The sequence below is a fragment of the Poecile atricapillus genome, chromosome Z (genome assembly GCF_030490865.1).
Source record: "Poecile atricapillus isolate bPoeAtr1 chromosome Z, bPoeAtr1.hap1, whole genome shotgun sequence".
Lineage (NCBI taxonomy): Eukaryota > Metazoa > Chordata > Aves > Passeriformes > Paridae > Poecile > Poecile atricapillus.
This window is the reverse complement of record NC_081289.1, coordinates 108,455,999-108,516,946: the sequence shown is the minus strand read 5'-3', so window position 1 is coordinate 108,516,946 and position 60,948 is coordinate 108,455,999. Positions and strand designations below refer to the sequence as shown.

The following is a 60,948-nucleotide window of genomic DNA, read 5'->3' as shown; positions in this document are numbered from 1 at the left end:
GGAGATTTCAAACTTCTTTTCAATTGTAGCATTCGTCTCTTGAGGTTATATCATTACAATAAATTCCACAGCATAAAGATTTACATTCCCTCCAGAAATCCTGTCAATTGCCACTTTGTCCTTGACTAGAGTTTTAATCCAGAGGGATAGGCAGTACTCTCTGCCGAGAGTAGTGGGCATACTTCAGGATACTTTAGCATCCATTATTAATGGTGGATGAGAGGTACAAAACTGTCACATGAACCTCTCAACCTGGGGAATGTTTCTCATTCAATCCTGCATGCCCTATGCCATCATTGCTGGTTGGTTGCTGTTCTCTACAATTATTTTCTTTCCTGACATATGTTTGTGGAAGAATCATAGGATTCCAATGCTCTGAAGAAACCTTAAAGCCATTTTTAAGTAAAAAAATGCTGATGAGTAAGGTACATTTGAAAAAAACCTTAGCTGATGGAAGAAACCACCACAGCTCACAAGCCTAAACTCTATGAAAAGTCCTCTTCTGACAAGCTTACCCAGGGAACACCATTGGTACACAGTCAGTTTGGAAAGGGTGCAAATTCCATTTCAGCACCAGACATACAAGATTCTGGATTCTAACCTCTCTGTACATTCTGGCCATGTATGCCAGGATGCAAAGTGCTTGATGATGAACATGTAAAAGTTGCCTGTAAGTGAGACATGCTTGAAAAGCTGTCCCCAAACCCAGTTCTTCTAACATGTTCACAGCAGCAAGGCAGCTCTGAACTTGGTCACTTCTATCACTGCATCCAGACTTCTTGAGTGGAAGCATAGGGCAGGCCTGGTGCCAGCATGAATGAAATGCCTAAGCAGGAGTATTGGAGTAGGTGATCTTCAGAGATCCCTTCCAATCCTAACAATTCCGTGGTTCTGTGAGCTCTGCAGAAATGCATACAGGAATAGAAACAATGCCTGCCTCTGAAGATGTCCTTTTCCTTCTTTAGATGTTACCAGGCAGGTTTTAGCTATTCAAGAACAGATTGCAACTCACATAGCTGAAATGAAAAAAATTTAACACTACCCTTAAAGACTCTTAGAGTGTATGAGAAAAAATAGCATGGATTATCACACTAACTAGAAGGGTCAAACTGGTTCATGTAGCCCTTTTTTTTGTTAAATAATATTGCTAAAATGGCTTTTTCTGTGTTTCTAATGAGACACAGGGCTAAGTATAATGTGTAATATATTAATTAGTATTGTTTATAACTCTTTATAACTCTTTATTAATAGAGAGCCCTTGGAATTTGTTTACTGTTTTCTTTTTCATGTCCAGTCTGCTGGCGCATTCAGACCAGTTTCACAGCCTGAATATTTTCCAAAGCTGCACATAGACTGTGGAGGTATTTTCATGCACAAAATATGTGGACTTCAGTGGTGGGTCCATTTTGGAGCTTGCTGTGTCTGACATGGGGACAGCCCTTGTCTCTTCTCACAGAGGTCAAACATGCAGCTCCCCACTACCAAAACCTTGCCACATAATGAACAATATACCACTTTCTGTGTGCTTGTGTGCTGAAGCAGGAGCAGTTCCATAACTTCTGACATTGATTTCAGAGGAGCTCTAATGGCAGCACCTGTATTGGTTTACAGTGGAGATCTAGCACAGAGCCTTCTACACCACATCGGCCAGTCCTAGACCCAATGTAGTGCAGAGCTGAATAAGATAGTGCAAAATCAATATATTCTCTCACTTTTGGTCATTACCAAGCTGGCTAGTTATAAACTCATCAAACAAAACCTCCAAATGAAGTTGCCTCCCATCCTCTCCCTTTACAAACACTTATGAAAAGTTTGTCAGTCAAACTTTGTTGACAGTTTTTTGGCCTCACAGGTGCTTCCAGCAGTGCCAGGAGATGTTCAGTCCTGGGCTATGTAGACTTGTGGTGAAGAGACAAGGGCTAAGACTGGTTAAAACAGAATACTTGCCCTGAATAATCTCACTGACTCTACAGCAATATATGAGTCTCTTCAGAAGACATGTATGTACAAAACTCTGGTATCCACCCAACAAGCAGTGTTTTTCTGTGGTGCAAACAAAGCTCCACGGGCCCATCTCTGATGATAAAAGAGACCTTCGTTATGCATTGCAGCAATGGAACTGGCTGATACAGACCTAGCAGTAGGCCACTAAATGTTGTCAAAAGCAGGAAATTATCTGATTGCGGCATATCTGCATAGTTTTACCAGGAGTTGAGGACTACACTGCACAAATAATATACAAGTGTAACACATCCATACTCTGGCTTAGGAAAAGAGGCCTGGTCATATTTGTATTGTGCACTATATTGTATCATTAGTGGCTGCTTAATTTATACTGCCTTTATGGTAGCCCTACTATGATTACCATTGCATGCACCACTGTCTGTTGCCTTGATCTCTAAACAAGTTCTTCTGTTTGCTCCATAAAAATTGGATCAAAAGCCCTCTGTAGTTTGGTTTATTTGTTTCCATAATGTACACTAAAAGGAGGTTAGTGCCTGTTCATGGGCCCTGATGAAGTAGTATACTCAGAATTACATGGGAGTCAGCTTGACTAAAACACAGAATTTGCCCTGGATAAGCCAAGCCTCAGTTTTAAGGTCTGGGAAACATTTGTTTAACTCAGGAGGAGCCTGAGTTCTCCTCCCAAGAGCTTTTGAGGTTGCTATGTTAAGTGGTCCAAGTTCTGTTTCCCTATTGGTTAGTTGTTTTCCTTATATGGTTTTGTTTCCAGAATGTTCCTCCCCGAAGGTTATATATTGTTGTACCCTCCTTTGTTCTTGTCTTTGGTTGGTTGTCCCCCACAGAGTTCCCTGGGTTACTGTGATTGGCTTTTGGGTATTGTCCCTATTTTCTTTGTTCCTTAATAAAGTGTTATTTTCCTGGCACCAACCATCATTCCCACTCCTAATTATTTTCTCGCCACCCTCTGCCGTGAAGTCAGGGGGCCTAAAGGTTTGTTGCAGCCACCCTCACAGCGACAGAATTACACCTATTGTGTTATAGAATATGTTTTGCCAGAAACAGTGCCATCAGACAGAGCAGGTACCACCAACATAATCCTATTTAGTCACAACCAGTAAAAAGACATCAAGCAACAGGTGTTTTGGCGTTTTGATTCTTTTTTCCTTTTTTTTTTCTATGGCATTGTTATAGTTTCAGCCCAGATGGAAATAAAGTGCCACAGAGCCACTTCTTTGCTCAACGCTTAATCTGTCCTGCTGCTGTCCTGGTGGAATGGGGAGGATAATTAAACCTGCAACTGTAGATTAAGATAAGAACACATCATAATGATAAATAATAATCATAATAAAAAAGAGGAACAACAAGTGATGCACAATACAAGCTTTCACCACCCATTCATGTGTTCCCACACCCAGATCAGCTGCCCTTCCAGGTAACTCCCCCCAGTTTATACACTCGGCATGATATTCTATGGTGTGGAATATCCCTTTGGTGACTTCAGGCCATTTGTCCCAGCTGTTCTACCTCCCAATTTCTTCTATGTATGTCCCAGCTGGCAGAGCATAAGACAAGAAAAAAAAGTCCTTGACTCAGGATAAGCATGACTTAGCAGAAACCCAAAACACCAGTGTGTTATCTACACCATTCTCATTCTGAATCCAAAATACTGCATTGTAACAGCTGCTGAGAAGAAATTAACTCTACCCTAGCTGAAACCATGTTAGGCATGTAAGCATAAGAGAGTCTGCCAAGAATCCTAAATGAAATCGCTTTTACAAAGACAACAGTAAGGGCTCCCAATGTCACCATAATAATTCCTCAGTCATTTGTATCAGCAGCACCCTAGGATTCAACCTTCTGTCTTTGAAATGTCTGTATTTGCAAAGATAATCCGCAAGTGGAAGACTTCTTGTATTTTAAAAACTGGTTTCTTCCATCTCCCCTACCAAAATAAACCAGGAGGAGAATTACTATTCTCCTCCACTTTGGACAGCATTATCAAATTTGGTTCAATGGAAGTTTTCTGTGGTAGATTCATAATTGTCAGATTATGTGTTTGTTGGTTTTTATTTTCTTGACTACTAGTGCAGCTAAGTCAAATTGTTGTCAGGTATTAGGCTAGCTCTCTCTTTGATGGCAAATGAGTAAACTACCTGACTGGATTTGTGTAGAACTATTACAAGCATATCTAGGAAAGCATAAAGCAGGAAAAGAATGCAGTTCAGTAACTGTAGCCACCTCATGCAGTTTTCGTTGGGAGTCAAAGACACTGAAATATACTTTTTTTTGCCTAAGCACATGCATGTGAGCCTAGTGTAGAAGCCATTTTTGTTGATGTCTGTGTTGTAGGGTTTTGGGAGATGTTTGAACAGACCAAAGACATTGTCTCAAAGAAGAAATAAATCTAGATGCAGCTGAAAGCAACTATTGCTATTTTAGGGATTATTTAAAGACTGAGGAGGGGGTGAAGGTAACTTCTAATGCAGAAACAAATTTGGTACATTTTTAACATCTTATTGAATCCTTAAAGATCTACAAAGGAAATGGTCTTTGTAGATCAGAATAGCAATGGTTAGATAAAAAATTCTATTTTTATAGTTATTGCAATATACTCAGATATAGAAAAGAAAGTTCTTCTCTTTGGCATTAATATTTTGAAGGAACTTCAGAAAGCAAACTTTATGGAAAGTAAAGCTACTTCCATTTAATTTCTAGTGTTTCTCTGTTACAAAAAAGTAGAGAAAATACTGTGGTGGATAAGACCAATATTTTAGTTTTTTCCTTTTGACAATTACTTGGCAAAGACTTCTTTTGAACAGTTAGGTTAAGGTCTCCAGGACAGAAATACACTTTTTGAAACTAGCTGGTATTTTCTGTAGAGAATATGCTCTCTTTCATGTCCAAGTGAAAATGCTTTCATGAATAATTTTCCAGAAGAGGTAGCTTTTTCAAAGCTGAGTATTGCTAGTAAGAGCAAACCAACCACCCATCCTGTACTGCTCCCAAGGGCTTCAGTTCATTCTGTTGGCTAACATAAACACTAGGCTTTATAGAATGACATAAGGAAATATGAAGAAAAGCTAGTGCAAGAAAGCCAAATCTGTCTAAGCTCTTAACAGAACATTGTTGTTGAAGGACTTTGAGCCCTTCAAGTTTTCTGAGAGTGTTCTGTGGATGGTTCCTGAAGGATAGGTGCTCATATCTTGTGTAAGCTTTTCCTGAAATTCCCATTAACACAGTCATAGATCTGATAGATGAAGAACAGCCCAAAGTCAGTAGCTGATGTCTCACTTTGTTAGATGAAATGTTTCACAATTGGAGTGAAAGTAATGGTAAGACCTTCTTGTTTGGGTATTGAGACTACTATACCCATCCAATTTCTTTCAAGGAGCCTTTTAAATTCTGTTGAAGCTCTTGCAACTCACTGTGAACAGATTATTACTCTGCAAAGTGGATTACTTTGCTGTATTTAGAACTAAGCATTTAAGCTCTTGAACAGTGGCTCTAGCACCTCTAGAAGGCAAGGAAGGCTCATTGTTCTTCCCTCTTCCTTGTAAATCAGAGTTTGCCAGACACTGCGGCAATCAATATTCCAGAAGCAAACCATTTACTTGAGTAAATGAGTACATATCATAAGGATATCCTGTCATTGTTTTCTCCACAATGAGTTTCTCTCTCCTTTCCGAGGATACTGTTTTCTAGGACTTCTACTCAAGGTTATGTCATTATTAGTATGTTTGTCTTAACCCTCTGTCCAACAGTGAGATGATTCCCCCTTCTGCCCCTTACCTCTATAAGGCAACTAAGGAAGACTATATAGTTGCCTGGAATAAAACACGTATCTTTCCCAAACAGCATTAAAATGATAATATATAAGCAAATCCTTAACTGAAAGGCTTTCAAGGTGCACAATATGGTGATATGCACACATTATAGAGTGTTTCTGCAATTTTTATAAGGTTAATTGATTAGTATACATATCAAGTATTGTTCAGTTGGTTAGGTAATTCCCCACTGTGTTCTGCCCCACTGGAGTTATTCCAGAGGCTTTCTTGTTATGTCTTTTAAGTCCTAGTGGAAAAAAGTGTCCTTGCTAGCCTAAAAAGCAATACTTAGTAGAATTCCAAGAAGCTATCTTAATATCTAGGAATGTGTAGGCACTATGCTTAAGTGACAAAGAGTTAGAAACTATATAGCTATATATTAAAACATATAAAACTAGAGATATACACAAAACACAAAAATCTTTAGGCATCAATATCAGCTTGTAAAAAGCCTTATTGTGTCCAGCAATCCTGAAGGCAAAGGACAAGCTGAGAGCTGGACCGGTGGTGGGGGTTACAATAGAATAGACTTTGGTATTATTGTTGCTGTTGCTATTCTAGGCCATGCATAATTTTTAAAAACCTTTAGCCCCATGTTACCTGCAGGTAAATAGAATGAAAATTTTGTAGCAGGATACACAAATACCCTCTTCACACCTTCATCTATTCCAAGTTTTTTCAGCATCTAAATTTTCTGTAATCCAAATTCATTATACTATTTCCTCTAAGGTTACTACAGACAGGCACTAATAGTCTTCACCACAATCTACAATGGGGACAAGAAATGTAGGGGAACCAGCAGACATCACTTTAGGAAAAGACGATCTTCAGGAATGTCTATATGGCACTCTGGAATGTGGAGCTGTAAAGTGCCCCGAGTGGCCCCTTAAAGGCAAACCACCCTAGCCAAAGCAGATCACAATTTTTATATGAAAAGAAATCCCTGAAAGTAGGGTAAAAAAAGTATTTAACACGAAATTTTTATCAGGGAAAACCCCGAGTGGACCACATAATAAGTAAAGGCTAGATACTTGTATCCCTACCTATTTTCTGGGAAGAGCTTTTACTGAGTCTCTTGTGCCATCTAGTGACTCAACAAAGGAAAAATTTCAGCACCCCGTGACAGTGTGTAAAATCAAAACAAAGTTGATCAAAATTAGCAGGTACAAAAAGCAATATGAGAAGAATGCTTCTGCAAAGTCATGGAGTGATCAGAGGAAAAAAGGATGAAGAGAGGGAAGCAAGATGCTTGGGAATTCAACAGTTACCTGGGAAATGAAGCCTGACCTGCTTCTTGGCTCTGCTATGGTTTTATTATGGCAGTTAAGTAGCATAAAGGGCAAAGTGATAGTTATGGGCAGATCTTTTATTTTTCCTACATCTGGTTTCAGGTGAAGCCAGGTCTCATAATCACTTATGAATGGAAAATACATTAGTACAGAGGTTACCTTAGCTGACTTCAGCTGAGCTGTCTGCAAGAATAGCACATAGTTGCAAGGTTCAGTTCCTTTTTTGAAACTCCTGGGCCTGATTATTCAAAAAAACTGTGGAGGATGGATGTCTTCTATGTGGTGTTCCTGAACTGAAAATAGAGAAAGACATTTTTTTAGTGGCTCCTTGGGGAAGTACCTGTAACAAAAAAAGTATTCCAAATAAAGAGACAAAATGCTTCAGAGACTTTCCCTATTATGTAATATGGCCACATAGCCAGCTAGAGTCAAATGAGTTTTGTAAGACAATTTCAGTCAGGAGTTAATGAAACTTGGATTATTTAGAGCTCTAAATAACTGTGTAAGATAGGTGGGATTGTGTGATGTAGCAGTAGTTTGGCATGGACATTAAACTTGTGTCCCTGCTGTTGCTTGAGCTAAGATGTTTCAGCAGTGTGAGAGTTTTTCTTCAGAGAGAGGAAATAACACTTGTACAAACCTGTTTTGCTTCTGAACCAGAAACCAGAGCTGTTAGGCAAAGTACCATGCTGGTGAAGTTGTATCTGTTTCAACCCATGTATAAGAGAGAGAAACTAGGCATGTAATGTAGTTTCTCCTTGCTTTACAGCACAGTCAGACAGATGGATTTCCTCGGTGTATAATCCCACACCTGCATAAGTCCTGCTCTCTCATTTCTGCTAACAACTTTTGCTGTAACTCAGCTTCCAACAAAACACCCAGGTTACTGCTTCATTTTACAGATCAGGAACAGAGATGAGAAACTTTCCCAAGTTTCCAAAACACAACTGGATACAAATCCATGTTTATTATACTAGGTATGGGGTTAGTCTCTCTAACATGGAGACTCCAAACGTTGTAATGCAATTGAAGCTGAGGTAGGAATGCTTCCCTAGCAGGTTGAAAACAAGACAACCCAAACTTGAAATTTCTTACCTATGTTTAATTCTAGTAACAAGCAAGATTTTGCATGCAAAAATTCAAAATTTTTTCATTTCATCTATACAAATATGGTCCTTAGCTGCCATCAATATTTACCATCAGGAAACAAGAAGAATGTCATGTAGTGTACTCCAATGTCCCTCATATTTCTAGCCACCTGACATCAAAGGCATCAATCAATATAGCACAAAGTAAAATATTCACTGTGACAACCATGGCAACATATGCATTCTGATCAATGCTTTATGATGCAATGCACTGGTTGCTATAGTGAACCTCTATGCTGCAGAATGCCATAGCAACAAGAAAATTATTTGATTTTCCCCACTCTATAAAGCCATCAAGAGCTAAATAGTGAATTGGTTTTCACCAGTCAGTCTTCTGTTTTGTATCCTCGTGTTTCATAGCTTCACAAAGCAAAACAGAGGCATGTGTACAGTTGTACACATACAAACACAATATTTTATTAAATTAAGTACTTGGTTTCTGTGCACTGATAGACAAGTCAAAATGAAATATGAGAAAACAACTCCTTTCTGATTTACATTGTTATAAGTGTATGATAATTCCAGCTTCAGTGAAGATCCATCAAGTTTAGACTGATGCAAATGAAAAGAGAATTTGATTCAGCTTCTCAAATATGAAAGTTTTGTGACCTGAGTTTGTTTTTATGTTGATACCAGAAAACAGCATAGGATTATAACAGACCTATTTATTTTGTGGGTCTGCTCTCAGACTTGAGATGGTCCCACATGGAGGAACTCTGGCCACAATTGTCAAACTTAGGGCTTCATCCAGGGCAAATCCAGCTATTCTGGTGACTGCCAAGCAGGGCTGTGCTCCCCATGCCATGGTACCTCACAAGGACAGAGAGCTTCCCTTGTTGAAGCACCAATGCCTTCGACTCACATTTGTCGTCTACAACAAATGACAGGGCTGAAGTTCAGAGACACCTTCCCAGCTGTATGGCACTGCTAAGCATTTAATGCAAGCTGTTTCTAGTTGAAATTTGAAAGTCTGTCAGTGATCTACAGACTTACAACTTTTGGGAACAATGAATTTATGGCACTGCATAGTAAGAAGTACACTGACCACTGCATAACAAAAACAGTTTCATTCTAAAGAATTTGGATTAATATACTGTAGCCTTGGCATCTTGCCTCTCCTATTCATGCCTTTTGTAAGAAAAGTTCTCCTGGTTTGGAGAACGCTGATTTGACTCTGTAACTTGCTGTGTAGAACATGCCTCTGACTCTTAGTTTGGCTGGGATAGGATTGTTTCTCTTCCTAGTAGGTGGTTAAGTGCTGTGGATTTAGGATGAAAATTATGTTGATAGCACTAATTAGTGTAGTGCTTATCCTAAGTTAAGGACTTAAGCTTCTCATACCACCTCAACAGTGAATAGGCTGGGGCAGAGCACAAGAAAATGGTCCTGGTTCCAGAGAGGACAGGGTTCATTTTTGCTGTACCCAGGACAGGGTGTGGTCAGGACCTGGCAGTTACTCTATACCAATTTATTATTCTATACCACCTCACATCACTGCTTAGGGAGAGAGGAAGGGAGTCTCTGCTGAGGTGAAGGAGTTCCTTTGGGTTGAATAAGCGTGGGAGTGAGGAGCAGTAGGCTAATGCTGATTTCCACAGAGGGAAACGTTGGGTGATTCTAGTTGACACTGACAGAGCAGTTGGTGGTATGGCTGCAGTCAGGCTGAGCTCTATGGTGACAGCATTTTTGCACATGAATCACTCTCCTTCTCTTTTGTACATTTTTGCTCTTCGTATTGCTGCTGTTAATGTTTGTTTTCTTATCTCATTGGTGTTTCCAGTAAGTTGTTCTTGTCTCAGCCCATGATCTTCACCTTTTGTGCCTCTTCTCTAGCCACTCACAGTGGGAAGGGGGAGCAAGAGGGGAAGCGAGCGATTTGTGGTGTGGTTTTGGAGGGTCTCAGTGAGAGCACTGCACTGGGGAGTACCATTCCTAAACCACGACACACACAGAGCACAGCAGACTCAAACTGTTTGAAAGGATATTCCATGCTATATGGTGTCATGCTCAGTCTATAAACTGGGAGGGAAGGCTGGCTGGGGGCTGCAGCCTAGGGACTGAGCGGTCAGTAGTCAGTGGATAGAAAAAAATTGCCTTATGTATCACTTCTGTATTTTGTTGTTATTATTATTACTGTTATTGCCTCAAACTGTCTTTACCTCAACCCATGAATTTTACTTTTGTTTTGCTTTGAATTCTCTTCCCAGTCCCAGGGAAGCACTCCAGCAGGGAGTGATCAAGTGACTGGGTCGTGTTTAGCTGCCTGCCAGTTTAATCACAACATAGAGTCAACTATTCATTTGTTCACAAAGGTATATAGGTTTCAATGGCTGCTGTGATATGTAGAATTGGAAAAAGCCTGTTTCTAAAATGTCCTTGTTTTTTCCATCTGCCTCTCATCTCAGACAATTAAAATAGAAATATTCCTGTTACCTGCCAGACATCCCTAATTTACATATTTCAGCACTTCTCTAAATTGGTTGAGAAAAAACTTTGTCTTACTTTTAGGGCAATTTCCATTGATTGTACGTGTTCTGAGCATGATAAGGGCTATACAGTAGATTTCCTGGAACTCTTGCACACAAAACTGCGTAAAAGTTTTCCTGGAATTATTAGCAGTGACTTTTAGTGACTAACACCCTGCGAAAGCTACAGCACAAAGCTATTAGATATGTACTGACATCCAGTGGGTAGCTTGAGGGTGAGAAATTGAGTCATGCCACTAATGCTTCATTCACTTGTCACCTTCATTAGTTCTAACCTATTGTGCACTGCCGTTCTGATAACTTGAAAGAAAGTTAAACTCTCTTTTTTGCAAGACCTTTGAAGCAGAGTTACCTACACATGGACTTCATCTATTATTTATGGGTTGAAAACATGTCCATTTACATCTTTGAGTCTATAGGTGTAGAGTGTGTACCAGGTTTATGTGACCATGTTTTGGTAGTGGAGGGAAGGAGGGGAGTGTGCTACAGGGTACCTTCTTTGTGAAGTTACTGGAAGCTTCCTCAATGTCCAATGGAGCCAATGCCAGCTGGCTTAAAGATGGACTTGCCACTGGCCAAACTGAGCCCACCAATGACAGTGGTAGTGCCCTGTGTGTTTAAGAATGGGGAAAAAACCTGCCGCAGAAGCAGGCAAAAGATAACAATGAGAAAATGTGAGAGAAAGTCTCCCAGGTCAGTGGAGAAGGGGCAGGAGCTGGTCCAGGTAGAGCTGAGATTTGCCTGCAGTTCAGCCCATGGTGAGACAGCTCTGCCCCTGCAGCTCATGGAGGTCCATGGGAATGCAGAGATCAACTTGCAGCATGCAGAAAAGACCCACCAAAGACCAGGTGGATTCTCAAAGGAAGCTGTGACCCTGTGGGAAACCCACATTGGAACAGGCTTCTGGTAATACCCATAGCCCCATGGAAAGAGGAGTTGGTTCTAGAGCAGGGTCCTGATAGCCTGTGGAGAGAAGTCCACACTGGAGCAGGTTTGCTGGCAGGACTTGTGACCCTGTTGGGGTCTAACACTGAAACAGTGTGCTCCTGAAGGACTACACCCCATGGAAGGGACACATGCTGGACCAGTTCATGAAAAATTGCAGCTGATGGAAGGACTCGAAGGACTCACTCTGGAGAAGTTTGTGGAGGACTGTCTGCTACAGTAGGGAACTGGACAGGTAAAATACTCACTGGTACATATATGGTACCTTGTAGAAATCCCCTCCTGCTTTCACTGCTCTTTTTTTACACTTAAGATGTAACATCCCACATATTTTGTCTGTTGATCAAACCATCATCAGACTAGGTGGGCAACCTCCTTGAGCAGATGTAGAGAAATACCATATATACTCTGCAAATATTGCTTCCTATCTAATTCGACTATAGAGGAGTCTTGAAAAGAAACACACCACATCTCTTCTACAGGAGGAAGGCTGCAACATTCAGCTATATGAAAGGCTTTTTTAGCAGTTTATACATGATTGTATTTACTAGCCCAATTAGCCCTTTTACCCAGCATGCAATTGTGAAATGTAAAGAGCAGCCATTTCAAATGACTGATATTAAATAGAGTATGGTAGGGAGTAGCAAAGAGAGAGTGTGTCAGTGATGATTTGTAAACAGAGCACGTGGGGAGTGCTCTTCAAGACAATGAGAGATAATGCTTCTGATTAATTTTCCTTGAAATAATATATTTATTTCAGGCTCTAAACTTACTTGAAATCTAAACCCTGCTATAACCAGCATGCTGGATCAAATCCATGCATTTTCTTTAGGATGGGTTCACATTAAATATATGATCATATATTTTCCTAATCAGAATTATCAACATCCTTTAAAACCACTGAAAACGGAAGATGATATGCAGTCTCCTAAACCTAGGTGGATGAGACCAAAGAAAAACACCTAGCAATATAAAAGCAGAGGTAAAACTCTACAAGTACTAGCAATACTGACATTTATAACTTTTCTGGAGATTAAGTTAATAAACTGAGCTTTACAGGAGGCTAGCACTTTCACAGTAAGTTCAAATAAATAACCGCTGAAAATAGCTGTACTGACGGCTGTCTAAGTTAATGAACTTGGATTTCCTGGAAAAGATTCTGCAGCAATTATTGAAAGATTGAAAAGTTAGTAATTGCTTTACCTGAATAGGCCATCTGCACAATTTTTATTTGCAGAACATGTCAGAATTTTCTGATGTTCCTGTACTTTCGTTCTGACCTTTTTTCCCAAGTCTTTATCATTAATGACATCACAGGATAGTAATCGCTCTCTATCTCTCCTTATTTCTGCATAGAATTTATCAGTTTTTGAGTCCATGAAGGTTCTGAATCTTAAAATTATAACATACTTTCTTCTTCTTCTTCTTCTTCTTTTCTACCTCCTGTAGAGGTCTCCTACCTTAAATTTGCTTGACAAGGAATAGTCATGGTATGGACCTGATTTTTCCAGCATTTGATAATGGTCAAATGTGTGTAAAGGTTCCTGTTTGATGGCTCCAGGGTCAATTTTCACAGTGGTTAAAAACACAGATTTAGAAGAATTAATACAGGAAGCTTTACTTGGGAGTCTGGACATTTTCATTCATATGAGTTAACTCTAAATAGGGACCAACCTCCTGCACTCTCCTGTGGGCAAGAGGAGGAGGGATGTGGCAGAGTGGCTAGCCCCGAGTCTGGGTGTTTCAATGGCAATACTGATGAGGTAGAACAGGTTTTCAGATCAGTTCATTTGCAGCTATAGCTACCTAGATATAGGTAGGAATATATATATGTATGTATTTATATATGTGTATATATATATAAAGATAGCCATCTCTGCAGAAAATGCAGATTTCTGAGTAGTCATTTCTCTTCATGCAATAAAGGCTTCTTTGCCATCAAAAAGGGCAGAAATACTATCAGAAATTAATGGCAACTCCAAATATTATTTCTAGTTCATAGCTTTTTGTAAGTGGCAGCCAAATCTTCTGAATCTAATTTTCTCTATGCCTATAGCAGTTTAATCTTGAAAATTAGTTTGTTAAATTAGTTAGTTTCAGGATGGAAATAAAAGCAGGAGAATCAAGCTTAGAAATGTTCTTCTGCAGCAAGAGGTATCTTCTATTTATCCCTGTTTAATTTATAAATAATTCCAAGCAAGTCAGAGGAATTGGGCTGGTAAGAGACGAAAAATAAAGATTGAATGGGGAAAATTCACATTTTTAGCAAAAGAAATTCTTTATTTCCTTTCTTCCATGGAACACAGTTCATATATGATTTATGCTGTCAAAAAAATGAAAACTTAACCTAAGGGCAATGAAAAGCAGGTTGACCCAGTATTTGGCAACACACTTTCCAGGAATTCAGACTGTAGTTTCCTCCAGGAAAGATCTCCTCTGAATGATTTGCACTGGGGGAGGAAATAAAGCAGAAATCAGATAAAACATAATTTTCACAGAATCACAGAATTTTGTCATGGGTGTCTCTCTCTGCAGTATATGTATATACACACACTCACATGTGCATGGGAACACACACTTTCTCCAAAGCAGCTTTAGATGTGTTAAAATTTTCATGAGAAACAAAACAGAGAGAAGACTTTCCAAACATCAGCCCAGTGCCATATCTAGATGTTCTCCGTTTTTATCAGGATAATTTCTGGTTTTCTGTATAAAGTCGCCATGTCCCTGGTATATCTCCCTAGTGTGCTGATAATAGACCTTTGGTTCCTTGTGAAATCGTGTTAAGTACATCTGAATATATTCTTTATTTAATATTAGTATTTCTTTCTTTGCCTTGGTTGGATAGAGAGTTGTGAAATACAATTTATCTTGAAATATTTTTCTACTTCAAATGCATGTAAAGTTTTCTATGTAAACAGGTCTGTTTCAGTCACATTACAGATAGAAGAGGGAAGGGAGGAAAAGGTTCCTGACTTTTTTTCAGCAATCACTATCCTCAAATACTAGATTAACATTATATTAGTTAAAATATTTCTTTTTTTGTTAGTATTTCAGATAAACCAAGAACCATTGAGTTCAGCTCCTGGCCCTGCACAGCACCAGACCCAGGAGTCACACCATGTGCCTGAGAGCATTGTCCAAATGATTCTTGTACTCTATCAGGCTTCATGCTGTGACCACTTCCCAGGGGAGCCTGCTCCACCCTCTGAGGGAAGAACCTCTTTCTGATATTCCTCCCCTGACACAATTTCAGGCCATTCCCTCAGTTCCTCTCACTGGTCACCACAGAGGAGAGATAAGTGCTTGACCCTCCTCTCATGAGGAGGTTTCAACAAAGATCTTTTGAATTGTCTGTTGGTACTGGAGGTGTTTGTCATACAACAGAAAAATACCCCAAGAAGAGCAAAACAATCAACAGCACTAGAACAGTCATTCCTCTATAACATGTGAGTCCACTGAAAACAAATGCCAAAGGAAAAAACCCAAATACAAAAAAATAAAAATAAATTACATTTTCAGAGACTATATGAGATCCCTAAATTTTACTCTCAGAGGATAAAGGCTTCTCAATACCTGGTGAAGAGATGCCAGCAACACTCAACCAGCTCTGTGCTGTTTGCAGGGAAATCTGTGAAGTTAGAAGCATTTCCTAATAAGATGTGGCAAGGAACTTCAAGACCGGGGACAGTCAGCATCCCTGTGAAGGAAGTTACAATTTTCTTAATGAGTAATGAAGAGGAAGATAAGACTTGAGAACGTGAGTCATGGGGTCATGACCAAATGAGCAATCCTGGCTGACGCAAAATCACCATCTGAGGTGGCTATGTAAAGGTACAAGGTCAAGACCTTTGAACTTCTAATCTGAGTCATTTTAAAGAACTGAATTAAGGAGCAACCACAACAATTTATTTATTTTTTATATGCAGAAATTAAACTACAGCAACCTGTTGCGCTTAGGTAATTTTTGTTTTCTGCCCCTTTTAATGACATCAATACTGTGTAGTAATGCCTTTCTCACTGCTGGATCAGTGTGTTTTCATTAACTAAAATGAAGCTATGCTGCATATATAGACGTGCAAGTAAATACAGAACCTCTTGTTTTGTTTGAAATTGAGTTTGCTTTGCTAGATATTCTCTAAAAATTTCTGCAAATACTAATGTCATTATTCATTGGAGTAATGGAGACACAAAAGTATGAAGGTGATAGCTCCTTCTATATGTAAAGTTGTGGAACTTGGACACATTTTTAATATGTTCTTACGTTAACTGGGGTAATAGAAATTACTTGGCTTTTCTACTTTCTCCTGAGCGTAAGGAAAGCATTTGCCATGGCAGGAGTGGGTGGAATGCAATTTTCTTTCCAAAGCAGATTCTATTATTTTGGAGAGATTTTCCCAGTGGCTGTTCATAATATTATTCTTAAGATCAGTATTGTGAAATGACACATTTTAGTAGGGCTTCCTGGTTCCTCAGTTATGCAGAGTAGTGTCATGTATTAAAATATTATGGATGGCTGTGAGACTAATGTTATTTCAGGTGTGCTGGTTCTGTAGCCTTCAGAAAATAGTGTGGGCTTATCCTTAAAATGTCTGTGTTTCTGTTGCTACCAAGAACACAAAGGCATAGAGAGCTTGCGGTAGAAACAGGCATAGTGGTTTTAGCTACAAAGTACCAAGATCTTTCTTCACTACTGAAATATAAGCGCTTTAACCTTCATCATACAATTTTGTATATCACATGTTAATGAAAGAGAGCTGGAAAGGGGATTGTGAAATACTGAGGATAAATTTTACCTACTGAAACATAGAAATTAATTTTTTTAATAATTAATTTGTTCTTGTTAATTTACTCCCTAAAATGACTGTTGCATTGTGATTCTTCACTCAGATTGAAGCTGAAATTTTGAAAATAAGGTCAACTGTGGAGAAATTTTAGGACCATTTCACGAGCCTAAGTGCTCTATGGAAATAATATCCACTCAAAATATCAACGTAACATTATGACAAAGAGTTGTTGAGCTTTTCTCTCACTCTTTCTCTTTTACGCTCTTTCATTCCACTTTTTTATTTCTTTTCCAGAATTAGTTCTCTATTCCTCTGTCTAGTGGTGTGGAGGAGGGATTGTAATTCATCTATAACTTGCTTTGTTTATGAGTCATGTGTTCTGGACAGACAAACTAAAAAAAAACCAACAAAAAACTCCCCCATTAAAACACCATACCCCCCTCCCAAAAACACAGGCATAATGGAAGAACTAAAATCTTTACATCTTTTCATATTCTAGTTTTCAAGAACCTTTGTCTCGTATCAACTTTTAATTCCACCAAGCACAAAATCACTTGTGTTTGAGTGACAGGGGCAGCCCAGGCAGTTATGGTGTGGTGGTGGTGCACCGACACGTGGTGATCACTGATGGTAGGGGACACCAAACCCAAGCACAGTACCTGCGACACAGGCTGTCATGAAACAGGCCGCAGTTCCCGCAATCATTGCCCTGAAAGCACCGTCGGCTATTTCCTGCTTTTTTGAGGGAGCAATGCTTGCTAGGAAGGAAAACAAATTGTATGTCAAACAGAAATATACAAGTCAGCTTTTGCCCCTCAGGAGTCCCACCTTGCAGTTTAAACTAAGGGAAACATGGAGGAAAAATGGGACATTTTTTAGTGGGTTATTTGAAGGCCAAGTGGCAGTGTTGGCTCTCTCTGTTAAGAGGGTGGCTTATCCATAAAATGGTTAATTTTGCTTCCTTCGGCAGTTTGCATGTCTGTGCTGGATGACTGAGCCCTTCAGAAGAGTCTGGCCCTGTGGCTGGGTCTTGCTCCCCTGTGCTGCCCTGCTGTTGGCACTGCAGAGCCCATTGTGGCTTCAGGGTAAAGAGGACTGCCAGCAATTCTGGCTGCTTGGTGAGAAACTCAGATGTTTTTCCAATTTTTCTTTTTCCATTGAGATCTGAAAACCTTTATTATTATTATTATTTCCCTATAAGCCTACTGCACATCTGTGATATTTTTATGGGAAATAGCCAAATTCAGCTTTCAAACCAGCGTTCATCTTTCAAACCAGCATTCATCTTTCATAGCAGCATGCTATGGAGTTGATCTGCTGCTCCTGAAGCTCATGGGTAGTAGTATGTTTGAGGTCTAAATGGGGAAGGCTACCAGAAGGGCTTGGTCCCTTCCGCTTGCCTTCAGCACCTCTCCCAGTACCTCCACACCAAACCCTGTCCCCCTCTAGATGCCCTTCCATTTACAGCTGAGTGCCAGCAATGCTCAGCCCCTAATGCTACTAAGCTTCACCCCCAGCCTGTTCCTTTGGGTGCTTTCTTTGGGATTTGCTCAACAAATAAACTGTCTGTGAAAGTGGTTCTTACTCAGGCCTCCTATTACCAGTCCCAGGGAGCCAAAGTTGGCAAATCCACAGAGAGCGTAGGTGGCGATGACTTCAGAGCGAACCTGAAAAGCAAGGACACACCTCTGAGTGGTTTAAAACAGCTCATTGGGATTTAAAGGTTTGAAAACATGGCTTCATGGCTCTGAGTACAAAGATAACTATTTTGCTTGGTTGCTGCCCAAGGTGTGTCTTTTAGAAAGGTAGACTTGTTCCCTTTCTGAAAGTCACAGGCTTTTACACCCACAGCCCATGTGAGGATTCACAAACCATGTGATGATTTTATCTTTCACATATATTGTTGTGCCTTTTTGAAGTGAGTACTAGTAATTAAAGAAAAAAAAAAATCCTATCTTAGTAGTGGCAATTTAGCTGCTGTTTTCTGAAGGTATGAGTCAGAGTGCTATAACTCAACTTGTTTTTCACAGCTGGATGCCTCTATAAATCTTTTGAACCTCATGTTTTGTTATGTATCCCCAACTTTTTTTGTCCCTGAAGAATCAGAGGGTTCTACATACAAAGCTGCTTCTTGCATGCTGCACCCTGTGCAAAGAAGACAAATTGGTCCCTTAGGAAGTGGATACACTAATGTGTTGACAGGCAGAGAGGTACATTATGAGTTTGGAATCCCCTTTAACAGCTTCTTTCCATACTGACTTCTGCCACCTTTCTCCCCTTGGATAACACCAACTAAGCCTGGACCTCAGAGCAGAAACAAGGTTGGCCTTTGCCTCCCTGGAGGGACCCCTCACAGGACACAAAATTACTTTAGGTGAAATCAGTCTACAAACCTTGCAAGCTTTCAAACAAATGTAGTTCAAACATTTGGAGAAAGGAGGCAACATATCTCAGCAAATGGTTTTTTGTCCCCCCTGGCAGCTCTGAATTCCTATTTACTGTGGTTTAGGTTCAAGCTGAAAATTAGTGAATGTTCTAGCAGGTTTCCTGTTTACTAGAAGTTTCTCTGATTTAATTCCTCCTTTATGAACAGCAATTTGTAGACACTTTCAATCAATCTGTACAAATGCAGGAAAATGTTTTTCGAGTACCCTCTCTACCAGCTTTTCCTAGAAAAAGCTCTGTGTACTCTGATTTCCCTGCTTTCATTTGCACTTTCCTAGCTCTGAAAACAGGAAGCAATGTAATTAATGACTCAGGTGAAGACACTTGTTTGCTCAGTCTGAGTGAATATCTCTGTGTGGATGAATTAGAGAGCTCTGAAGCTGAAGAGAAATTAAAAATGGAAGCCAAGCACACCCTTATTTGAACTGTTGTGCTGTAATTATAATGGTTTTCAGCCAATTTTTACCAGCATTATGAATCAAAATTGTTTATGTTTCTCAGTGCTTTTCACCATGGACGTTAATACATCTCTTTATAGGTATTAGAAATGAATGTGAAGGTTCTATATGACATGGGGGGAGGGGGGGGGGAAGTGAAATAGAGTTCCTAGGATCTGTGTTTTAAGGCTGTATTCCATACTGAAAAATCCTTATTCAGTCATGCAGGAATTCAGTGTCATATTCATGTAGTAGAAGGAAGCACAGCTATAGCTGGGCACATCAAAGATCATTCTAACCCAGGATTCTATTGCCAGGAATTTCAGGAACACTGGTAATGGATGCTCAGGCAAGGGTGTGAATATTTATGCCATCTGGCTTTCTAACACCGCATGTGAAATATGTTCAGTTAATCAGGAATGCAAGTGGTCAAGAATTTGGTTTTGGTTTCTAATATAAAAGGTATCCACAGCATCCCATCAAATTCAAAGAAACAAATAAGAGCTGTACAAAATACTTTCTAATTCAGGGTGGGTTTCTCTACAGTGGCAATCTGTCTTGATTTGAGAAAGAAGGATCAATAGAGGTGTAAAGTTGGATATCATGTTTTTTGTTGCCTGTGCTCAGGACAAATTCAGCATATGCTGTACATGTGAATAGTAGATAGTGGAGCAGTCATGTCTGCAAAGGTCAGCTTTGATCACTGAATGACCTTTGGCCCTGTGCACATATACAAGATGCCCTCAGCATTGCCTTCCTCAGGGCACTGTAGTAGGAGCTACATGTCTGTTGGGTTAACTGTGAATGAGAGGTGGGATGAGGCTGGAAAGCTCAGTTGGGACAGACTGGTTGGACTCTGTATGCCATGCACTGCATGTCTTATTACTACTCTTTGCAGAGGGAATAATAGCCTACAGCAAAGGTGTGCCAGTAATGCCACCTGCTAGAGCTTGCTGGATGCCTCTCTTCAAGTTTAATGCTTGGACAAACCTCTGAGGGTAGGAGGATGCTCAAGTTCTTCCTTAAGGTTTTCTTGGGAGAATAGCTCATACAGAAGTGCTGAGAATCAGGTAAGAAGAAACTTGCCTTGAAGATAGCCTCTGTCTTAAGTGTGCTATCCTGTGGGACACTGTATGTTCCCCAAACCTACAGCCTTCTGTTTCTATGCTTGTTCAAGACAGCTAGGGCAATGACAGTCATGGCAACTGCACAGAGCGATGCTGCACGTTCATAATTGAACTCTGCTGCTCAAAGACACATCTTAGAGTAATATGCAACCATCTTATGCCCATATTAAAAATAAGCTGAGTTTCAACATTGAAGTATTTGATCAAATAAATCTGTAGAACAGAAAATGTTACTTACTGTCATATACTGTTTCACACCATTAATGTACATGCTTCCACCCTTTTCTCGATTTTGAATCAGTTTTGAAAGGCGCTCATAAGCCAAAAATTCATTGAAGAAAGTTTTGTAACCTAGCAGTCCACCAACAATAAAACTGTCTTCCCAATCTACTCCCATCATGAAAGAGAATGGCATGAAAACATAAGCACAAATGTTCTGCAGAATGCAAAAGAAAAAGCAGGTCACAAGACATGGTCAAAGAACAATAGCAGCCAGTACATTTTCTAAACTTAAAAATAAGAATGGTTTTATTTTAGCAGAGGAAAATTTGCCTTGAATTTTTGCTCCCATGAACTCTGGAAGAGTTTTTAATTGTCAGGCATGCTTGAGTAACTTTTAAAACATTAATCCAGACTCTAGATAAATATTAAGAACAAAATATTGATATATATGTCCATAATTTTATATCTAAAATAAAACAAAGGTTTATGTGCCTTCTTTTCCCTCAATAATGGCTTCAAATTAAGCATGGAGCTTGATGAAAAGAACGAAGATTGAACTAAAAGAGCTGATAAGAGAACTGAGGATTCTAATTCTTCTGCTGATTAAATCAAATGTGTTAATGAACACGCTTAATTATCAAGTTATTGGACTCCAACTGGTGTAAACAAAAGCTATGTCTCTGCATAAAAGCTGTGTATCTGACACAATTAAAGCTGTATCTATTTTTCCTGGCTTATAAGATTTATGTAAATTGAAAAATAAATCCCTTATCACAGTATAGCTTATTTCTATATGAAAAAAAAACATAGCTCCAGCTGTGAAAGGGTTTGGTCAGATTGTCCTTAGGGAATGTAATGGAGGTTTAAAAGCAGTTACTATTTCTGGCTGGTTTCTCTGCCCACAAAAGGTTACATGTTAATGTCTCTCCTAAGGGATGATTGGCTGCATGCATCATGTTTGTGTTTCTCAATTCCTTGTGGACTGTCTAAATCTTACACCACCAAGCAGTTACGAAGATACCAGCTCCTGCATGAGTATGCCTGAGGCATGCATACTTGTGCCTTTCCTCAGCTGTGGGTGTCCAGGGTGCAGTGAGAAATCTGTGAAAGCTCAGCAGGGTAATAACTTAGTATTGCTGAAGGCATATCTGTTATGGGTGGCTATTCACTTTTGCAGCACCTGTAACACAAGTTATATCCATGTTTCTCACAGGACTTTTATTAGGGTCTTGCAAAACAAAAAGGCTCAAACCACTGAAACTGGGTGATTGCATTGGGTCAAAAATGACATATTGACCTAGGCTCAAACAGAAGTCCTGTTTGAAACCCATTTCCTCTGTTGAATAATTTGGGTGAAGTTTTATATTGTAATTGTATTGAGAACTAATGATATGGAGTATGTTTGGTTTCAGACAAGTGCAGCCTTTCCCCAGCATCCCCATCTAAATGAACCTAGTGAACATTTGATGGGACCTTCTGATGCTAAAGCCATTTTATGTTTAGCCAAAGAAGATATTAATGGCTTGGCAAGTGTGTAACTGACAGATGTGCTGCACTGTCTAGTCAGAGGAAGCAGGTGCTAGGCTACTCTGTAAAAACATACCCTGAGGTATGTGCAAGAACACCACAGAGGAAAACTATATGTGAACTACTAGACATAGAAATACTTACATGACAAAAAATTTACTTTAACTGTTAAGAAATTTTTCAGAGCATGCAAACAAAATATGGGTTTAGATCATGTTAAAACAAAAAACAAGTACAAAAAACTGACTTAAAGTTGAGAAAGACAAATTATGCATGTATGTCGGCTGCATGAAGAACCTGGAGACCATACCTCAAAGGTCAGCTGTGGATAGTCAAACAAATTGCCCACCCAAGAAAGGGCTGAGTCAAGGAAGCTCAGCAGGGCAAGGAAGGAGATCACATTCACGGCGATGTTTGCTACCAGCCCGATGGAGGTAGAGGCACCCTGACTGGCTGCTTCCAGCAGATTCTTTGATTCACTTTGCCAATGAAGAGAAAACCAGATTGTGAACATCTTTGAATTCAAGAACAAACAGCAGAACTAAAAAGTACATGCACTTGATTAGAATTATAGTACTGAAGCTATCTCTACACTCAGAGGAAATAATGAAGAGGAGTGATGAGCCGAAGTAGGCTTTTTCTGTCATTCCTTATGGCAGACACTTGAAGCATATGCTTGTGGTGCCCTGAGGTTGAATTCTGGTACATTCAAGGTTGGTCAAGATATGGATCAGATCTCAAAACTGCAGCACTGCTAGGATTAGGCAGTGGTCACTGCTCTTCCTTCATGCAGCCTTGCAGAAGTGACTGGGCCATTCCAGAACAGATTCTTACAAGCCTTTTTGCTTTGCCTGTCATTCTCAAGAGAAGTCTCCCTGCAGAAGGGCAACAAATTTGCTGCTGTTGCTGAAATGATTGCTTTTTACATGTATGCATTTGCAGAGTCATTACAGAAAAAAGACAGCAACATTACAAATGGGAAAGCCTCCTGGCAGGTCAGCTCAGGTAGGCATTTCCCTCTTTCTTTTGAGAGTTTACAGTTTGGCTCAGGTCCTTGGCATTAGATTGTAACAGAGCACACTCACCTGAATTCATAAATCAACCATTTGCAATATTTAGTCTGTAATTAACTTATTGCTTGCACACCTACCATGTAATCCTCCTAAAATTTATGTGTGAGGACTTGTTTTTCCAGATCTCATTTTTGCAGTAGTATTAACTAGCACCTAGATCAGCTTACCTTTTTGCCATTTGTATGCCACTCCTCAGAGTTACCAGAGGCTTTTCAGTTTCAGGCCAGAATAATTTGGAGGCAGCTAAGGATGCTGGTGCTGACATGACAGAAGCAGTCAGTAGATGGGAGGAGGAAACCTAGAATTACAGGTGACAGAAAATACTCCATGATAACCATATTATGCACAAACATGTAGGAATGCAATTAAATTTTTTTTGTTGTTTGGATGATTTTTCTACAGGAGGTCATTAAAAGTTCATATTGCTCATAAGAAAAAGAAGAGAATGAGCTGTCAAAAGACCAGGGATTTTTCTAGCTAATTCCTACAAAAAAAAACCCAAACAAAACAGTGGGAATGACTGAGGGATACTTTCAATGAATTTTAGCTGGGCTAAATACTTAAAAGACTTCAGATAAACCATATATTTTCTAGCTCTCTTCCCCTGTCTTACCCCAAAAGAAATATATGCTCCTAAGACACTTCCAGCAATAGTTGAGAATCCTGCTGTCATGACTGCATGGAGTTCAGATTTGGTGATGTATGGTAAGTAGGGCCGAACCAGGAGAGGAGACTCTGTCTGGAAGGGAAAAACAAGTACCAAATTAAGAAATCCCTAATAAAAGCCCAAAGATTTCTTTTATTAAGGACAGAAAAATGAATGTCTGCATCATACTCTCTTAGGTACCTTTGACCTAGTTAATTCTAGTGCTAAAGAGTAGTCAAATTTCAGTAGACTGGAGCTTTTGTATCCCAAGAAAGTGAATGTCTGAAGAAAATTCTGGCTGGTTTGCTGTCTCCCTGAAAGGCACAATGAAACTGCCAAGAAATTCTATTCCAGTTCTGTCTTATGGACAGCCACAGGTCTGACAAGGATGTTAGTTTAGTTAAGTGAAACATGCCCCTCTAGCATGTGTGTGAGCACATCCTGGAGGCAGCGTCATACAATCTAAATTTTTAAGCAGTGTGTGGTGATGTACCACTGCTAAATATCATGCCAATAGTGCACTTGGGCTTGGATGTTAATTGTTGATCTTTCTACATTGCTTTTGAGCTTGGGGAGATGTTGTAAATATGAGTTTAATACATTTCCCATTAAAGTGGTCTGTTAGATGCTGTCCACTCTTGTGGTGAATAAGGCCTTTTACTGCTAGCCCTGGATCTTAGTTTTCTTCACTGTCTCTCTCTCCTGCCCTTGCCTGCTTTGCATGCCATCTTTTCATATTACTTGCCTTTTCAACTGAAAAAGAACCCTGAAACTGTTATCTTTTCCTAGTCTAGGAGGGAGACCTATCATCTACATTTATGTTTGACCTTCTGTTGGGAAAACATATCGCTGCCCAAATCCTTTCCTGTGCATCACTACCAACATATGAACATACTGCAATTTTGGAAATCAATCATCAGCCTTGCTGTAGTGGAATCCTAGCTTTCTAAGAGTTTTTTTTTTTTTTTTTTAAATACACAAATGCTCAATGAGCAGCATAATTTCCCTATATTCTGTAATATTGTTACATGTTAGCATGGCTTTCTGTGCTCCAACTCACCTGTCCCACAAATATGTTACCTGCAGCTACCAGAGACTCAACAGGAGTTGTCCCCATGAAGACATGCATTATCCAACCAACCTAAAATGATTTAAAAAACAGCAACAAAAATTTGTTCTGCCTGTTCCATGCCCTTCTTGAGTTAATCATATCAATCTAAGAGTTCAGAGACATATTACAATACTTCCCGAGTTAATGATTTCAGCTTAAAGGTATAACACATTCATGTAATTTTTACATGCTGAAATAAGACAGAGGAGGAGCAATTTAACAGAACTGAAAGTACTCCAGCTTCCTTCTGGACATAAAAATGTTGAACTAAATTAAACAAAACAGATACTTTGATGTGTTCTTATTACTTATCTTCTTGTCCAAAAACACTTGGATCATATGATGGGAAAAAATGTGAAATTTAGATTAAAATTTAAAAATTCCTCACTGGAATTTTAGCACACTAATGTCAGCCAGGTGATGTTCATGGTGCCTATATAACAATCCTGTGAATGTAAAGGGCAAAGTAATTTTAATTTAAGAATATATTCAAATTAGTTTTAACTAACACCATAGAAGATCTTTTCCCTCATATGATGAGGTTTATTGGACAGAGAGGACAGAAAATGGACTTGATCCTATAATAGATGGTAGCACTAGACATAGATGTTGACAGAAATGAACATGTAGAGTTAGGTGTGGAACCTACTTTGACCTTATCTGGCTGTAATAGGAAGGTATATGCAATTGCTACTGAAATGCTTAGCAGAAATCTACTGCCTGTGATTTAATCTCCACCCTGCACTTTGAGGACTAGGAGAAGGGCAGGCAGAAAAGAAGAATTAAGTAAATATAGTGTCTGAGGAACATTAAAGCAAGCCAGGCAAATCTAGTAATTAATATGACACAAACAATGAAACCAGACTGAGAGAGGGAGACTGTGCTATGTGATGCCAATTAAGATTTTGCAATGGTAACATTTGGAACTATTTCCAGGCTACAGCCCCACTGCAGGTTTTCAAAACATTTCCCACACTAGACAAATGAGCACCTAATTGGCAAAAATGCATACCTTTCCAATAAGCCACTGCATGAATCCAATGTGGTAAAGCATAGACATAACTGTACTGAAGAAAACCACAATTGGCAGTACCTGATTTGAAGACACAAGATGATTTAAACTTCTAGAGAGGTTACCTGTCCTTTATTCCTTGAAAAGAGAGTTATGTTTTGAAGTTGTATTTACAGGCATTGAAAATTTACATTAAATTTACACTTATGCTTAAAATTGTTAGCTTTCCTGTTTGTGCTGTAATTAAATAATTTTCATTTATCTGCAGTTTTCTAACACAACTGCAATTGTTTGGAAACTGTTTAGTTTAGCATAATGTACATTTGTTTATAGAATTATATACTTACTAAATACAAAAAGTAAATATAGATCTCTTACTATGGAGGCTGAAAAATACTTTCTTTCAATATAATTTAAACAAATTGCATGAATGCCTAACCTACTCTCTGATGGGCTGTTAAGACCACATTGATTGGGTTTTCATCCTGAATAAAACTAATATAACTTGATTCTCAAGTATTATCAAGAAATACACAGGACACCACCACTTCTATGCTAGTATACAACAGAAAGAAAAATCCCCCCAAAAGGTCCAAAATTAGTCAGACAGATTAGTTACAGCTAAAACAATACCATTGTCATGTGAAAAGGGGAGACTTCCTCGACCCTTAGGGTGGAGAGACTTATTTGTCCCTTAGTGCTTAGTGTTTAATTTGTCTGTCAGTGTCTCAGGAAAGCCAAGACTTGTACCTGACCAGACTGTCAGCATCCTGTTAGGGAGATCCTTAACTGAGCAATTCTGCTGGATTGGAGGGTGGTTTGACTGCCTTAGGGAAACACACCACCCACATAAGGGAGACCTCTCAGCAGGTCTTGCCCTTTATTAGAGTGTCACCCGTTACCAAATGCCAGTGTCCATAAAGGATTCACACTAAGAATTTTAGGAATAACACTCTTATTAATAAAAAATTGCAACAGGTTAAGATTTAAAGATTGTTGCTAATTATATCTGACTGCAAAAATATACTTGAAGGAATATACAGACAGAGCCTGGCCATGTTGCCTCCACTCCACCCTCCATTCCATCCCCCTTAACAGGTGATGGGGGATCATCATGGAAGAGGTTTCAAGTCATGCACCAACCATATTTCAGCCAGAAAACAGCAACTGTGATTTACCCTGTGCTATAGCTCCTGTTAAAATGTGAATATAACCCCTCAGTTTCCTCTAAGTTGCCAGTCCACAGGGTCTGCAGTCATTTTCCCACAACCACTAACACTAGGAAGCTTTCATCTGTGTTCACAAACGACATAATGCATTATAAACATAATCAAGTAACACAGTGAAAAACAACAAACCACTTTGTTAGTTCAGATCCTTTCAGTACATAGACTCTATGCCTTTCTAAAGGAGAGTTGATACTATCAACAATTTTGATAAACATTTAGAAACTCAATTTTGATGATCAGAACCTTTCACTGAAAGGACAGAGTGCAATTAACCAATATTGTTGTGCTGTTCAACAAGTTAATATAATGCTCTTTCTCTAGTTTGGTTCCTTGATCCTTTTCACAATTCTGTAGGGATAGTTTGCCATGCAGTAACAGCAGACAGTTTAGTTCAGTAAAATTAATACGTTTCTCCCCTGCCTTTTCTTTTATTATTACCATACAGAGCAGAAAGTTAAAATTACTGGCTGCTCACAACTCCCCTCTTATTTGTGGCTTGATGCTTAACTTTTTCCCTATTTTTCTTTAAAGAAGTTACTATTGATGTTTAAGAAACATCCTGCTTTTTCATACACTCCTAAAGCTTAACCTTCAGAGCAAAGCCTTTCTCAGGGTACCATAATTCTCCTGGTGTAAAAAAGAAGCTACAGACTTAACGGAAGTCTAATTTCTTCCTTGCTCAAAGCAAACTTTGTCTTTTGTAGTCATCGGGTTAGAAGATTCACTATAAAAGGTCTTTCGTTTCCATCTACTAAAGTACTTGGAAGTGCTTATTTATGTTGGCAAGTGGTCTTTTCACGACTCTGAAACTCTGCGTCTGCCTGCAAAAGTACACATTTAAAATAACCTGATTTATGCACACCAATTTGTGCATTTTTGACTAATTACTGCTTCCAGAACCCTGTGCTCACAGGCACCGGGGGACTGGTGGAACTAGCCAGAACATATATGAGTGTGTGTATGTATATATGGGATGTGTCTTCTCTGGTAACCAGTCCACTTCACCTGGCAGAAAACTGATACTGCTAAGCATATTGTGAAGGATGCAGTATAGATACAATTGGACTCCTGACAGTTTTCTGCAGACATATCCTGTCCCTTGTCTAATCTCTCAGGAGCTAAGCATTTTCTTTTGGAGGATGCTTTGATACATCTTCAGGCAAAATTTAGAGAGCTCATCACAACATGCAAACCCCATAAAATATCTGAAAGACAGAAAAGCACTTTGGACCAGCTTAATGTCTAAATAGACAAGTGTTTCAAGAGAGAACAAGCTGGCTGTTGCTCACTCTTGTTGGAAGAGGGAATTCCCTGTCTAGAGGAGAAGCAGATGAAGCATGTTTTGATACTGCTGTACACTTGTCTGCCACTCTGTTAACTATATATATATCTATATATATATCTATATATATATAGATATATATATATACATATTCCTATATATATGCAGCTCTGAAAACCAACTTGTTTTCTTGTTTTTCAGTGTGAGGATAATCTACTTGTTCCTGTTATCGTCTTCTAGAAATTCCATGGTTTTGCTGGAATAGGATACAACTGATAGATGTTTGCCTATACAGAAGCAAACTTCTGGCTGTCTAGTCCCTAGTTATGGTTTTAGTAAGCAAAGTATTTTGCTTCATCAGTGCAGACTCAAAACCACCTTGAAAAAAATCATATCCAAAAAGCATTGCCTAAAAACCACAGGAAAAATTGCATGGGAGGTGGGAGGGATTAAATAATTTCATCCCTAAAACATGTAGTTGGGAATCAAAATTGTTGTTTGGAAGCTCAGTAAAGGTAGGAGGAGCCTGGAAAATAAAACAACAGGTGAGAAAGAGAGAAAGGTGAGAAAGAACATTCTTTTCTAGGATGTTCTGACTTTTCTTAGTAGCAGGCTATTTTACAGATAGCACCTTCTTTCTCAAGTAATGAACTAAGTTTGCTGAATATCTAGTTTGGAATATCACCTCAAGAAATAATAAGATAAAAGGCATGTAAGCCCATGGTCACATATATGAAATATCAAAAGAATGGTCTCCAGGTAAGTCCTGATATATTTGTTATATTTGTTTGGGGTTTATTTGGGTTGGTTTGGAGTTTGGGGTTTCTTTTGCTTTATATGTTCTTGATTCCAGCCTAAGCAGGCATTGTGGCATGAGTTACTTTCTCAGAGCAAAACCAGGAAGGACGATGGTGCAGATTAAAGAGCACAGAGCAGAAAAACTGTATTCCAGCTGTTTCCCAAAAACGTCTCTTAAGAGAGAGAAGGAAAATCTCCCTGTAATCTTCCTAATGCAATAGTAGAGAAATATCACGTAATACTTCCTATTTATGCAGCTTCTAGCTCTTTGCCAAGGCATGAATAAATAAACACCTAGGCTCCTCACTTCTTCAGTGGGAAAGTTTGTGAAGCAGTGGTCTGTACAGAACTTAAGGGTACAACAGCATAGCATGGCAGAGCACTTTTACTCATGGAGAGGTGGGGGAGACAGGAAGGAGGTAATATTTCTGTCAGTGGCCAGGTACAAGCCTTTTAACCTATTCCTTGTACAAAGATATTCTAAAATTCTGCCTTCTGCAATATATGTTGTTATAATTAGACTAAATAACTCAGTGTATGGCAGTGAATGAAACTGTTCCCAAATTTTCTATTCAGAATATAACAATAAGGAATAGTTTGTATGTTTATTTCTCTGGTGACTACATAGGTATCACAAGACACACAATTTATTTCCCAGCTATACTGTTCCTCTTACCATTGTTTTTTTGCCACATACAGCATATAACAAATATCTTACCTTAAAAGCAAAGAAATGATCAGTGTATTTGTCACCAAACACAAACTTGGCACCTGTATCAGAGTACGCCAGAAAAGTCTAGGGATAGAAAGCAAAGTAAGTTAGTGATAAACTCTGGGTACCTGCCAAAACCCAACAAAGTATTGCTAGTTGTCTTGCAGAGATATGGTGAGAAGCTTGGGCTCTGGTTTGTAGGGGTCAGAACCTCTCTGCTGACTGTATTTGACGGAACTGAGGGTCTCTGTTGTGCTCTGTTCAGTACCCAAAGCAATAGAGGCAGTGTTACGCTGAAAAAATAATTACTTTTTAATCCCAGTACTATATGCATTTCTGTGCTCCATCTGATGCAAATAAGTACAACGAATTATACAGCTTAAAATGGAGATTTGATGGCTGAAGTAATGAGGTTTGAAAAGTGTAGCTAAGAGCTAGCCTGAGGGAATCTTCTACTTTTAAATTTTGATCCAGTGCATTTTTATACTTCTGATGCAAATATATGAATTAATAATACAGTTTTAAATGGAGTTAAAGTACAGTTTATAAAAGTTGCAGTAATTAGTTCTAACAGGATAGACTGTCAGACATGAAAATATTAAGCCAACAAAAGGGGGCACCAGACTTGCTTCAGTTAGAGACCAAGAACCTGGTGACAAAACCCAGATGACTCCCACTGCCCTCAGATTATACAGACATTAGGCCTGTGCCTTTGCTCCTGCACAGAGACAGTACATTCTGCACTGTCTGGTTTTACATGCACTTAATTACCTGTGAAGAACAGCTGTGAGAATAGTATCCCTGAGGTGAAAAGTCTGAATGTCCTTCAGTGGGTACTCACTGATTTATATTTTGGATATTGCGTATTCATTACTTTACAGTAACAGACTTCTAAAAAATTGTATCTGCAAGGATACCTGCAGATAGATCCCATCAACTTTCTAGAGATCCTTCTGGCATGCAGATCTGGATTTTGCCATCTGTATGTAACTGAATTAATTTTCTTATATGTCATGAGGACTATGAAATGTCCCTGATGCCAGGACTGTTGCTGCTCTGAAGATAATTAGGGCTGTGCCCTAAATCCTAAGGCTTTTCAGTATATTTTGCTTATTGTAAGGATGATTTCGAGTTGAGTCATTTCTAAGAGTTTCTATGAGTGCCCTGGCACAACAGTAACTTGTGTTTCAAAGATGCAAATTTATAACTTCAGCCCAAAGATGGTAAAGCCATTAACAAGTGGGATTACTCTGGCCATTGTATTAACTGAACAAAAAACAAATGAGAAGAAGGTAGAACTCAGGAAGTTAATAACCTTTCTGAGAATCCAGTTTTCAAGAGAAGAAAAAAGGGACAAATGGATCCTTGAACAACCTGCTAATATAATGTAAGACTCTGAAGACAAAAGATTATATTAAGCAAGTAAGGATTTTGCTCAGTAGCTCACCTGGATCTGAATGCCTAGCCAGTTAAATAGATCAAACCCCACTTTGGTCCTCAGAATAAGAATCCCAAGAATAAACTGCATTCCTATTCCTGAAAATACAGGTCTCCAAGAAACCTAAATAGACAGAAAAAGAAAGAAACTGTTTCGTATTTAAATAAATAATGGTTTACTTTGGGTGTTTATTTAAATAATGTAAGAGGGTCTTCTGACTATACTGCAGGATGGGAGCAGCTGCCAAAAGAGGTTGTAGGGGACTTGGATCTTCACATATCTGGACAGAGAATAAGGATATTTTGCTACAGCATTTTTCCTTGGGTAATTTCAACTCTGTTTCTGTCCTCTAGCTTTAAAGACTTTTGATACTGGAGAACTACTCAGGTTTATATTATAATTCATCATATAAAGGTAGTCATGGGAGAAAATGTGGCTGGCTGTGATGAGTTCCTCTTCAGTACACTGATAATTCCTGTTCTGCTGCCTCAGAAAGCATCTTTGTTTTGTGAAAATTGAATCAAGTCACTTACAAAACAAAGAGCTGAGATGGCATTCTCTAATTTAGTCAGATCATATTTGAATAACACAAACCAATTAGGTGTAATGAGGGCTCATGGGAGAGCACAAAGCATTTGGAATATGAGTTTTAACCTCAGTTGGAGACAGCAGCAGTTGCAAAGGATAGGGCAAGTTCATTAGTCCTTACTGAGAGGTCTTCACCTATTAAGAAAGTCTCAGCACTGATGGAAGACACAAAAAGTATTGGGAAAACTTGGTGACCTGGACAATGGATGTATGATTAATGCAAGCATGCATAGGTATGTGAGGCATGCAAGCAGGAGTAAAAGCTAAGTGGTAATTGTAGTGGTTGAACTAAGCCCTTTGTAATACCACAGCAAAACAGAGTGGACATTTCTGATGGAAAATTAAAATAAATGGCATTTGTGAGCCTGTGGGAGTGGGTGAGCAAAAAATGCTCAGGACCTCAGCTCAGCCTCAGCTGCTGAATTTGCAGCCTTGATTTGGAAAACCAAACTTGTGAGGGGTTAAGAGCTATAGAAGTCTATCATATCTCTGGTTCCAGGCAATTTCTATTAATGTGATGAGAGTGTCCTCAAAGAAGTTACTGAGATATGCTGAGGACTGTGGTGAAGCTCCTGTGGATGAAGGAATGGAGAAGGCCTATCTCAGCTTGAACTGTGTTAGGGCTGGAACAGAAGATGGGCAGCAGCTTCCCAAATAGTGAGAGACAGCTGTTGATACAACCCCATACATGGTACCCTCAACAACAAAATTACATTCCTGAGAAATTAAATACAGTGCTTGGTCTCAGGCAAGCCTATATTCTTACTTTCCCATATTTTGTTACTCTTACTAGACTTGGTGCTAGGATAGGGGAATAGATTTTTAGACAGAGAATAAAAAAAAATCCCAAAAGATCCATCCTGGAATAAATACTCACTCTGGTTGGATATTTGGAAAAGATAAGCATCAGGAGAACATACATCACAAGCCCACCAAAGGAGATTAGCTGATGGGATCCTTGTTTTGTTGTGTCAAAGATGAGCCAGCAGGTGATGGTTACAATGAGAGTTGCACACAACACCCTAGGAAATAAAAAGCATGTGAAAAATGTGAAAAAGACATTTGGGATATTCCTTTCCCTTCCCATACCCAAAACATTTACATCTCTATTTGTGAATAAACTCTGTACAATGTATTTCACTGAACCCTGTGGCTCTACACAAGCAAGAGCCTGCCTTTGAGGATGCATCTCTGGCAACATCCTTTGGTGGCATCTGGAAGAAATTCCCTCCAAGCCAGAGTATGGGGGGAAACCCAAAGAAAGTATGAGAGACTCTTGTCTGGGTGCTATTTCTATTAAATACTTATGTATAAAGTGTTTTAGCTTCCTTTCTCACTTAATCCATCTTTTTCTTCCCTTCCTTCCTTTATTGAATCTTTCTGGGCAAGAGAGGCTGTGGTATTTATGGCTTGCACTGTGCTCTTTAGCTGGTGGGCCTCTGAAGCACACTTTACAGAGGAGCAGGCTATAAATGGATCATTTCTTTGTAACCATTTGTAGTCTGTTGAGCTATCTCAGAAACAATGACATGAGATGTGTACATCTGTGTTTAAGTGTTTCTATGGTCCCCACTATCAGAACCATGTTAAGCTTATTTATTTAAAGTAATTATTGCAATAACAGACTAGATGGCAACAAAATACATCACTCCATATACAGAGAAGAAACAAACACAGTCCTAAGTCTTTAATCCTAGTTTTGTCTAACAGTAAGCTTTCACTGATTTCAGTGGTACCTAGATACATAAATTTCATTTTTAGATGTGGATTAAAAACACTGAAGGAAAACTCCACAAAATGGCTTGGCCATTGCAATGCTGAGTAAGCCTTTCTACACCTGAGACACTTTCCGTCTCTTGGAAGAAAACAGTTAAGCACTTGATCTGTAATATGTACAATTTAAGGACTGCAGCCCAGGTACTTACTGCCCTCAACTTGTTCCATATGCTCCTCAGGGCTCTCCTGTTTCTTTTGCTCCTTCTCCCAGAGAGGCTGCCAGAGCATCTAATGCAAATACCTCTTTGTGAGGCCTCTAATGTGGTGACTGAGCAGAAGAACCACAATCTTTATAGCACCTTACTTAGCAAAGTAAAGTAAAGCATTTCTAAATTTTAAGAATAATCTGGGACGTTTTCCTGAACTGAGAATGATGACTCCTTAAAACTCTTTCTCTCTCAGCTAGTAGGTGACCTAGCTGAAAAATAAGGTAGCTGGCCAATTTAATTTTCTTTTTTTAATGAGATTTCATTTGTTTTTTCTTTGATCTAAAGGTTCTATTGTCTCCTCATTTTGCCAGGGATAACTTCAATATCTCCAATGACTGCTCAGGAATATTTGAAATAAGTACCTGACAGGTCTAATTGTCTACCAGATGAATGTCTTCTATCCCAAATTAAGGTCATACAACCTTATTATGACATTAAATCTGGCTGGCATGTTTTGATTTTTGAAGGTCAAGTAAAAATTGCTAGGGGGATATGTAGAAAAGTAGTGTCGAGACAATACACACACACTCCAGTCTTCAGCAGTTTGTAAATGTTGGAGCTAATGTTTTTATGAAACTCTGTGAACAGTAAAGCACTTTCTGGTTTGTAGAATGAATGCAAAAGGCTGCAACACACATGAACTTTTGTGAACATATTCTCTTTCAACCACAAACTTTTCCCATCTCAATTTGCGGTATTTTTCTATGCTTTCTGTGAAGACATTTGATCCTTAGCTACTGCATTGAAATTCTGACTGTGTTTCTGATATCTATATATAGGTAAATACTGAATTATTCTGTGGTTTTATTGACATATGTATGATTGACCCATCTCTCTGTTCTTATGGGGAAGTAAGTTGAAATAAAATATCATAGGGGTAATTTGACTAGTGAATTGTCATTCTACATAAATAAAAATATATTTACCATTTCAGCCAAAACCACTGTTTTTTCAGATATCGGTCTCCAGAGGAAAAGAATGCAGAAATTCTGTCTTCATACTTGGCTATTAAAAAATCCCAGCAGATGAAGAAGATGGCTAGGACAGTGATGACAAAGAGTGGCAAAGCTCTCTGAAAGTTCAAACTGCAGGCTGCAATAACAACTGCCAAGTATGCTGTCACAGAAACAAGAATATACACATCAGTTAGGTTAGTCTTTTTAAAAACAGGATCAAATTTTAAATTTATAAGAGGTGATCAAAGTCACGGCTTTGTTTATCTTTTCAGTGCTTTTCTGACTCTCAGCCTAAATACTGAACAATTTTGCTTTTTTAGATATTGTTATGATATGCTCATTGATATGAAAGGTGGCTATCATTCTGTCAAAGCAGATTATATGTTTTTGTCAAGGTAAATTCATATGAAACATGTAAATCACTCAGAAAAATTTAACACATGTACAAAAACTTTTTTCCTGTGTAAAAAGTATGAATTAAGAGCATGAGGCTTATTCCTCTTTTCAAAAGAGGATGAATTTATGCAATAAAACTAGAAACAAACACTTATAAAACATATATCAATTGACTGATTTGATGACCTCAAGTTATTGTGAAGCTTAGAAGTAATTTATTTTATGAAGTAGCTATGAAATTATTTATTTGACAGGTTCACTGATGATAAATGCTGGCAAAAAAAATATTCATATCTTGTAAAGAATGATTTAATTTTGTCTATGGCAAATAAAGAAGAAGGACTACTGATTTTTGTTATGCAAGTTGGTTTTCATGGAATTAATCTATGAAATCTTGACATATTTTTAGAACTCACTCTCTTGAGCCAGAATGTGTCTGTACTATGATAAAGCAAGACAAGATGATGTTATGAGGGCTGGGTATTCAGCATGAAAGCAATACTTTTATAACCACCTCCTGGTGTGCTGATGCCTGTCTCATAGATATTTCAAGTCTCTGTGTTCCCAGTGTTTAAGTAGGAAGATCTCAAAAACAAACTTGGTGAAGTCGAAGGAAACAAACCAACACACTGACTAATTAGGAAAGGGAGAAAGAAGAATATCTGAATGATTTTGCAGTGCATACTGTCATAAGTAAATTTACTCTAGAAAAAATTTGCAGTGAATATTGAGTCAGAATATGGGTCAGAAGAGAAAGCTTTAATTTCCAGCCTGCTGACTTAAGTCCAGTCCTATTTGGTGTCTGACAGCTTTTAAAATGATTTCATGGTCTTGGACAAGTTACTGAAACTGTAATTTTGGAGTCAGCTGGTAATGGAGTAGACACAAAGTCTGAACTATGCTGTTATCACAAGTGTAATTGCTAGTCAGACTTTAGACATGCTGGAGAAGCAGTTTAGCAAGATTCGTGCTTTTCTTATGTTTGGGAATGAGTGGAGGTTTTGCAATCTGGAATTCTCCCTGGGACTAAATTCTAAGATACTTTGAAATACATTGTTAAAGACAGTCAAGGGTTTTTATGTCAGACGAAGACACAGCACAGCCTATAATCTCATACAGGTAAATAAATAAGGTTTCAGCAATCCTGAGTGTAATATATACTGTACCTGTTACTAATATTCCATAGATCACATAATGAATTCTGGTTTTATGTTTCTTGCAAAATTCACAGACTTCATCATATTTTTTTTCTAAAAGCCTAAGAAAAAAAATTAACAAAGAATAGAAATGTGAGCTTTTGCAGAAAGAAATTGTGTTAAATTTCTCCACTGAAGTTCACTGAATTTGGAAAGGATTAAATTTGGATCTCAAAGTGCCAGATAAAAAGTACCTTTTGAGAGAGACTTCTTTGGGTTGATGCTGGACTGGTAAAAAAGAAAATATGGAAGATATTTAATGGGACAATCTGTCAGCTACATAATGGGCCAAAGTCAGCAGGCCAGTTATGCTACCCTCTGAAATACAGCTCTTCTGTGAAGAGATCTGTTAACAGGGTTCGTACAGAGTAGGGAGTTAAAAGATTCAGTGTCCATTACTAGACCCACAAAGTCTGCTAATACAGCCAGTCCAGCAATACTATGTGGAACAGTAGTGTTGCTGTAATTGTGGAGGCCTAAGACTGCATTTGTGTGTATGTAAAATAACCAATACCCATCTAAAACCTTATTACAGTGTGCATAGATGTTTCTGGACTTTTTAAAATTTGGTTGTTATTACACTAACTTTTCATCTCATCATCTCATAGAAGTTAAAGTTATTTGTTATATTTGAATGTCATACTCAAGTATCAGTTTTTCCAATTATAATGCATTTCACTTTCTTTGTGTTCCTCACTAAAGGTAACAGTGTGATTTCATGACGGAGGTTGAAATTTAGGAAAATAGCAGTTAAGGGAGTTAATTCAACATGGATTTCAAATGTTAAATATGCTGGTGACGTGGATGTATACCAATTACGGAAGCAGTGGCTAAAAAAACACCTTCATATTGCGCAAGCTGGAAAAAAATTACAGCTATGTCTCTGTCATCTCAGAGGCACTGCTTTAGAGGCACATCTCTGAAGCAGTGCCTCACATTCCCAGTCCATAACGGCAATGCTATATTTAGAGATGCTAATTATCTGGACTATTTGTTTGGAAACTAAATGCATCTGGAGTTAGATGCACACTGAAAATCAGCACGAATACCATTCTTTTCTGCACTCAAAAAAATTCAATTAATTTAAAATAAATTTGAGAGAAGCAAGAAATTATTTTAAATTATATCAGTACACAGTAGAACAGAGCAGGAGCACACTTTTTCGCAAGTACAAAGAGTAATAGGTTCTCAGAGAAATCTTGATTGCTTTTGATACTTCAATTTCAGTTCTGGGAATTCCTGTTGCTTCACAAATCATAGTGCCTTTTTTTCTAACTTGTAAGAACATTAGGTTATCTACACAATCTCAGCAGAAAGATTAGATACAGTAGGAAAAGAAAAAAGGAGAAATGAGAGACAAATAGATAAAAAAGGCAGTTATTTTATCCAATTTATGGTTCATCCAAGAGTAGGAAAAAATACCATCTACTATCTGTTACTGCTTCTTATAAGACTTCTGGGATTTAAAATTGTTACTTTCAGATTACAATTTTTTGTAATTTCTTTTATCTAACATCTGTCTCTCTCTCCTTTTTATTTTATGAATTTGATTTTGAATTATGATTTTGGTACCAGAATATCTTCTTTATTTAAGCACATAGGTCGTAAATGTGCAGCTCTATTCTGACAGGTGGCAGAAAAAATATGTTCTTATGAAATTGCATTTAATTACTAAGGAAACACTTTTCTAAAAGCTGATCTTATTGGCTTGAAATGTAACTGAAGATGTTGAAAAAAGAGATATCACTCAAGAACATTAATGTGAAATATTTATATATGTCAAAACAATTCTTGCTTGCATTTTGTAACTCAGAAATCAATTTCCTCTTGTGCATGTACTCCAGAAGAGATTTTTAAAACCTTGCACTTGTAATAATCTACTTGTAATAAACGATGTTATTAACAGAATGATTTTTCAAAAGGGTTGTGTCCTAGACCTCAGGTTATTCAATACTATCTGTTGAAAGAAATCAATGACACATATGAACATTTAGGATGATTTTAAGCATTATGTCTTAACTTTTTAGTGCCTTAAGCAGGGTTTGTCATTTTCAAAAAAATACCTAATCCTCAAGTAAAATGTGGATGTGTGTTTTCACTCTATGATCACTTTGAAGTAGAGCAAACACAACGTAGAGCTTTTGCTCCATTAAAATGGCTTTTTTCATAGCTGTTCTGTTCTTTTTGCTGGAGAAAACGGCTATGCAAACTGAAAGACAGTAGTGAAACTTCCTGAAAGAGACCACACTTTAAAACCTGTATTTAAAAAACACTGACCTAGAAATATTGGATAAGAAGTTACTGTACAAGAAGAAAAAATATTACTCCTCTAATTTGCAAGCCTTTAAAAGGATAGTTCCACAATCAGAGATGTCATTTGTAAGGTATAATTATTTTAAACAAGTTGTGTTTCTGGATTACAAAAATTTGTAGGCAATACAAAGGTCCATATAACATAGGGGTACAGCAGTGAAATTTAGAGTGGTCACTCCAGAAGCATAGACCCTGGCAGCTTTTTGCTTAGGCCAGGATGAAGTGAGTGGAAGACTTACTCATGCAAAAACACATTACCCTTTCAAGCGTGGTTGCTCATCATCTATGGAGGCACGTTTGTTTTCATGCAGATCACTCTCAATATTGATGTATTCATCCCCCTGGAAAGCAGATCAGTACCGAGGTTGTCAGAGGGGTTTATGCTTCTTAAGTAAGGTCTAAAAAAACATCCCTACTGGCAGATGGCTGAAGCAGTCTCTAGACTTTCCTGTCTGCACTGTGCGCAAGGCTTCAGCTCTCCCATCTGCCACCAGCTCTATGATCAGTGTTTAGATCAGCTGAGGAGTCTCCCAAGCCATCCACACTATTTTCAAAAGGGAAGTAAAGGTGGGAAAAAAACCAGTGTAACTCAGGGCTGAAGAGGGCAGGGCCTCAAAGATAGTACTACTGCATACCATTGAAAGGGGCAAGCTGTGAATTAGCCAGCTTGCCCAGCACCTCCTGCTGACACCCCCTGGTTTTATTACTTCTCTTTTGCAGAACTTTAATATGATGGAACTTTTATATATGGAGACTGGTTAAACTGGGAAATGCTCAGTGTTTTAAAAATTTAACTAAGCCAATAATTTTATTCATAAGAAAAATTGTTGCCTGAGTCCACACAAGCATGACACGGTTTAACAACTACAGGCTGCCCTGCACCCTGTCCAAGGACTGCCGTGAGGCAGCCAGGAGGGGCACAGCCCCTCAGACTGCTCAGCACACCCATGGGGCCTGTCATGCCCACGCTGCACCATTTATCCCGTCCCGCTATGGTGGGGCACAAGGAAGGAGCTTGTCCCATGGCTACTTACCTCCATGCTCATGGTGGGGCCTGCAGAGTGGCCAGGGCCCAGGACAAGCAACCATTGTGTTCAAAGACAGCAGTGTACCTGCATGTGGCCCTGAGGACTCTCCCTTTGAGTACTATGCCAGGGCACTGTGACCAGCTGACTGGAGTGTCTGGCCATGGCCAGGGTGAAGACAGAGTCTTTGCCTAGCCTGGTGGACATGTCCTACCCTCTTCAGAAGAGTGGCCCACAGTGCTCAGCTGCTTTTGGAGCCGTGACAATCTGCAGGCGAGTTCACCTTTTGTTATCCTGTCACTTTTGTTTATGTTAAGTTAGCTCCCCAGTCTGCTGTGGAAAGCAAGGCCCACCACAGACCTTGCCCTGGCCCATGCATTCTGTCTGTCTGTCCTGCTGCAGGTGCTGCCAGAAGCCCTGGAAAACTCTCAGTTGCCAGGGAGAGACTTGAACCACAGAGCCATAGAATGGCCTGGGTTAGAAGGGACCTTAAAGATCCTTACAGATCACTGAGTTCCAACCCCTTGCCACAGGCAGGGTCACCTCCCACTTATGCCATGTTTCTCAAAGCCTTATCCAGCTTGGCTTTGAACACCTGCAGGGATGGGACATCCACAACTTCTCTGAGCAAATTATTCCAGGGTCTCATCAACCTCACAGTAAAAAAATTTGTTATAATATCTGATCTAAATCTATCCTTTCTCCATTTAAAGCCAGTTCCTTCTCCTATGACTACATGCCCCTATAAAAAATTGCTCTTCCTTATTTTTTTTTGTAAGCCCCCTTTAAGAGCTAAAAGACCACAGTGGGATCCCCAGAGCTCTTCTCCCAGCTGAACAGCCACATCTCTCAACTTGTCAAGTGTCTTTAATGATCCCAGAGGAAAAAAGGCACATGGTGAGACCAGAGGAATATATACATGGAAGCTGCTGTTCACTCTCCTAGGGAAAGCTCAGCCTAAGACCAGGAATCTTTTGGTCCTCTTTGCTGCAGTTTTTGGAGTGGGGTGCTGTGTAGGTTTTCAGACCTGCACTGTAACATATGACAGCATCTTCAATAAACTCAATTTCTTTGCCTCATTGGTGTTGACTGTGAAATAAAGCAAACCTGAAAAACGCCTACTAAGTTACTATTACTTTTGGTAACTGGCAGTACTCTTCTCAGTGGCTGTACAAGGTGGGCTTATCTAAGGGACACTTGAGTGCGGATAATATGTAAATATCATTTATTTCTGAGCCTAAATTTGGAATATATTGAATACCAGTACTTCTCACAGATTTTTTAACCTACATAATAAATCAGGAGAGTCCCAGCCCTTCAAGTAGAAGCACCATACTTTCACATTTGCAGGCCACTAGACTCCCTTTGGCACTGTGTAGTGCTCTCCTGATTACAGCTTGAAGCTCGTGTCCTACAGATATTGCTTTCATCCCCACCATCATTCCCACCACTTCATGCACTGCCTAGCCCAGGCCATGCTCTCCTATCTCTTTTCCCCATACCATAATATGTGCCCTGTGCCTGGATCAAATCTGAAATCAAAGACAGCTTTGTGTGAAAGTGTGCAGATACAAAAGGAAATTGGAGAATGGATGCAAACCCCTTTTATTTTTTTTTTATGGCCAAACATGGCCAGCTAGGTTTGGCTAGTGGGGGAGTGTTGGTCCTTGCTGAGAGTTACCTAAGGGCTGTGTGGAACACATAGACATCTGCCAGCAAAGGGAGACACTGCTAAGTCCATACTGTAAAGACCCTCAAAATAAATTATTATGCCTCATTTAGAGTGTGCCTGAGTAATTGTTGGTGTGAATATACACATCTCTGATACTCTTGCACCAAGTAGTGGCAAGATGTTTTCAGATGAACCTTTTCAGTGGGAAATTGGTTTCTCTGACAAAAATCAAGCTTTCATAGATGCCACTACTTTTCTTCAATTTTCTACAGTTTCAATCAGTTCTGAAAGTCCCTTCTAGTTCTGGGGCGTCTTTTTGGTTTTTTTTTGTTTTGTTTTAACAATTTCCTTTTTTCTAGCTTAAGGTATAGGCACCATCTACCGCCTTTCTCTCCTAGGATCTCAGATTCCAATCTAGTTCCCAGGAATGCTTATCAGAGCAGTCTGTGGGACCCTTTGCACCGCCATGTATCTGGAATTAATTCATCTCCTAGAGCAGAAACATTACTTTGCAGCATACCTTTGCAGCCCCTGATCATATCCAAGAAAACAATACAAGATAGAAATGAGTACCCACTGTATCAAGTATTTCTTATATGCTGCTTTGAGCACCATTACCAAACTTGGCAAGTAGATATGATTACAACAGAACAGAATTTTTTTCAGTAGCAAGTTTTTTCTGGAGTGAGGATGTGAAAATATTAATACCTAACAATGGTAAAATACCTGTGGATTTTTTTAACCTGACTCTCATATTATCATAGTGGGATACTCACATAGTGGAAATAGCCCACTATGTGGGCTTGAACAAACATACAGTCAAAGGAAGTCAAAATGATTGTGTTTATTGGTACAATAATCTATATTGTCCTCTCTTCTTCTCTGGTCAGTTTTACATGGGACCTGTTGCCTCAAGTTTGTTTGTTTGAAATTTTCCCTATTTAGAATGTTTATTTAATAGTTAAATATTGATTTATTATTATGATTACAAATTTTCTTTTTTCACTTTCTTATGAGAAAATGCTTCTGTCAATTCCTCATCCACAGCTTTCGCTCTGATTACTATTTTTGATGCTTCTTTTGTGTCTTGTATGAAGCCATTATGACATTGGAATACAATTTTCCTGAACCCCACACATGTAGTTTTGGTTTTTCTTTAACGTATTTTTGAAAACACAACTCACTTCCCTGTCCATTTATACACTTTAAATTATATTCAGACTTAGTTAGAATATCTGTCTTGGGTATATCATTACACTGCTGACACTTACTTTGAGGTTTACGAATTTTCATAGTGCTATTTGGAAGGAAAAAAAAAAGAAAAAAGAAAAAAAACATACCTGGTTAGTATGCACTGTTTCCTTATTTTGTGAATTCTTGATTCTCTGTGAATTGTCTCCAAGGCCTTTCAGATTTCTATCATCCATACCATCATCACTGTCATTCTAGGATCAAAATTACATTGGTTCAAATCAGAAGCTGAGATCATCTCTCATGTACAGTAAGAATTTATAATCTGATGCTTGGGCTACCATGGAAGTAAGAGAGTGGGTGACAGGAAATGGCCTCAAGTTGCACTGTGAAAAGTTTAGATATTGGGAAAAATTTCTTTGCTGAAAGGGTGGTCAGGCATTGCAACAGGCTGCCCATGGAAATGGCAGAATCAACCTGCCTGAAGCGTTCCACAAACCTGTTGATGTGGCACTTTGGAGGCATGGTTCATTGGTGAACATGGTAATGCCATACTAACAGTTGGACTCGATGATCTTACAGGTCTTTTACTATCTAAACGATTCTACAATTCTCTATGTAACTTTACTAGAACAGTAAAACTAGAGCTCAAAACTTGGTGTGCAAAGCTTGGCTGTTCAAGTCCCTGCACTATTGCACAAAGTTGTTTTGGTCACGGATAGTTGTGAATCTGCTGTTTTCTTGACTAAATTCACATGTATCCCATGGTGAATTGTGCTGCTCATTGTCTCAGGACTGGTTTAACAAGCTTATAAAAATCCAGGGCACCAAGGGCAAAGTAGACTGGGACCTTCCCCAATTGTTAGTACCTTTGCTCCAGTATTTATGTTCCTTGCATACATGGAATAAATATGAATATGCATGCACTTGTATTGCTCTTAGAGTAAAACACTCAGGGTATCTTTAAAGAGGGGAGTTACCATGTTAATCCTCTGAGGTATACCTTTTATCAAGGAGATGAAGACAGCCATAACAAACCCAACTACTTCTAATTTTTTTTAATAAATCCCAAATCTATTTTGTTGTTTCTTAATGTTTTGCAAGATACGATATCTCTTTTTGATGGTCCTAGAATATCTGGTTCTTGGTTTTGTGAGAAAGTTGCTTGAACAAAATTTCAGATAACTTACATCTGCAATTGCTGTGAATGTTTTGTATTTCAGCAGGTTTCTTACAGCAGCAGTTACAGTGCAGTCATTTCATTGGGTTTTATTGCATGAAGTAGCTCATTATTTACATGAAAATAAACTCAGTAAATTAGTATTTACAATGAAAACAATCACTTCCACAAGAATAATACAAAATAAGCTGAATCATAGTAAATTGTGATAGAATAATTTAGGAATAAACATTCTAATACTAGAAAGAAATTGAATTTTGCCTTCTAGCAGAAGCATGACCTTAGAAGCAACTAGAATAATGCCCAGTAATATTTTTCTTTAAAGATACTTTGCCTCTAAACTTCACTAAAAGTCAGCTTCAGTCAAAGTGTTTCTGTAACTTTGTGTGTCTGGGAGAAGAAAGAGGAGTCACAAGAAGCTGTTTTTCTAAGTGCTAAGGCCTTGATACTTTAGTATCTTCATTCTAGGTGGAGAGTATCTTTTCCTTCCCTTCTTTTTCAGAAACGCCTATCACTTGTTTGCCTTCTAATCGTGCCATCATAGTTTGCTGTAGCTGCCTCTGTAGCCAGCAACAAAAGCAACTACTGAACACTCCATAGAATTAAAAACAAAAACAAAAACCCACAAGAAGCAGAGATTAACTGCAGCATTAAGACATAATATATTAAAAATACTATACAAGACAGCATAGCAAAGTCAAAGGAGTATATTTCTGTAATTCACATACACATGCACACACTCCTGAGAATGGTGTCTTTGAAGATTTCTATACTTGTTAAGGAAGAAAAAGCAGAAATTTCCTAGAATTTTGTCGTAAATGTGTGAAAACCTATAAGCATGCAAATTTCTGTCTATGAAATGCACAAGTAAAGAATAATCTGTGTTTGAAGAAACTTCTAGAAGTCACTTTGGATAACCCACTACTCAAGTGCAATAATTACATAAGCATTTCATCTACAGAGTAATTAAAATATACTAATGTATGGGTAATGTAACAAAACCGGTAAGAGCACCGCACAGTTACTGGAACTCAGTAGCCCACGCTGCACTGATAGATTTGTGTCTTTCTCTGTGAACATAAAAAGTCATTATTTCAACTGATCACATTACATTTCTGGATTATTACTGATTTAGTAGAAACTTTAACCTTACTACTTGAAGAAAAAAAAGTAAATTTTAATTTCTAATTAGAACAGAAATATTCAAGCAACAACTGCCTATTCCCTTTCCCTGCTTACTTAGTGTCTAAGGTGCTGAAGGAACTCCTCAACAAAATGTCAGTCTGTGCTTATTGCCTACTATTGCTGATTGCTATATAAGCAACTCAGCACGGGCAGAAAACTTCTACCTCACTTATTCAGTGTCCTTTTCCAGCCCCCTGTAAATGTCTGGAGAAAAAAAAAAAACAGTGCAAGAGAAAATGGGAGTTCAAGGATTAGGAACTACAATTAGCACAGTCCTGTTATGAGCACAGGCCAGTCCAGCAATATGTAAAGTTACTTCTGAACCTACTCGACCTCCAGGTGACATAAGAGGATAGGAAGTTCACAGAGAAGCTTGGATGGGAAAATTCTCTTTGTTTTAGTGCACAGTTAAAGGATTACCGAATCGGTCCATCTATTTTGAATGTATTATGAAAACTGTTTTGAAGTTGTGCTTTTGCTTTCACAAACTGCTTTACTTTAACTGATTGGAATTCCCCTCTTGTAAAATACTTGATTAAATGACAAGAACATAGCTTTGGCAACTGTGTTTAAACTATTAAAAACTATTAAACTATTTGTTTAGTTCCTTCTTGATGAGCTGTTAATTCACCAAGTATTGTTGCAGGGCTACACTCACTGGCCTTCCCTGCCATCTCCTCCTTGATTTTGAAGGAGGATGAATTTTGCAAAGAGGTAATAACTAGTATTGTGCTTTTAACAATAGCAGACACTCTGGAGTAAATAGTGTTACACTCATGCTATTCAGGAAGGAAAATAGGCTGGCCAACATTGCATCCAGGCAGCTGCTTAAACTGTTTATGGTTTAAAGGTGGGTCCTAACATTATGTTGGAGATTAGAATCAGGATACCCAAGGAACTTAGTGGAAAACAGATGCTTTGAAAGCAAATAGTTCAAGTTATAACGTCAGCTTTTTTTGTTGCATTCTCATTAGATTTTTAATTGTACTTGCCCAGCAGAAGCAAAGCCATCAGTTCAAAATTTGCTTTTCTTTAAATATTCATTGCACCTGAACTCCATTCATCTAGGTTTTCTGTCTTTTGCTAGCCAGCGCCATGATTGTGAAGGAATTTTAATGCATTTGAAATATTGAGGAATAACTTATTTAAATTAATAATCATAGCACTCATAAATACCTGTCAAATGATAAAACTCAGTGTACAACGCAGGAAGGATGAATGTTCATTATCCATGTACTAAACTACAGTAAATGAGCTGTAGAAACAACAGATAAAAAACAGGTTCTGCCAGATTTAAATTTAGCAGGCTACATCTTCATGGGCTATTTGTAAAGGACTGTAAATAAGACTCCCCACCTCTGAGTACATTGTTTTGTGTAAAAATTTAGGTTGTTAGGGTACTATAGTTTGATAGAGGTTTTCTATTAACACCCCCCCCCTCCCCCCCGTAGTATGGCTTTGGAAAGAAAGTCTTGAAAATGTGGAAAAGAATTTCATAATTTCCTGTCTGGATCTAGTTAAGTAATGCAGTGCAATGCTACCTTCATTTTCAAGGGTAAACATAATAGTGATGCTCATGAAATATGAATTCTTAACAGCATCTGTAGTCTTAATTAACCAACCAGACAAGAGTATCTAGGAAGGGTTAGAAAATGGCAATAGGCAGAAAAGGCATTTTTTGGGATATGTTTTAAGCTTGTTTGAATGAAATAGAGTACAAATACCCCATGCATTATGGCAATACCAATGTCCAATGCACTGTGAATAAAGGGCAGAATTTTAAAGGGAATCCTTCCCCAAGTCAGCTTCTTAAGAGGTGGTATGCTCTGCTACAGAAAGAGGTAAAGGTTGTTAATTCATCATAACACTAGGAATAGGAGGCCAGTGAACAATATGTATTTATTAGCTGTTATCTTCCCTTTGCATTGTATTTATTTTATGTTTGCCTTGGTGCTGCTTTTAAATGTAGAGCAGTTTATTCATCCAACCTACCATTTCTTTTTAAGATGCAGCTTTTATCATTCCTTATGGAGTGACTTGATGTTTAATGTTATCAGAGATCTGAATCTTCAGAACTGATTAGATGAAAATTTTGCCTCATTAATAAGACAAGCTAGACATTAATTAAAGACAAGCTAGGTAAAGTAAATCTCAGTTTCAGTATTACTGTTAGTGATATGGGGTTTCTGAGCAGGAAACTGTGGGCAAGTGTGGTGGTCCTCCAGCCAGCCAGTGCCATGTATGAGAAGTTGACTGGATCACCAAGAGACACAATAACATTTCTACATATTATATATGACATTATTGTAGCTATAGATACACAAACTGTTACACTGGTACATAGACACTTTGCAGGAACAATTTTCTGAATTGAGGATAATGATTTAAGTTCTTTAAATTACATGGCACTTTTAAGACGAAAAAAAGCTAACAACATGTCTCATAAACAGTGCAGCAATCTGTTGGTTCTAGCTGTGAGGCAGCACCCAAAGCAGACAACTTTAGCATGTAGGTCTTAACAACTACATTGGGTTTTATTAGGGTAAATACTTTATTACTGAAGTGTAGGAGCATGGTAGGGAAGACTGGCAGTATGGGTAAAGAAAGCTATGTATCTTCTTAAAACAAATAGAAAAAGCTCACTCGTTGTAATACACCCAGATGACTGTTGTTAATTGAAATGTTCCTAATATCAAGGAGACAGAGAAACAGCAGAGGTGTACATTAGGGGTTTAACGTCTGTTTTCCTTTGAGACAATTTTGGGTTATTAATTAGGGGGAAAGTTGCTTCTGGGTCTCCCAGGTACTGGCATTATCACAAGGCAATAATGCAGGACCTGCAATTTCAATGCTATGCTGAAGTGGAAACTGCATAGTGTACAAAAGAAGTAGCTGATATTTTGCAGAGCCATTGCATTTTTTAAAATTCAATTAATGGTATTAATATAACTTTGTGCTACATGGACACATATCCTCTCTGAAAGTTAACACTGGCTAACTGAGGGTGTACTACAGTACCATTGAAAATGGTAATGCAGTGAAATGCTTCTGCAACGCAATGAAAATCCTAACACAGTACAGATGGATGTGTGCATTTACATTTCAATAGCAACTGAGAAATTGAGTAGTTATCTCCCTTTGATCAGGTGTGACAAATCAAAAAGACTACTCTATATTACAACTTCTTCATCCTGTTAGAGTCCCTTTACAACAGAAAGCACAACTTCTCATTCTTGGTTTAATAAAGGTCTGATATGATCCTTCATCCATCACTTATTAGCCTTGACCTGCTTTGTATTACACTGAGAGCTGATTTACTAACAGGTACTTTATAAAATAAACTGCCTAACTTGGATTTACTTTGTCCCACTTTTACTTTATCCCTATGTGCATTAATCATTAAGTGGCTCAGCAGCATCTGAAGTTACTTACGGATACTTAAAATGGTTTAAATTACACCTTTTCCAGAACACTTTTCTATTTTGTGGCTCAGGTAAGATACTTGTTGCTTAATACATTAAGACACATTTATTTTAGAGGAATTAAAGTGTTCACTCTTTGTGCAAGAAAGCCTTTAAACACAAGAAATAGTAGGAAATTATGAGATTGTTTACTTTTCAGTGGCTTTTACTGTGAAGTGATTTGTTTGTTTACAGAATTTTACCTATTTCCTTCTGTGTCTTCTCTAGTGAGCGATCTACATATTGAAACAGAGACAATGTAAAAGTAAGTAAAAATGGCCCAGGTAAGCTAGCTGCGTAAAGCAGAGGGTTAACCTGGGTCACTACTGTGCTCCACAGATTTCTGAAGAAAAAGGTGATTTTCAGCTTATGTCATTCAAGAGAGTTCAACATCGACCTTTTGCAGCTAGAGAATCCTCTCCTTTTTGAGTTTGTAAGCGGCCTTAGGAAGCTGATGGCACTAGTTCAGGCATATATTTTGTGTGAAAACACAGACAGGATGAAACCGCTTACCTTGCTCACTTGAACTGAGGGTGACTCAAGTTTTGCTTATCTGCTCTGAAGCCGATGCGTTGAGGGCGCTCTGATTACCCAGGAGAAAGCCCTAACCAATGGGCTATCAAGTGTTAAGAGTTACCTCTCTTACCTACATTCCGCCTCAGCCTTGTCTGTCTGTATAGCGCAATGAATAAATATACAGAGCTGTTGTTATGCAATAGTCCACATGCTCAGCATCTACAAAAATCCCGTGTTATTTGGATAGTGTCGGCAGATACCCACATCCGCTCCCCACTTCCTGCTAGCTGAGATCAGGGGCAGCGAAAGGGCCGGAGACTGCAAAAGAGAGCAAGGGGCTGTTTTGCTAACGTAGCACTCCTTCAGAGTATTTCACAGCCACTATGTCTCTCCGACCTATTCTACTTTCAGCAACAAATACAGTGAGCCAGCCCGGCACCGGGTTCGCACCTTCTGTTTGTGTCTGCTCCAATTCCAATGAAAGCATAGGGATGCTGGGCGCTAAGAAACACTAACTACTTTTGTTTCTTGATTATCTTTTTTGTGGTGTTTGTTTGGGTTTTTTGTGCTTCCGCTTATGAAATCTGTGTTTTTTATTACTTTATGCCTAGAAAACTCAAACACTTCTGGTTTGGTTCCTTATCTTCAGTCTGTGCTCTTCTTGAGAGCCAAAAACAACTGCACTTACTTTATGCATGGAAGAATGATGTGCCCTACTATGATTACATTATTATTTTTCTCATATTATTGAAATACATTGCTTTGATGAGTTATGTCTGCTGCATAATGCTGGCCCTCTCTTCAACAGAAGAGTAAATAACCTATTATGGGGGAAAACCAGCAGCTGATACAGCAGATGAGAGGCAGCTGAGAAATCCATCAGCCTGTGAAATATTACCAAGTCAGGACACTTTTCAAACCTAGCTGAGTAGAACACACTCTGAATAAGTCAATTGTGCTCCGTTTTTTTTTTTTTTAACATGAGCCGTGTATTTTGGCAGGATATCACAAATATATTTTTATATGTAAATTTTACAAAATTTACATATTGTAAAATACCTGCAGGCAGAGCGCAGAAAATGCTTTTTCTTTGTTCGCGTCTGAATTCAACATTGTTCAATGTTTTGAAGTCCTTCCTCTTCCCCAGAAAGCAAAGGAAACCACGCTTACCTGGAAGGCCAAATTGTGCACCCCTGAGTGATCACGGTTGGTCTCCGTCAGCTCCATGTGCCTGGTATGGAGTTTCGGGGGAATGCTGGAAGCTACTTGCAGCACAGGGCAGAATCAGCCAGGATCTGGTTAATCCATCCACAGGACTGGTATCACCTGAAGTCAAAGTAGCTGGAGGCCGTCTCAGGTTACTCTTATTCCCACTTAGCTCCACCTTCTCGCTTCCCTAGCACAGCCCCTTTTAGCCAATATTGAAAACGACCTTCAGAGAAAAGAATGGAGGATACCTGCAGGCCCAGAAACCTATTTTGCCCAATATATGTTCGGGGGGTCCTAAAGGAAAGTGTGTGTACTTATATGACTTATGTCTTACCTCACTTGTGTGGGAGAAAGTCTTCCAGATTTTGAGAGACCAACACAATTTTTGTCCATTTTAACATGTATTCTCAAGCCATTATTTTTGTGATATTAATGTAGTTTTATTTTCATTGCAGTTGGGGACTTCATCTAGCAGGAGGAAAAACGAGAATGTGAACAACACTCAAAACTCTGACAAGTGCTGGTTAAGGAACTTTCAGTTGACATCTGCATTTCATGTTACAGAGTACTTTGGTTATTTGTCCACAGATTACTCACTTGTAAATGAAGAGTTTTTATTATACTTTTCAGGCTTGCTATTTACAGTATTTCAAATAGATAGTGAATATTGTGAATATAAATTTTGCATTAAGAACAGCAAAAATGACAGTATTCTGTTTCTTGGAAATACAGCAAAGTATATTTATGAATTCATTAGCTGCCTACATTTATAACTTTGTACACACAGATGGAAAATGTCATGAATGATGCTTTAGCTTGTGAAAACAAAAAGCTATGCCCTTTTTTATGTATAAAACAGGAATGGATTGTCATGACTTAATATATTATTCGTAATATTGAACAATTACACGAAAATAAAATGATGCATCTTTCTGAGTAATCTTCCAACTGTTTTACTAGTATCATAAATCAAACTGTTGCAATATGTGCTTTTGACTATTATAATGTAACTATTGCAGAAAAAGGAGGATCACCTCTTTTTCAGGGTTTTTTTTGCAAGGAGTGCAGAGTTTTTAATGATTTTTAGGTTTGCAGTGTTCAGAACATTTTTGGTGACCCAGGTTTAGAAATCAACTTTTTAATTGGTAATTGTATTTGCTCTGTAAGTAGACGAAATTTTCTGACTAATTACTTCTCTCCACATAATAATCTTCATCAAGAAATAACTGCAAATATCTTTATCAAGTTTTTATAAAATTGTCCGCTGATTTCTGCATACCTCAGCTGCTTTCCCTTTCTTCCTTCTCTTCCTCTTCCAATTTGCAACATGCTTTTACTACAAGAAGGTAGAAGAAACAAGGCATTGAAAAATTTTCAAAGCCAGTCCATGCAATCTTAAAATCTGTAATCTGCATTTGCATAGTTGGAAGAAAGTTCTACCCTCCTAACAATTACAAGACACAAGTATTTTCTGCTATTGTTCCTTATCTTCTGTCAACCCATTAGATAATTTTTAAAACAGTTTCTCTCATTTAAAAAAACTCAGAATAACATTGACTCGATTATTTCAGTGTGGTTTTCTCCTTTGAATTATATTTTATGTTAGAAAACTCACAGAATACTTAAAACAAAATACCTACACATCCAAGAAAAATCCTGAACTCACTATAAAAACCATGAAATATTGCCATTTCTTGGTGGACAGAAGACCATATATTTAAAGAAAATTAGGTAACTCACTGATATTTTTTGACATGATTAGTCAGAATTATATTTAGTGTTTAATTTACAGCAAACCTTTGCTGTTTCTGGCTAGTTTAAATACTTGAAGATATATTATTTTATATCAAGACATGTTATGTGTCTGAGGAATATTGAATCTCACTATTTAAACTGATAACAAACTTGGATGTCTGTTTTCCTCTTAGGTGATTCTTTTGGTTGCAAGAAAGCATTAAAGACTCACATACTGAAATTTTACAGTTTATAATTTGAAATTGATCTATTTTACAATAGATTAATTGCTAGTCCGAAATAAATGTGTTACCAAAATTCTACTAATAGCAGAGAAATAATTTACAATAATCTTAGAGTTGTTTCCAAAGAATAGTGGTAAGAAACTTTATGTTCCATCCCCGTATTTCTGCATAAACTCTGGAATCTCTTTGTCTCATTTAGAGGAAGACTAATCAAAAGGCCTAATTGTCTCACTGAATTTCACTTATAAATGAGATTTATATTTTTCCTAGTGTGAATAATACATGGAGAAGGTTTATTTTCATTTGAAGGAATAGTTTTCCTGGGTGCTTCTCACTTCCATTTGTAATGGTAGAGGTTTATAAATTTATTGAAAGAATTCTGCTTTTTTCAGTTGGCAGCCCTGAGAAACTAGGGAAGAAAAGCATTTTACTGTATTAAAACAATCCAACTGGAAAAGCAGAAACTACTTTTCATGTATAGACTAAGGAAAATTTAGTGTGTTGGGTATTTTTACAATATTATGTGGAGATGACAAAGTGAACTACTGTTATTTCATCATACTTATGACCAAAACGTAGAAAATTAACAAAACTTTTGTAATTAATGTTTTTTATGAAGTTTTGAATATACCCAGCTGTCTTCTTGAATCCTTTCCTCAAAACATGTGAAAGGTGGTTTCAGTCATTCCCCAGAAATGTTTTCAAGAAGAATGTCATCATACCCTCAGAGTGATTTTCCTTGTATTCTAATGCAGATGAAGGAAACAAGAAATCTTAGTAGGAGAGGCTTTCAGCTGAGCTTTTTGCTTAGAGGTCTGAGTGGCAAAGAAATGGAATGCTGTGTCAAGTAAATAAAATATTTTGTTAGCAAATGAAACCTTCCCACTGCTATATAACTCAGTCATGAAATCCTAGTCACATGGTAAAGCATTCAGAACCTCTTTGTTCCGCAAGCAACAGCACAGAAATGCTCAATTTGCTCCGAAATTGGCACACAGACTGGAGAAAGCTAGAGAAGGGTTTTTTGGGTACTATAAAAATATTAACCAACAGCACAGCTTACTGTACACACATCAGGCAACATGATTCTTAATAATGTGCTAGGCAAATAGAGAAGAATAGCAAGAGTATGAAGGAATGAGTAAGGTATCTAAAGAAGAGTAAAGTAATTTTAAGGTATCTAAAGAAGAATCAAGTAATTCAGTTTTTTTCATTGCTGAACTGCAGGGAGCAACTTCATAGTTAGAATCTGCAAAGTTCAAAAATTCAAAATTTTTACATTCTTAACTGATCCTATTCATTATATACAGTTTTGTTAATATTATTCAGCTATGGTTTAACGAACAATTCAGTTAAAATTTTCAAAAATTTTGAGATAATCAAACCCAAATTTTTCATCCATGCCCTGAGTAAACTGCACCTCAGAGGAAAGGTGAATGAAAAAATCTGCTTACCATTGACAAATGGTTAGCAAGCGGAATATTGCTTTACATTTTGCTATATATCCTAACATTTATGTAGCCAGTCATGTTCATCTCTCTTCTGACTTCTCTGAGTGAAAAAGGTGCCTTCCATATTTGAAAAGATATGTAGCAAAAATAGGTTCTTTGTTCATGTCTATAATCTACAAACTTCAGGTGTTTGCAGTATGGCCTATTCAGTTTTTAGAAGTATTTTCATAGCAGTTTCATAGATAAATTATAACCCTCCACATCATCTTGAAAATAAAAGGTGAAGGGAAGAAAGTATTTGGGAAAAAAACCCCACAATTTTTTATGTGGGTAAAATTGTCTCCCAACACACAATTTTTTTGGAAAGTGTGACTTTGGGCCTAGTTTTTATAAAAAGGGAATTTCCCCTCCAAATTTTCAGGTACTGATGTTATATTTTAAAGGGAAAAGCAGACAGTGAAAAGATTCTTTGTAAGATAAAAACAGTTGAAAAAAATCAGAATGTTGTCAAGCTTGATGAGATGTGGACACAAAGCCCTGGTACAGAGCTCTTTACTGTAAATGAGGTGGCTGAGTGGTGAGGTGCTCCCTCCGTTTCTCCCACGTTCTGCTTTAAGTTCGGTTTTTTGTTTCTTGCTAATCACAGACTCTTGCCCAGTAAATCTTCAGTCCTTACTCTGGCTTGCAGCTGTCCCTCTGAGATCTTTTGAAATTAGTATGAATTTGAGCAGACTTTTTCTCTTCCTTTTTTCTCTTATTTGGTTCACTTCCTCGTTTTTCTGTGGCAGTAGAAATGAAATATTTTCATACTCCCAGTTGAACTAAAGTTGCCCCTTCACCCGTAGGAAATCACTGCAAATGAAGTGCATGTTTAACCAAAGCAATTAATTAGGGGGTAAAGACTTCTCAGAGGAGAGTCAAGGGCTGTGAGAGCTATTGTGTTTTACCTTGTGGCAAATACCTGTGTAAAGTTAAAAACAAATGAATCCTGGGCACATATTTATTTTTACTTTGTAATAATTTTACCGTCCTGCAAAATTCCCGTTTAGAGGGATGAAATGCTACAGTGAGTCAACAGGACAGCCTGTTGTGAAAACTAGACCTCTGAGCTGGAAAGTGAATTACAGGTACCATTACTTGTTGCATTTGCAAAGGCAGGTGTGACCAGCCCCCTTGGGAAATTAATTTAAAATGGTGATATAGGAAGGAAATTAATTTTTTTTCTGTATTCTAGAGTAGTGTAGTGTAGCTGGCATTTGCAAGGACTGTGTATACAAAGGTGTGCTTCTGGGTGTACCTGTAGTGCTTCACGGGAACTTCCCAGCTTTTTTCTGTACAGATGGGAGAGTGACAAATTACTTCATTGAATTCCTAGCTTGCTTTGTCTAAGCAACTAGTCGACACTGGATCTCCCCAAGTGCTGAATTCTCAGAGGTGCCAGGCGTTATGCTGGCAGCCCCCATACAAGGACGAGGCTGAGACAAACTGATAGGTGTTAAGTGCACATTGTGACGTGTCAGTGGATATCCTGGGAGCTCCTCCAGGCTAAAATGTGCATAGATAAGATAATTTTCTGTTCCTGCATATGTAGGAATAGTAAGGTCGAATAGTCTTTTGTCCACTGCCAAGATAACTAGAATATGTTTCTTAGGTACTTAAAATTAGCCCATAGCAATTTATTATGCTCTTACTAGGATCGTTTTCATGCTTATAGGACTAGAATCTATCAGGATCACTAGGGTTGTAAAGTTTATCTCAATAACGCAGTTCAGGAGTCTGATCTGATCCTGTGAAGATCCCTTTGCAAGGCTTGCAAAGAGAAGTCCTGCACCATCTGCATAGTGACTGACAGTCCTGTTAGAGAGATTCGGTTCTCCACAAAAGCAAAAGATCATAGGAAATAATTTTTGTAACTAGAACTCGGTCTCTGAATGTGTGTACAGGTCAGAGAGTATTTTTCCTAAAACAAAACAATCTGGTATAAACCAACATAAATTATTACTACTTGTTTATAAACGAGGTGAAACTCTGTCAAGTTGGTAGTTTTTTTCTTCAGTGATTGTTGTGTTTGTTGCTGTTATAATCCAAAGAATGCTACTTACCTACTTATTGAAATGTTTTTTACGTAAGTAAATAGATGTATCCTGCCAGTGCAGTATAAGCTCGAGTATAGTTCTTATTTTCAAACTAGCAGCACAAATTTACATTTTCCTTATAATAAAGAAATTCAAAAGGATTAAAAAGAGGACTAATCAGAAATCTAAAAGTTCTGAAAGTGTTTAGATGTCTGTCTATGAGAAAGGCTATATTCATAACACAAAACTTATTCTTCTGTGCGATTATTGCTTTCTTTGCACACTTAATAGTGTTTCTGAAGCTTGGAACTGCAAGAGGATGATGATAAGTAGGAGCTTAAACTAGTCAATGGGAATCCTCAATGGCTGGGAAATCAAGAAAAAGTCACAAAAAAATTCTGTACTTACATTCCTTACATTTAATGATAAATCACTCATTGTTATTGGGATCCAAGGTAATTTACTGTGAATATACAGTGCTCAGTGTGGTTCCCTGTGGAGACACTCATTATGCATACAACGAAGATTTACTGCTGTAAAAATGGCAACCAGCACTGTTTGTAGAACCGTCACAGTGAGGTTTGAGAATTTTTACACAGAACCGTACCTTCACCTGCAGTCCAAGTCACTTAGATTTGAAAACAAGCAGTACTGATGAAATATTTAGCCTTGAAGCCTCTGTAAGACCGTCTTAATTGCCAGTAAATGGTCTTATCTTTCCTTTTTTTAAAACCATCATCTAGTCACACTGGCAGTTCAGCAAGCTTCTGTTGTTGGAATAACAGAGCTAAGGGTTATGCTCTAATTTACAGCACCTCTGTCATCAGGGGTCCTTAAGAGCACAAAAAAAAAGCAATAGGAGGTAGAGGATGCATGCTACTCAGTACCTTTAATTTAGTGTACTAGTACTAGAAGTACTTTTCATCTAGGATAGACAACAAGGCCTATCCAAGGACATGAAGTGCTATATAACACAATCTCTTGGGGCAAATTTCTTACTCATTAACTTTTTTTCTGTCTGTTTGTTTTGATTGAGTTTTATTTTGTCTTTTTGCCTGTGTGATGCTATTTCCTTTGAGAGAATGGCAAATACACTACTCATACACTTCCACTAAACAATACCAATTACATATATAAATTTTGGTGGAATGAATGACTAGGAAGCAGAACAAGCACACAATGAGGTTTTGAATTAATATTCCACAGGTCTACAGCAAGAACAAATCTTCCAAAATGAGACCTGTATGGAGGATAATGTCCAGAAGACAAATGAGTTTGAATTCTAAGTTACTGTGCTAAATCTCTCCCTCACACTGGTTCCCTAGGTACACTAGAGATGATACAGCGTCTCTCTGCTTGATGCAGTGGGAACACCCAGCATGCTTCTATTAAAGGTCATTTCTCGAGTGCTGAATGCAGTTTGAAAGAAATATAAGCAAGAAAACATTTTACAAGAAAGAATCCCTTTGAATATCAAGAAGTTGATTTGTTGAAATACTTATATGTGATTAAGCAGCTTTTTATATTTTTTTTGTATCTATGTATTTTGCATTTATTGACCAGATGCAGAAGTCAAAGTAAAATATTCTTCAGAATAGAAAATAGATTCCAAGGTTCTGAAATACTATACTAACCAAGGACAACATGTGCACTCAGTTTGAACTCCAGGGCATTTTTCAAAATTGCTGCCTCCAGGGGAGGGAGAAGCACGAATTAAAATGATGTTTTGAATTTTTAATGAGTATTTAGAAGTTCAAGCTTTTGCAGCAGCTGACAAGTGTTAAGGGAAGAGGTCAACAGTGGCTAAATAGCACTCTTAACATCAAGCTGTTAACACAGCTAAAGCTGTTATCATCCCGATAGCTTTCAGGGAGGACCTGGCTTAGAGAACAATAGGGGAACCTCTGGGTTTTCCTAGCGTCACAACAAAGTTGCCCAGACCAGTTTTTCCAGCTGAAATCTACGGAGCGTTGGAGGCTGAGGTGCCCCGTGTCATCTCAGCAGGACTATTTCACTCACCTTCTGCGCTGTTTGCTTTGCCTGGGAAACAGTCAAACTCATCTTGCAAGACAGCAAGCCTGGAATTATGCTTAAAAACATTTCTTCTAAACACAGTTTAGTATAAGGAGTTGCAACCTCCACTCCTTACTAAGAAATTTGGGATATTCATTTAAGGTCCAAGAGACACAAAACTACATCTTGTCTGTAAAGGCAAAGGGCTTAATAGAGCATAAGTGGATTTGGACAACCAGTACCATAAATTATTCCTCCTTTCGCCAGCGGATCCTGTGTTTGTGCAACTAATTTGTTTGTAGGAAATTTATATTTGCAGTCTCATTTTTGCAGCTCTCATTTGACTGTGTGTAAAAAAATGTCAAAGCTTATTATAATGTTTCTGTACTGCAAGCTGTATGTACTCCTGGTTCATTAGTACACTTTCAGCTAAATAATTCCTGACCTAATGACCTTTTGAATTTTTTAAATATAGGCTTGATAGAGTAACATATTCATAAAACTGACACAAGAACCTAAAGATGTTTTTTCGTTATGTCGCTGACAGAAAAAAGTAATCTATTTCACTTCACCCTATAGTATAATTTTTCCTTCAGTTTTTTTCAGTAAGAGGTTACTCTCTAGCAGATTTATGTGACTTAGATCCAAAGATTGATGACAGACAACAATGCTGTTGCAGAAGAATTGGGTACTTCTTCTTTATTTAGCTTGAGCTAAAAACACTTTTGAAATTTGGTGATAAACAAAGCTTCTACATAGAGGATCCTGTTCACTTCAGTCGTCTTATTCTCCATATAGTTCCTTTGAATTTTGGCAGACTTCATACCGGTTCCAATTTCTCTATATGTCTTTAAATTCCATGTTTTGTCCTGTATAGGTCTATGGGATCCTTGTGTTACTGGCGAATAAATGAGACCTTCTTAAGAAGTGAGAGTGTACCATGAATAAAGTCAAACTCTAATCCTTCCAGGATCCATTTCCAAACCTCTATTGTATACCCAAATACAAAAAAGTAGAGTGAGTCAGGTATATTCAGTATGTATGAGGAGTCAAACCTAGCTTAAAAGTAGTGAAGGGGAAAAGAATTTGTTTACCATTGGACTCAAAAGTAGATAATTATCTTAAAAGCAGGAAGGAATTGCAACCTGAGGGCAAGATGTTCTAGTTAATTATGGAACCGGGTGCAGAGCATAATGAGAGAAAAGATATTGTGTTGCAGAAAACTAGCAATTGCCAGTTGAATACTGAATACCACATGGGGAAAAAAAGTAAATAGATTGTCACATTTCCTTTTAACCACTGAAAAAGCATTTGCTACTTCTTTTTCGATTGTTGCCTTCCTTTGTGGACTTGTTTCATATTAAACAGGCTGTCTATTGACACCCTCTGGAATTGCTAACTACCATCCAAGTCAGACCCTCTATCAAAAAAGCTACCTCTTCAGGACATGACTAACCAGTAAGATAACGTTTCTAACTGACTAGCCAAGTTCTCTAAGTTCAGCTCTAATAATTTGTGATGGATTATTAATTTTACCAAGCTTTACACTTAAGTACTTTAAAGTATATTCGAAAATTGTACTGGAAGCAAATTGCCTTGCAGAGCTGTCTTGCACCAGCTGTATATAAGATTAATTGTTAGGCAGCACCAAACCACTCTGTGTGGGAATCATATTACAGTCCTCATAGTAATTGATGTGTAAAACTATGAAAGGTTAGGTGCACTTCCTGACCCCTTTCTTTCTTGGAAAGGGGAAACAAGTTCTAATAAATTATGTAATTTTAAGCAGATGAGTAACATTTGTTGGTAGCAGAAATACAATATATATGTGGTGTTCTTCAGATAGGCCACACACCAGAGACTTGTCAGAACAGGAAGCTTCTATTTATCCTAAAGTGACAGTGTTAGCAAGCACTGGTCTTTTGAGCTGTCTTTATGAATAGTGAGTGTAAGCATTATTTTTCCTATTTCTCATATGTGATTATTCATACATATACCATGATTCACTGATGAAATAATGGAAAACAGGTATCTGGTCCATGCATACTGACATATGCATTCTTTAGTGTACATTCATATTGGTTTCCCTACCAAGAGACAAGAATTTCTCTTTTCAAGATTTTCAAGATTTTCAAGACGGTGCTAGATTCCCCTGCTGCTTGTGAGAGCTCCCAAATGGAGAGGTCGTCCTTGGTCCCAGATCCTCTGTGGAGACACAGGAACAGCCAACTCCCTGCCCACATCCTCTGGTGACACTGAAATCCCACCTTCTGTTTGCTGTAGTATCTATACTATTTGGATTAACTGTGACCTTCCTCTTTTCAACACTTACATTAAATCACTCCTACCTTTTTTGTATCTAGCCTTCCTAAGTAAGGATTTCCTCTCTTTATCAATGTAAGGATCCCAAAACTCAACTATGGCCAGTAGTACTAATGACTATCATACTGATAGAGAATGCACACAGAATAATTAACCCACTGCTGCCTATAAAATTATATTCTTGTTAAGAGTCTTGGATTCCATTTAGATATATTGATTATCTGACTATCTTTGTATGTCATATTCAGGCTTTTAATTTTCACCTTTATACCATATGTAATACTATGTATTCTATTTAATCTCTTCTATGTTTTTACCTTGGTTGTTCCATATAGTCATGTTTCTACTTTAATCTACAGCTTTATTTATTGTAAACTTCTCATAAATTCACTTGGCTTTCCTAATCCTTTAATTTCACCATTTCTTCAATCTCTTTCTCTGCCTTTCAACTTCTTACACCCTGCCCTGGTGCTTCCTAAGCTTCAAGAAGCTGTACAATTTCTGTTCATCATCAGTCCCTTCAAGCCTCTCTGAAGTCAGTTTAACCAGAAAACTTTCCTCCTCCTGCTTTTTGTACTGATTATTATTGTTTGAACTCACTTCCCTCAAGACTTTATTTATGTTGTTCATATAGTAAGTTACAGAGTGAAAATTAATATGAATCAGAGGACACACTTTTTTTGATGACTGCAAAGGACTCTTTGTACATTACCTGCTTAAAATAATAAACAG

At 38.1% G+C, this 60,948-nt stretch overlaps 1 protein-coding gene across 1 annotated transcript; it reads right to left on the bottom strand.

Annotated features, from left to right (window-relative positions):
- Nucleotides 1-13,934: 13,934 nt before the first annotated feature.
- Nucleotides 13,935-50,458, bottom strand: SLC28A3 (solute carrier family 28 member 3). The gene is made up of 18 exons (XM_058826477.1): nucleotides 50,338-50,458; nucleotides 42,975-43,079; nucleotides 39,196-39,278; nucleotides 36,595-36,686; nucleotides 35,003-35,192; nucleotides 32,969-33,113; nucleotides 31,513-31,626; nucleotides 30,072-30,149; nucleotides 26,045-26,125; nucleotides 24,982-25,062; nucleotides 23,889-24,014; nucleotides 23,443-23,573; nucleotides 22,513-22,681; nucleotides 20,692-20,889; nucleotides 18,030-18,111; nucleotides 17,104-17,202; nucleotides 15,234-15,357; nucleotides 13,935-14,107 (listed from the first exon to the last, which is right to left on the bottom strand). Exons 1-18 carry the CDS (start codon nucleotides 50,392-50,394, stop codon nucleotides 14,005-14,007), a joined length of 2,058 nt encoding a protein of 685 aa, XP_058682460.1. The 5' UTR covers nucleotides 50,395-50,458; the 3' UTR covers nucleotides 13,935-14,004.
- Nucleotides 50,459-60,948: the final 10,490 nt, after the last annotated feature.

Coding starts and splice junctions, on each gene's coding strand:
- SLC28A3 (XM_058826477.1), bottom strand. CDS start 50,394: ATGGAGCTGACGGAGACCAACCGTGATCACTCAGGGGTGCACAATTTG. Junction 35,193..36,594: donor CTATGGAATATTAGTAACAG/GTACAGTATATA, acceptor TTTCTGTGACAG/CATACTTGGCAGTTGTTATT. Junction 17,203..18,029: donor ACTGGTAATAGGAGGCCTGA/GTAAGAACCACT, acceptor TTTCCTTCCTAG/CAAGCATTGCTCCCTCAAAA.